Raw genomic sequence first — 70943 nt, forward strand, 5'->3', positions numbered from 1 at the left:
GTCAACGAATCTACGACCTAATGACCTATGCTGACTACGCATGTCCATCTTTCTGCAGTGTTCTGACTGCAGCATAGTATCAAACTAGAAGCACACAACAAATGTATGCGGATAATGGGGCGTGATGCCTCTTTCAAAAGCATGCAGGCAATGATCGTACAATATTAATTGCTGCGTCTTTTAGCCTATTATTCTCGGATTTTGTGCGCATGTTTCTTGGACGGTTAAATTGTGTTTTTTTTACGAAAAATTTATACGAAGAAGTTAATCACCTTATATTTCTAAAATAAAATTTTAACCTTATAGTTAGTTTCTCGCTCATAGCATTAAATACTTATCACAAAATTAAATATTTAATCTTTTGTCGTTCATCAACTAAAGAACCTAACCAGTGTGTTGAAGGGTAAAGTATATTGTGCTTCTTTTTTTTTTCTTTTAAGGAAAGGGATGTTTCCAGCGAGGGCCATGTGACTGCCTCATCACTGAACACCAGCCAAATAGATTTGGGTCGAGCTGTTGTTCCTGCCTGCACCTGCAAGGCTGCTGCTACACGATGCGATTACGTTGCTGCGTGCTTCTCTGTGATCTGATTCTCCTACGAACATCATATGGCAGTACAGTTACACTCACTCCCACACGTGTGGGTCATTGCAAAAATGTTGTCTAAGAGCAAGGCTAATAATATAGCTAACAAGCTGGCTATAATATTTTTTATAGTCACCCATATACTAGTTAGCTCTTAATCTTTAATGCAGGACCTACATGTCACTCTCACAGAGTTTTTTGGTTCCTGTGCCCAAGCTGGCTACAAGCTAAGAGCCTATTTACACTCTCTCTCATCCTCTCTCTTCTCCACATAAGCATATAGCCAGCTTATAGCCTGCTATTATACTTGTTCTAAAGATTACTGGAGGCGTATATCTTTTTCTATATGAGATTCTCTATAGTACTGTAGACTAACATGTGGACCCACGAATTAAAAAATCCTTTCACATGCATGGATAATACTATAAAGTTTAGTTTTGAGTGATTGGTTAAGCAGCTTGTGCTTAATTATGCCGATCTATGGGATAGCAATTAGCAAATCTCAGTTCAGTACGGCAGCACATGAGTGAGCAAAGTCCAGCTGCCACTAGTAAGAGTATAATATTCCTTGGTACATGCAGCTCACTAGCTCAGTATTTTATATCCACTTGTACTACGCCGACTTGGAAAGCACTGCACGGTTATGAAGTCTGAACTGAACTTCTGCTTTGATCAAGCGATCAGTGCTTTAGAGCAGGTTTAAAGCAGGCTATAAGTATATTTTAAAGAGATAAGAGGGAAGAGAGAAGAGAGGTGAGCTACTAATATGTACTACATCCGTCCCATAATAACTTTATTTTTCGTTTTTCCGTGTCTAACGTTTGACCATTCGTCTTATTTGAAAAAATTGTACAAAAACTTAAAAAAGTTAGTCACACATAAAGTAACATTCATATTTTTATCATCTAGTAAGAATAAAAATATTATTCACAAAAAAGTTTCAAATAAGATGAAAAGTCAAAATATTATATCAAAAAACTAAAAAATGATCTTATTTCGGGACAGAGGTAGTAGCCAGCTGCACACGGACTCCAAGACAAAGTATGTGTATGATATGTGGGAACATGTACTAATGTTTTGTAGGTAATTATTGTACGAATTAACTATTAGATTGACTATAAATGAATTGTAACCAGTAGTTGGCTATATTATTGAACTTGCTCTTAGTGCAAAGATGGACTGATCCTTCACTGCATTCTCTGATTAACTCTCCTATCTTGCATATGTTCCATTGGATTTAAGAATTTTTGTAGGGCACGGTTGAATTTGTAAGAATCAACTAATGTCAACTTTGGAAGTATCAAAAGCTCTGCCAAGCCTCTCTATCTCTCCTTATGTACATTTCTCGTTGAAGTATGAGAGATTGTGCTCCTTGGAAACTTTGCTATGGCCCATATGACAGTAACAGAACTGCACCACGGTTACGTCAGAAGCCTCATCAGTGCTTTTTATGCTTGGAGGTTTTGGTGAGTTGTTGGGTGGTGGCTACAATTTAGGTCTAGTGGCATCAGGTCTCGTATAGCAATGGTTGGTTTGATACTAGTAGCTCTTTCATGTGGCTGACACGGTCAACGTGTGGTGGTGGTTTTTATTTTCTTTTCCTAACTATAGCCTTTCAGGTTTATAATAATATATTTTTCCTTGGTGGGTTAATTTGGAAGTACTGTTGTTCGTTTGAGAAAAGGTTGGCAAGGCCCCACTAATCTTTTAGCATGGGCAAAGTATTACTAATATCAAGTACTACTACTTATCAACAGGAGTACACATAAGCTTGACTAGATTCCTGACACAGTTGCTGAACAACCATGACGGAAAAAGGGTAATTTTTTGGTATTTTCATGGAAAAAGTCAAATAGTATATTTATAAATGAAAAATAATTTGTGAATAAAAGTTTTATACGTGTATCCTTAGCGATTTAAAAGCTAATACTGAAAAATAAACTTAGGTAAAAAACTCTAAATTTAAGGTTAAACATATAAATATAAGCAAAAGTGAAAAGACAGTATCGAGAGAGACGGGTAGAACTGCATATTTGTGGGACATGGGACAATGGGGTTTGAGCCGAAAAATCCAAGAGCAAAATTCACTCCTAGTGAGTCGATCAATCAAGTTATAGGATCCAAAGTCCGACATTGTTAATTAATTCATTAAAGAGGAGACAAGTAGATAAAGACGAACTAGAAAAGCTGAAAAGTAGGAGGAAAATACATATCATTAGGCATTAGGGGGATAATTTACTTCTACGAGCGTATTGAAAACCGAAGCGGCAGCACGCTTGCAGTGATCAAGCAATGTATTTCAATTCCGAGCCGTGCTAACTTGATAGAATGATATATAAAACAACTAGACAGTGCAACGTTTCATTCTACTATTTTTAAAACTAAATAAAATATTTAATTACTGCTGAAAGTTTAATTGCATACAGAGAATGTTTGATTGCATGAGACGTCTCAAGCCCCTCAATATGAGTTTTACCGCGTTACTGAGGACTTGCTAACGGCGTCCAAAGGTTTCATGGTCATAAGACTAATTTCCTCTCTCTCCTTATAGTTTCATGCAAATATTTTCTTTTGTACTGATATGTTACCTAATTATAATGCACCTCTATGAAACCCCAGTGAAACTGGCCTTACATAAACTACTCTTCCTGTTCTCATTTACCGATCGAGCGGTGTGGACTGTTATTGTTTCAATTATGACTGCTAATGATGTTTACTGCAATAAAGTTTGCATCCTACTGTTTGCGGCTCTTAAACTTGTTGTGCTATATCATGTATATCCCTAAACTTTAAAAGTACATATCCAAATTTCAGAAGTGGAAGAATATGCCATCTAGATCCAAAACTAAAATATATAATCTTTCAGGTACTCACGTTAGATTGATGTGAAACTAAGATGTATACCTTTTGAATCACAAAGGGGGTGAAGTTCGGTCATATAGATATGTGAAGGAATATGTGTCAGTTTTGGATCTAGATGTCATACTTTAATAAGTTACAGAGAACTTATCTTTATCTTCAAAGGTTAGAAAGATAACATAGCTTCGTGAATTTAAGAACCATTATTGTATTTACCCAGGTAGTTATTGTATGGCATATTTCAATAATGTAGTATGCTTTGAAACATTTGTACATTTATCAATTAAATGAAATGGTGTTTGAATGAATAATGTCTGACGATAAATTGGAGTATTCGGAAATAGATGTTAGTTTCTCTATCTATCAGCATCACGGTACACTACTACACTTGCATTAGTTACTTCACTATTAGTCAAATTGGCAGTCATTTACATCAGTTAGCAGGTGTTTGTTTATAGGGACTTATTTTTAGTCCCTAGTCACATCAGATGTTTGGACCCTAATTTGAAGTATTAAACATAAGCTAATAAAAAAACTAATTTTATAAATGAGAGCTAATCCATAAGACGGATTTTTAAGCCTAATTAATTCATAATTAGCAAATATTTACTGTAGCATCACATAGGCTAATCATGGATTAATTAGGCCCATTAGATTCGTCTCACGAATTAGTCCAAGATTATGGATGGGTTTTATTAATAGTCTATGTTTAATATTTCAAATTAGTGTCCAAACATCCGATGTAACATGGAACTAAAAAGTTTAGTCCCATCTAAACAACCCCTTAGTCACACGATTGCTCTCACTTCGTAGTAGTATCAAATTGCAGGTGTCCTAGACCATTGACTGACAGAATCTTGGTACCATTATGCTCCTAGCTAAGAAAAAATTCCCCAGCAGAATCTCATAGCTCATTTTAAAAACTATTTCGAGAGGAAAGAACCAAACAGTAGGGAGGATCTCGTAGCTATGCTAATTGTTGCAAAATTGTTTAGTTCTTCGAGATATATAGATGTTATCCTTGTCGCGTTCAAGATTCTTTCCTTCTTGTTATCCTGACTCACAAATCACAGTACCTCTTTCTGTTAACATGAATATGCGATGATACAGTTGGATCAGTTTGTCACTGTCATCTTGATCCTTGTTGTATAACAATCACATTACTGTGCTACCCGTACCATATGGAACAATGGCCAACAGGAGAGGCTCGCAAAACATGTCAGTTTGGAGCGATCCCAAACCCTAATAAGCTATGGCAAAAAAGAGATCCAAACCGTAACGAAATCAGAGCCACCATGGTTCTAGACAGTGGTGGAACAAGTGATATACAGTAGTTCGCGTGACTAGGTGCATGTGTTAGCAATGTATAATCTTTTTACATGTTTTATGACATAAATACAAAGAAAACACTGGTGGTGAAGTCCAAACAGTCGCCCGACCTACCCAGGAGATGGCTCTGCCGCTGGTTGTAGGTGTACTGGCTTAATCACTAACAACAGGAGCAGTTGGAGTTGTTTGAAACTTTCATCTGATCTGTGCTTCTCATTGATCTCTCGCCTGCGATCTCACGTTGTTTTTGGAAACATAGGCCTCATTTCAGTGACAGAGAAAAAAGAAGTGCAGCACGAATCAAGAAAGGTGCTGCGCGCCTGCAATTTGATATGCAAACATTTGCCTCTATTTCCAAATACAACTATACAACCGTGTGGATCAATATGCATGGTATAGTTTAGTTTTATTATGATCAACCACACTACACAACTCTCATTTTTACTTTGTTTAATTTAACATTATATATGAGACCGAGCGCTTGCTCAGGTGGTTGGCGTCAATGGTGCGTGCATTGCTCCTGACCATTCCAACTGCTCAGTGGTGGATCCACCACTGGGGGTATAGGGGCTTCAACCCTCCTGGCCTCTTTGCGCTATCGAAGTACCTGCTTAACTCCCACAATAAAATTTTTTGGTATCACTGAAGAGAAGAATGGGCCCCTCTGCGCTATTGAAGTCCCTGCTTAGCTCCTACAATAAAATTTTTTGGTATCACTGAAGAGAAGGATGGGCTAGAAGCAATTATCTCTCGTCCAGCTCCTCCTAATATTTTTTCTGGATCTACCATTGCAACTGCTTATACTCTTCTTTTTTTTTCTTTTTTTTCCTACGACGGACTTTGATTGGTTTCACTTAAGCAAAGGGTATACCCTCATGTGTGTTTTGTAGGACTATGTATTTTTATGGTCACCAAGTCTCTATATTATAGTGTGTTAGACACGCAAGGTTGTGTGTGAGTGGTGTTAATTTGAAGTGTGCTTGTAATTAAGTGCCCTTGATAGCCCCCTTAAGAAAAAAGTAGGTATATTTAGGATATTAAAACAAACTTGGTGACTCATCCTAGCCGCCTCCTTTTTTAGTGTGTATAGATATATCACATTACTTATATCATAAAAAAACACTTGTGCGCCACCGTCGTGTGGAGAATGGCCTCTCTATCGGGTTCCCTTTACCGTCCTTACCGCCCCTCCCACGGCACAGCAGATGCGCGGTAACCACGGAAGCCGTAAAAACCATGAAAATTTGAGTCCAAAAAAATTGATTCAAATCTTGCGATAAAGACGGTTTCACGCGGTTACCGCACGGTTTCCCGTGGTTACCGTCACCTATATAATCCGACCCATGTGAAATGAAAAATAAATTATAAAAAATCTAAAAAAGGAAAAATAGGGGGAAAATAGAAAAATAGTTGTATTTGTGAATTTGCATACAAATATGTAACAAATGAATTTGCATACTAAGTTAAGTACTAGTATGTTACAAATATGACGAAATATGATGAACTGCCGAAACATTTATTTCTAATTTTGTGTCACATAATTACATAATACTGATAATTGCATACATAACTACAACTAACATATGTCACTACCCACATATATGGCTCAAGTGGATTAGAAATCTATTATACAAGTGCAATAGGACTTAATATACATTGAAGATATGTCTAAAACAATTATCACAATCTACAGCAAGCTAAAACCATTTAGAAACCCGCAAAACATATTTACGAGGTGCCTAGTAAACATATATATGCACATGTTGTCAACTGCATATATGTGCAACACTTACAAACCGCATAGTCGTTTAACTCATGATATGTCCACGAGTAACTAAAAATCATTGATATAAGCTGCTATATCACCGTTTCATCTAGTATATATGATATATCCAAACTGTTACTCTTTAGGACTTTCAATTATGTTTTATTTTCGACAAATAGATGATCTCATGGTTCACAATCCCGATACTAAATTTAAAACTGTTCACGAGCAATACCTCCGGTGTCCGTAGAAATCATTGATAAACCAGAAAAAATAAATCCGGATAAATTATATCCAAAAATTAAAATGTAGGCTCTGTTTGATTTGTAGAAAAAAAGATAGAAAGATTGGATGATTTCAGTCCTATGAAAAAAAAAAAGTTCCTATAAGAGCCTTTAAAACAAGATGATTGCATCCTATCCTTTCTTTTAAATTTCCTATGTATTGAGTGATCTTATAGAAAATTTGGAGGAAAATAACCTCTTTTTTTTTCTTACCACGACTCTATTCCGGTGTTTTCCCTATATGCATCAAACCATGGTTTTGAATTTTCCTACGTTTCTCCTGTATATAAATGAAACGAAGGTTTTGAATTTTCTTTTTGTGTTTCTCAAGTATATGGATCAAACGATGATTTTGAATTTTCGTATGTTTTCATTTCCTGCAGAAATCTAATGGACATGACATTTCATTCATATGTTTTTTCGTTTTCACAAATAATATGTTAATAGGTATCAAATGGGCGCTTAATTCATTTTTTTTTTACTTGAACTGAACCGTCAGTTTTCAAGCTCATCGGTTTTGTAAACCCTGCATTTACATGTCTTCTTGCTTGCGAGGATGGAAAATCCACGAGGAATTAAGATCCAAAATCCAAGGATGTGTGGGCCTTGGCTGTTCGATCACGGAGGTGCCGAGTAGTAAAACAAGCCACCACCACCACGGCAACTGGATCCTCCCGAAAACCACATCGCCGTCGATCCGTCACGGCGACACACCACACACACACACACGCTGCCGACCCCATCCAACTGCCGCGCGCCAAGCTACGCTACACCTTGCACTTGCTTATAAACCCTCTCTTCGCTTCGGTCTTCGCCAGACGCCACCGTTCCCTTCCCTGCGTCGAAGCAAGCGCAGGGCCGATGGACCTCGACGCCGACATGATCCCCTCCTCCCCCTCCGCCGACTACTCCTCGCCGTCCTCCTCCGATCTCGACACCGAGGTCAGTGTCGCCGGCGAGGGCGTGGTTTGCATTTTTGTGTGTGTGTGTGTGTGTGCACTCTCTTTCTTGCTTCAATGGAAGGTGTTTGTTCCCGTTTCTTGGTAGTCAACGGGGTCGTTCTTTCCCGACCGGAGCACGACGCTGGGGACGCTGATGGGGGTGTCGGCGTTCGGCGGCGGGCAGCGTCGTGCGGCGAGGACGCCGGCTGGGGCGGAGAGGGAGAGGGCGCCGCTGGCGGCGCAGCCGCCGCCGGAGGAGGAGGAGGAGGAGGGGAGGCGCGCGAGCCGGTGGCGACGGCGGAGGAGCAGGCGCCAGCGCCGCGGCCGCAGCCTCGGCGGGAGCTGGTGGCGGCTCTGCCGCGACGACGCCGGAGGGCCGCCGACTTCGCTGGGCGAGTTCCTCGACATGGAGAGGCAGCTCGCGGGCGCGGACTTCCTCTGCGACGGCGTTACCAGCGGCGCGGACCGGGAGACGGCGGCGGCGGCGTCCGTGCAGGCCACGGCGCTGTTCGAGGACGGGAGGGTGCGCCCACCGCAGCCGCAGCCGCCGCCTGCTGCCGAAGAGCGCGGGAGGTGGCGGCTGCAGAGAGCGGCGGAGGGGTCGTCCTCCGCCTCCGCCTCCTCGTCGCTGGCGAGGCTGCCGGTGCTGCTCACCGGCATCTGCAGCGGCGGCGCCGGGTAGAGGGGGCTATTCTTGCAATTAAGCAGCTTTCGAGGGGTAGATTGTGTGAAAGTGGAGTGAACGCTTCTTTGTCTCCCTTCTTTTTTTCTTCTTTCCTCCTACGGATTCTTTTGTTCTTGTCCTCTTCTCTCCCTTTCTTGTTTCTTCAATGATTACTATTTTGCTTTGGGCCTTTAGCTCAGTACAAACTTGTTTATGCCCTACCCTTTTGCTCACTAATCCTAATCTATTCTGCACAGGAACAAAACAAAACATAGTGAAAGCCATGTATGCTATAAGGTGGTATTCTAGTTGTGTAGATGCACTGACAATTTGCAATGATCCGTTTATAAATTCGCACCTACTCCATGGATGAAATGGCCGAGTACTAGTATTTGGTTGCGAGTGAAGTAGCAACAATGGTACAGTAGCTACACAGTACTATCAATTCCGTAGCATTGCTGTAAATTAGGAAAAGGGCAGTGACGGGGACTCCTCTCGTTCTATATGTTTGTCTAGATTTATTAATTTATCAATGCGTATGTTTTGTATGTGTATAGATTCATTAGGATACAAATAAATCTGGGCAAGTTCTAACAGTTTTGTAATATGAAACGGAAAGAATACATTGTTAGCTCCAATCTATGTGTGACCAAGTGAATTTGTCTCTAAGAGCATGATCAATAGAGAGGCTACTTTGAGAAATGATCTCAACATGTTAGGGGGATCAAGGCATACAAGAAACCACATCATTTCATAATTCTTTTCTTTTTCGGTTTTAGACCCTAGATATTTAAGGGTCACTCCATGTGATATTTTTATTATGAAATCAATTGAATTTTGTATATTTTAGACCCTATGTCCAAATAAATATACTCCTTCCGTTTCACAGTGTAATTTTTTTTAGTTTTGACTAGATTTATATGGATGCTAATAAATCTAGATATATATACAAATCATATGCATTCATCAGTAGAAGACTAGGAAAAAACTAGAAAGACTTACGATATAAAACGGAGGGAGTATATACTATAAACCTTCTAAGAATCACACATGTCAGGCTCTCTTTCCTTATTAATTTTTTTTACTTTCCATTCCTCCTCTAAATCTTCTTCCTTTCTGCTATTGCTTTATCCTCCTCAGGTAAGCTTAATTGCCGTTGTTGCTTCCTCTTCCACGTGGTTGCCACCGCAATTGATGTCCCCATCACCTGTTGAATCGAGTTAGCTTGCCAGATCAAGTCAAGGAGCATAGTGGTCACGCCTCAACGTAGCTTGAGTGACGGCAACGAGCACGGTGGCCACTGTCGTGCCTCTATTACTAGTGAGCACAAATCAAGCAATTGCGATGAGCATAGCAGCCATCGTTGTTGTCGGTCTAAAGTGTTGTGCCTCCCCACCACACCGGTCGATCTGAATCTTCAAGGTGTCTAAGAAAAACTATCTAAACATTGTCCTTTGCTCCACACACTAACCTACCATGGGGTTAGGGTTAGGGTGCGAGCTATGTCAATGTGGTTGCACCCAACCCTCTACCTTGGAAATAGGGTGTTGAAGGCCTTTCGCCCCAGGCTCGTCTCCCCGACCTGTCGAACTGGGCTACTGTGTCTGAGCTAGGCCCTAGCTCAAGGAATTTACAACGTTCTAAGTTTAGGGGTAAGGTTGTCCATGAGTCGAGCTCAAGCGAGCTTGCTTGCATAGGCTCGAGCTTGTCACAAGCTCGAGCTGAGCTCGAGTCGAGGCTACATAAACTTCGAGCTTTTAAGTAGGCTCGGCTCGAGCTCAATTTATAAGTGATACAACATATTTTTAGGACAATCGCTTGATAAAAATAATTAATGGATGCTCAATAATATTAATGAGAGAGTCGTAAAAGGAATAGGATAAATATACCATGCTAATATAAGCCAATTAATTCATCATGTGGATATGTAAAAATGGCATATTTGATCAACTAGTTTATTAAATAAGTAATAAAAATCATATACCAATAAAATCCGGTTGAAGCTTGAGCTTAAACTTCGACACAACCTTAGGATCGACTCGTTTAGAGCTCAAGTTGAGCTCTAATCGAGCCTAGGGCGAGGCAAGCTCGAGTAGCTAGCGAGCTTGACCTTTTTAACATCACTACTCGAGGTCCAGTTCAGGAGTGCTTGGGGGCAAACTTAACTCCCAACTACCCTACCTACTGTATTCAGAGCGGTTGGCAGAACATTTTACGTGTGGTAGCACACATAACCATTTGCTAGCGGGCATACAGCATGGATGCGGTGCAAGATTGACGAGGGTCGTCCGATAAGATGGATATCGTCCCAAGTGGCATAGCCACGGGTGGCTTCCCAACTAGGCCATCATCCCGTCCCTCCGCCCATGTCTAGGTAGCTAGTGGGCCCCATGGAGGGGCGCACCGCTAATAGACATTTTATCGTTGAAGACAAGACAGACTAAATTTAACTTCAAGCGGTAGGACTCTGGTAAGTATCTTTGTTGTACCATAACATCTCTTACAAGGTTAGACCCACCCCCTCCCACAAAGAGCATAAGGGGATAACCTTGCCAGGGAGAGGAGAGATGTTTGGGCAAACAAACACTACAACTAAACAACCAGAACACATGAGTGTGGTATAAGATATGATAGTCACTCGAACCTATCTAAATGCTATGGGTTTGTGTCCACTCGGTTTTGCCAAATTAGTTGAGCAAGCCTAGCGCACATGGTTCATTCCGTAGGCCGAACTCAAAAGGTGGGTCAGCTAAGGCTCTTGCTCTAGGCGCACATCCGCCGACGGACATTCCTGTTTTCCTTCATCGGGAAATGCAATTCAAGGTTGGCAAGCATAGTTCGAGCAACAACCATGCAAGCCAAATCTCCATTTCCATTTCCTTTTCCCCTCCTGGATTATCTTTTCTCACTCAAGGCATGTCAAGTCAGAGCATTCATAATGCAAGTACCCTCATGGAATGATTTGAGAGAGTCACATAAGCCAAGTCCATAGGTATAAAATCCGTGTTCCCCACGATGCAAAGTGATTGTAGGGTGTCCTCAAATTATTCATGTCAGGCCCTAACATTTTATATTTCAGTCCTCGTATTTTACTAATTTACAAAGTAATCCAATATTTTACACTAGACACCCAAAAATTAGAAAAAAAATTGTATAAAAACCCCCTCATCAATCGGCCACCTCATCCCCTCCCCTTGGCAGTGCCCCCTCCTTCTCTCTCCTCAACAACGTTGTCCCTCCCCTCCTCCTCCCTCTCTCTCTCAGTGACCCACCCTACCTCGCGCCTTCATGGATCTGGCAACCTTCCCGGTGGCTCTACACCCTCCCCTTCCCCCTCTCTCTCTCACCACCCCCTCCACACAAGCCGCCGCTGCTAGGAGCCGCAAGGATTGGATGAGGGGCTTGGTGCAATGCAAATTTGAGCTCGATGACGACAAGTATCAAGCTTGATAATTACTAGGGCTTGACAGTAGTGTCATGGATGGAGCTCAATGGTGGTGGCTTCCCGGATGGATCTCAGCAACATCGGCATATCTAGACTAGCTCAGAAAATACCATAGACGTGGTGTGCGGGTAGGGCCCGCCCTATGTCGCTGGGGCATGAGGAGGCGGAGGCACGAACTCTCCATTGCAGACTCTCACAGTGCCCCTGCAATCTGCATCATGCATCACTTCTTTAGGTGTGGTAAGACCACTTGTTAAGTCCTCTCATTGTCTATGCTCTTAATTGGCCACACAAGCAGTGACGGATTTAGCCAACGAGGGTGGAGGGGTCTAAATAAGTTAAATATAGTTTTAGTCCCTTCTTTCTATTGATCTTTGCCATAAAATTTTAAAAGAGATCTTCGTGAGGATTTCAATGGCTTTAACAGGGTTAGCGGGGATTTCCACCCCTAGCTCACAAGACCACAGACCAAGAGTGTCATACGGGCTTAGCTCGAGACCACGAGACACGATGGCGCGTTGGGTGTGGACTATGGGGTTGTTTAGATGGAGCTAAACTTTTTAGCCCCATGTCACATCGGATGTTTGGACACTAATTTGAAGTATTAAACATAGACTAATAAAAAAAACTAATTTCATAAATGAGTGGTAATCTACGAGACGAATTTTTTAAGCCTAATTAATCCATAATTAGAGCATGTTTACTGTAGCATCACATAGACTAATCATGAATTAATTAGGCTCAATAGATTTGTCTCATAAATTAGTCTAAGATTATGGATGGGTTTTATTAATAATCTACGTTTACTATTTATATTAAGCGTCCAAACATTTGATAGGATAAGAAACTAAAAATAAGTCTCTTCTCCCAAACACCACCTAAGCTTCCAGCTGCCGCGTGGGAAGTTGCAGTAGCTAACTAGCTTACAAAGGGCACCGTAAGCATCCCAGGCATAGCAACAGTAGTAGTACTAGAGCAGTTATTTGTCCATTTTTCCCAAATACTACCTCCGTCGCATAATAACTTTATTTTTCGTTTTTACGTGTCTAACGTTTGATCATTCGTCTCATTTGAAAAATTTGTACAAAAACTTAAAAAAATTAGTCACGTATAAAGTATTATTCATGTTTTATCATCTAGCAAGAATAAAAAATATTAAACATAAAAAAAATTAAAATAATACGAAGAGTCAAAATATTATATAAAAAATTGAAAAACAATCTTATTTTAGAAGAAGGTAGTACGTTTCTGCGGATTGATTCCATCCAACGGCAGCAGAAAGACGTACCGCCGTGCCAGAGCAGGCCTCAAATCTCCGGCCTCACTTCACAATCATCCTGGCATGTGATGATCTGCGCTGCATGGGTTGATCCATCGCTCTCCTACGTGGACCCATGTCCTGCTTCACCCATACGAGAGAAGAATGTCTCATACCCAATCAAGCACACTTGCGTCACTCGTACTACTAGCTTACCACTAAAGCCGGTTGTAAACGTAGAAATTTCACGTCATTTGTACATAACTCTACATTAACCGTGCTGCAGAAACAAATCGGTTTTTGGTACGAAGACAAAGTAAAATCCCGGGATAAAAGCGACAGTGACTTGCACGGATGCTGCCTGCTCCAGGCCAAAATTGCCTTCTCCGTTCGAGCAACGACGCCGCTTTGGCGCTGCAGGGAACGCACCTTTGCTCTTTCGATGCCAGCAGCCAGCAAGCAGAATGATGAACCGTATAGCTGCCTGCTTCAAGCAAGCTTTGGATTCCAGCGAGGAGTCATCGCAAAAGCCGAAAAAGGACCCAGTTGCTGCACATGACATGTCCAGCGGACGATGACGTTAGAGGTGCTTAGCTTAAATCTTAATTCTGGCACTAATTCCGGAACTGGACACACTTGACAAGGATTCGTGGCGTAGATAGGCGAACAGAATGCATTGCAGAGCCAGATGGATGTCTAATGCCAATAAGACATCTCATCCAGCATATGCTAAAACGCTACTACCACTAAGCAGCTAGGGATACAAGGACTACAGGTACAACCAGTCGACCATACACTAGGACCAATCCCCGTTCCTGCCATTTTTTACAGGAAAGGATCGGCACACCCTACTAGGCTACTACACCAACAACACAATACAATACATTCTAGGATGAATCGGTAGAATTCGGCCCAGGGCAAAACGGGTACCCACGCGACTTCAGTCGTTGGCGAGGTCGGACTGGGCCAGGTTGGGGTGGGCGGAGAAGTAGGCGAGGAGGCCGAGCAGGGGCGCGTTGATGTACGTGGTGGGCTCGGACTGCTGGAACACGGCCCGCGCGTCGGGGAAGGCGTCGCTGGTGTTGGTCGGCCCGCCGACGACGGCGCCCACCAGGAGGTTCGGGTTCGGGGACGCGCTGGCGTAGTAGGACGCCCCGGCCTTGCACCCGATCCGCGCCGGGTGCGCCGACACCGACGGCAGCGAGCTCGCCCGGTGGTGGATCCGTAGCGGGTACCTCGCCCCGTACCCGACCATGTACGACATCCGCAGCGGGTTGTCCCCCAGGATGTAGTCCACCTGCAGCGCAACGCGAGAAGGAAAAAAAAACAGCTCGTCGGTTTAAAAAAAAAATGCGTGAAACAGCGGCGGCGGCGGCGTAGCGAGAGAGAGAGGGAGACGAATTTTGCCTGGCGCTTGGCGACGCGGCGGAGCTGGACGGGGGAGGCGGAGGAGGTGCCGCACGGGACGCGGACGCTGGCGTGGCTGAGGTAGTTGGAGTAGGCGAGCAGGAGGAACGACAGCGACGTCACGTGCTGCATGTTGCTGTTGCCCACCTTGAACAGCAGACCACCTGCATAAAACACACACACGCACATACATAAGTATAGGAGGTGTATCAGCCATGGCTAATCACACAGATAATAGGATTACGTGTCGTTGTCTAACGAAAAGATGGTGTGTCTACCTGGTGAGTACTGGATCTGGGGATGATTAGAGATGCCGGGGAGGAGGGTGCAGATGAAGTTGTCCGCGTTCACGCGGAAGGACTGGAAGTACTCGTCCTTCCCCATCAGGACCTCCTGCAGCAAATGCACACGAGAGAGATCATTAGTGCCTAATCACCAATTACCATATCACGCAGTATGGGATAATTTAGGTCATCAGCAGCAACGCCGGGAACACGAGACCCGTGACCACTGAAAAGGCACCATCCCCACACGCTGCGCACCCATTCCCTGCTGCAGCAATGTGCCGAGAGCTATAGACCAGACGACAGTCACTGATGAGAGACAAATATGCTCGCATACTTCGATCCACTAATCAATAATTTTCCACGCGGAACTACGGATAATCATTAATCTAAAGCATCCTAGTACAGTGGCAGTAGCGAGCTACTGAAAAAAGCGTGGACTGACAGTCTAACGCTGCTTAACGGTTAATTAATCTATCCGCAGAGAATCCGGTCCACGGACCAGTGACTAGTAATTCAGCTAATCGATCGTCAGTTTTTAGATAATGTAATCAATCACTAATGCTGTGGGAATCTTAAAATAATGTAGTGCTGGCAAGCAATCCAAAATGATGCCAGCGAATACCATCGAGGAACACGGCATGTGTTGCAGGAGTATGTCGTGTGTGTGCAGTCGTGCAGAGAACACTATGTCATGACCATTGCAAATAAGGCCCATGTATACGCTAAAATAAAAAAATTTAACCGCATATCGAAAGAGTTTTCAGATGAAAATAAAAAAGCTAATTTTATAACTCGTATAAAATCACAAGACAAACTTATTAAACTTAATTAAGTTGTTATTAATACATGTTGGTTACTTTAGCACTTATGGCTAATCATAAAGGTTCAAAAAATTCGTCTCGCGATTTCCTTGCAAATTGTGTCATTAGTTTTTTCTTTTAATCTATATTCTATGCTCATGAATGTGTCGAAAGATTCAATGTGATGTTATTGGGCAAAACTTTTTGTCAACTAAGGACTAGTTTAAAAAGTTTTTCCCAAAAACATCACATCCAATCTTTGGATACCTAAATGGAGCATTAAACATAGATTAAAAAACTAATGGCATAGATATAAGAAATCAGGAGATAAATCTTTTTAGCCTAATTAATCCACGATTAGCCATAGGTGCTATAGTAATTAACATGTGTTAATAACAAATTAGTTAGGCCCAAAAGATTCGTCTCGTGGTTTTCAGACAAACTATGAAATTTGTTTTTCTATTTGTGTCCAAAAATCTTTTCCGACAAGGTTAAAAGTCTAAAGTGACAGCCAAAAATTTTCTATTCACCAACTAAGAGCGCCCTAAACAGGGCCTAAGTTAGATAACTCGGGGATATGTCAGGAAACGCCTGCGTGATTAGTTGGGGGTACACATCAATCATGTCAACCTAACTGCAATTTCACATGCCCTGCTGATGTATGGGACACACACAAGCAGGGCAGGAGGAAAAAAACAATACGCTCTCGTTCTATCTGCAGGAAGCATATTACAATAGTCACACAACAATGGACTATAAATACTCTGTTATGCAGGAAGATGTGGTTGCATTTGACAACCACTGGACAGGACAAGACAAAACATAATCCAAGCATCGTCCTACAACAAACAAAGCTGTCTAGTATACAATACTTGTATATCTACTGCACACGCAGGATGATGATAGCAGCAGCAACATTGTTCTGCTCCCAAATCTCACGAGCCGCTTGCACACGGAATGAATAACGCAAGGAGATGGAGACATGACGTGTGACACTGGCTGGCTATTGAGCCGAGCAAGCCGAGACGGGTCAGCTGGCCCACATGTCGGGCCAAAAGGAGCAGCACAGTGCGCGTGAAAAGTTGGCTTCCCCCGTCGCCCATGCCCCTGCCCTAAACCTAGCTAAGCTTTGCACAAGCACATCTCTTTTTTACCAGCAGCGCTCGTGTCATCCTGTGCACGTCCACATGTCCCTCGCTAGCTCTACTAGTACTAGTACTAGTACTAGCTAGCCCACTTTAGAATGCAATTATAATGTTTTGGTCGCAAACTGTTCAATTTTGCTGTAGAAATGTGTGTAGGAAAATGCTCGCCCAAATGCGGCTATAAAATTTCACGGATTTTAGATCTCGTTCGCGTGGTCAATGGGCGCGCAGGCCTGGGACGACGCGAGCGCTGCGCTTGCAGCGGCGGAAAAAGCCGGGAGACGCGACGTAGGTCGCATGTGCCCGCTGGGCAAACGCAGCGCGGAGCGCAGAGCAGAGCAGAGCAGCTGCGCGCCCCGGGCCAAAACAGTAGTACGAGTTTACACAGGTGCAAAGCTGATGCTACTGTTAACACGAGCTGCTACTAGTAGCAGCAGCAAGTGTACCGCCTCTCGGCAACTTGAGAAAGACAATCAACGACTAGCTAATAGTAGCAGCACAGCGTGCGGCACTGTCCCTCTCGTCACGTCAGGCAACACATGCAGTTAACGACTAGCTAACATTAGAGTGGAGGAGTTCTTCTAACCTTGGAGATGAGGACGTTGATGCCGGCGTGCTTGTTGTCCCAGCCGAACTCGTTGATGGCCTCACTGGCGCCGAGCACCACCTCGTTCCGCTTGATGTACTCCCTGTACTCCCGCCGCCGCGACGCCTTGTGCAGCCACGCCGCGCCCCACAGCAACTCGTCCTGCAAAAAACGCAACGCCACGCCAGGCGCGGTTAATCAGCCGGTCGTCGACGGCCCGGATCGCACGACGGCAATGGTGACGCACCTTGTATCCGGAGTAGTCGCAGTAGCAGGGGCACACGGCCGCGTGCAGGCTGCTGCTGTAGGGGCCCCTGTACTTGTCCGCGAACTCGAACACCTTCATCACATCACACACACGACGCAGCAACGAGAGCGTGAGTATACAACATTTAGTACGCGGCTCAAGACCAGTCGGTTTGGGTTGCTACTACTACTTGCTAGTGCCAGTAATAGAAAGAAAACGTGCATGCCTTTAGTACTACTCTACTCATTTAAGTATCATTTAATGCCTAATGGCTTGGAGTAGTAGTACTCCTAGCATTTAAGTATTGAAGATTAGCTGTGATGAAGCGGCGGCACGTTTCCGTCAAGGACTAACGGCCGGCCGGCGACGACGTTCACTGCGGCGGCGGTAGGCTGGCATTCATTTTTACGCGCCATAATAACTGGCAGCCTTAATGGAGTTTTGGACAGTGGAGTGGAGTGCTCTGCTTACCTCGATGGCGCGGTCGAGGAGGCTCTTGGAGTAGGCCGGGTCGGCGTCGCGGAAGACGATGGAGCCGGCGGCGAGGGCGGCGGCGGTCTCAGCGGCGACGTCGGAGCCGGGGTGGGCGGGGTCGACCTTGTAGATGGTGCGGGGGGTGTCCATGTCCTCGGGACGCTCCCAGCAGGAGTGGTCGCGGAAGGCGTCGCCGACCTGGACGTACACCGTGTTGGGCGTCGCCGTCGCCTTCATCAGGTAGTCCGTCGCCCACCGCACCGCCTTCCTCGCATCCGCCTTGTGCGCGCCGAAGCTCCGCCCGAAGTCGATCAGCCCCCACGACATGAGCGTCGCCGTGAACGCCATCGGGAACCCGAACTTCACGTTGTCGCCGGCGTCGTAGTACCCTCCCGTCAGGTCCACCTGCATTTCCAAGAAACCGTCAGCAACATTACATTGCAACGCGCCAACGCGTTAATAAAGAACAGGGCGACGTTAGTCCGTACGCCGGCGGTGGCGCCGTCGTTGAGGGCGGAGTCACGGCGCCAGCGGAGGCGCTGGTCGGGTGGCAGCCGGCCGGAGCGCTGGCCCTCAAAGAAGAGGATACTCTTGCGGAGCGCGTCGCTGTAGTCGTGCTGCCCCGACACCGACGTCGCGGCCGCCACGAGTGTCAGCATCAGCAGCACAGCGCTGCCCGCCGCCGCCGCCATTGCCGCCAACAGAACGCGCCGCAAGAGTGTGGCTCTGTGCCGGCGGCGGGGGGGGTGGTGGTGGTTTTAGTTGGTTGGTGCTGTGCACCGGCGGTTGAGTCGGGGAGGAATTAATAGAGGAGCTGAGCTGAGCCGAGTGATGCTGGGGGGGAGGGCGAGGGAAAGGGTGAGGGGGTTAATGCCATGTGAGGCTGCGCAATGGTGGGAAGGGGAAAGCGACATGGGATGCTGGGGAGGCGGCCAGTAATGGCGCGACGCGTGCGCGTCGGAACGTTGCGGCGCTCGGTACGAGGAGATGGTGCGGGGCTCGCGGTGGCTCCTTGGACGGTTGGACCCTGGTCCGCGGCAAACGTTGCTGGAGAGACTTGCGTGCTTTGACGACGTAGCCCATGATGAGGCACGACCGCAAGAGGAATGGCAGTGTAAACATTTCTCTAGTTATAGCATGGGTAGTTGCAAATTTGGTCTTACTTTGTTGATAAACTATAGATTTAAATCTAAGGACCTGCTCCGTGAAGACCATTTAACACGGTTAAATGGATGACGACTTGACCGATTTGGCCTTCTCTTTTGATCTTATTCTATGTTAACTTTTAGAAAATAAATGTAAATATTTATTTAGAAATATTGGAATAAATTTGATAGATTTAATGTTAGTTTGATATATATATAATTTCAAATTTGATAAATTTGAACTTAAATTAATGTAATTCGAAATTTGTTATTTATTTGATAGATTTAAGGTTAGTTTGAATATATATAATTCTAAATTCGATAAATTTGAATGTAAATTAATATACTTCAAAATTTGAATTTTATTTGATAGATTTAAGGTTAATTTGATATATATAATTTCAAATTCGATAATTTGAACTTAAATTAATAAAATTCAAAATTACAGCATGTAATCTCAGATTTTATTGATTTGAAATAGCTAAATGTAATAGATACAATCATTATAGATGATTTTACAAAATTTTGACAGCATAATAAATCCCAAGCCCCTCTCTCTCTCTCGTTCTCTATTTTTTTTATTTTCATTTTCTTTTCTTTTTCATTTTCTTTTTTCCTTTTTTTCCTCTCCTCTCTTTCTCTTTCTTCTTTCTTCTTTCTTTCTTCTCCATCTCGTTTACACAGGGGAGGCCAACAGGGGGCGCACGCCGGTGGTGGGAGAGGCCGAGTCCGGCCGTGGGGCACCGGATCCACGGTCATGGGGTCCTGGCGACCCCTTCCCGGTGGGTGGTGGCGGCCAAAAGGCGGCCGACGGGGCTGGCAACACCGCCCAGCCCGACGCCGCCTTGCCGCGCCTCCTCTCCCCACCCCCGCGCGCGGCCGTCGACGTTCTCGCCTAGGCCGCCTCTCTAGCCCAACGCCACCGTCGATGTCGCCTCTCTCCCCCAACGTCACTGGTGACGCCGCCGCTCTCCCTCAACACCGCCACCGATGACGTCACTCTGCCCCCTTCCCAGCGATCGGCAGCCGCGGCCGCCCCCTCACCAGCGTCGGTCGCCGCTCGCCGGGCGGAAGACATTGCCTACTGCTTGTGTCGTTGTGCGTGAGAGTTGAGAGATGGTGTGAGATAGATAGGAGAAAGAGGAGGGTCAGTTTAGTCCAATCATAAGTAAAATTTATATATTTTATTTCATTTACCCTAAGCCCTAACGGCATATTGCAACGAGGATCAGACGGCTGCTTCATTTTTGAAAAGGAGTGTCAAATTTGCAAAGGTGAAAAATGAGGGTCAATTTCATAGTTACCCAAGGGTCAGATATACAATCGTCTCTTACATTAGTTATAGAATTCAAATAGATCAGTTATCTCATCATTCATTTTGAAAATAGATAATAAAAAGAAAATGTTAAGGGGATGTTTAGTTGAGAAAAAGAAAATTTTTGGATGTCACATCAGGGCGTTTGATCGGATGTTGGAAAGGGTTTTCGGACACGAATAAAAAACGAATTTTATGGCTCACCTAGAAACCATGAGACGCGTCTTTTGAGCCTAATTAATCCATCATTAGCGCATATGGGTTACTGTAGCACTTGTGACTAATCATGTTATAATTAGGCTCAAAAGATTCGTCTCACGATTTCTCACATAACTGTGCAATTAGTTTTTTATTTTATCAATGTTTTATGCTCTATTTAGGTGTCCAAAGATTTGATGTGATATTTTTTGGGAAAAAATTTTGGGAACTAAACAGGCCTAAGATTCAGCATATCATTTTATAACGTAGGACATTTTAACCTTGTCTAGATTCATATAGATATTAATGGATGTAAGCATATATATAAATAATATACATTTATCAATTGATGAATTTAGATAATGTTAAAAAGTCTTATAATACGAAACGGAGGTAGTCCCATAGAAGGACATGTTTGTATTTTCTTATTCTTTTAGGTTATTTCTTGCAAACTGTTGAGCAAAATTGTATTTTGTCATTCTAAAGGTGCTTGTTTCCGAAACTGGATGCATCTCATTTAATTGTACTCTAAGGGCATGTTCAACGGTAGAGCCTATTATGAGCTTTATCTCAATCCACGTCAGCAACAAGAATCTATTTTAAAATGATACGTATAAAGGTAGAGTCAGGTGTGGTCTCTTCATTAATGCAATAAAATATTTTTTATTAAGCTTGTTTCCTTTTTATACATTCTCATACAAGAAAGTTTTTTTTAATAAATGCTAAAAGTCGACTCTAAGCAGTTGTCATGCATGACAACAGTTTTTCTCTCTCCTTCCCTCTCTTTTCTCTATGTCACCAAATTTGCTTACATAGTGATTGAGAGAGTCAGCTAATAGGTCCCTTTGTACGTGCTCTAAGTACTATAATGGTGAGTTTGAGAGTGGTGAAGAAGAAGACGCAGAAGATCACGTAAAATAAGTTAAAGTAGAATATCGTGAAAAAAGAGTTTAAGTAGAAGATCACACAAAACAAGTTATCTTATTAGGTGAATGAAAAACAATTCGTTATTGCAAACCTAGAAAATGGATTGATAATTTTTAATAACTTTAGATAGATTTAAAAATATGTCGTTTAGTAATTTGAGAAGTTGTGATGACATGAAACAAGAAGATTTTTCTTTATTTTCATGTTTTTATTTGAAACGAAGAATACCTTAGAACTTGTGTATCATCATGGTCGTCGTTTTGTTTGTAACAACTATAAGCCAAACCATTTATTTATGATTAAAAAATAATTTATAGGTAAAAGTTTTATATGCTTGGCATCCTAAAAGCAAATAATGTAAAATAAACTATGATGGAAAAAACTAAAAAATACCTACAAGTTTATTAAGTCTTAAATTTGAACTTTAGCTTATAAATATAAACATAAGCAAAAAGATTAAGTCATTTCCAAACTCCTCCATAAATAAATACATGAGTTTCCCCCAAAAAAACACCTCCAAAAAATATCTATACTCCTTTATGTTTTTCATCTCTAACAAATAAAAAGATAACGGTACTAACAATGGATACGTCCTTCACCAACTATATTACATAACATGTGTTATCAATTACTTCTTTCTTTCTGTATAAAATATTTTAAAATGTCTTATATATTGGTTCTATTTTTCATCTCTAGCATACGTATAATCATATTTCTCCATAACATAACGCATAGATTTAGCTAGTATTTTAATATTCACATAAAGTTTTTATTTTGATTATCGTTTTGCGTAGAGAAAAGAAAGAAAGAAAACAAAAATTCTCCTCTCCTCTCTTTCTTTACGTAGAACCCATGCGGCGACGATCATATGGACAGGGTGTATGACGACGAAGGCGAAAAGTCGAGGGCAAGCAAGAGAGGCCGGACGTGACGGATCGAGAGGTCCCCGGCCGGCGCCGGCGTTGTCACGTGACGGCGCCCCCGCATCGCGCGCACGTACTGCCACACGATAAGGGGGTACCGGCCGGGCGGTGTGGGGGCAACCCCAACCGCAACCCCGCCCCGGCCGCGTACACAGCCCGGCGTGCCGCTCCTGAGCTGCACGTATGCGAGCGACCACGCGTGCGTGCGTACGTACGCTACGTTTGGTGGCCGCGCACGCGCGCGTCGGTACGGCCCCGCCGGCTCTTAACTGCGTAGTATCATCGCGCATCCGCTCCGCTCGCCCCGTTTGATACGCCGATCGACCCGCCCGCGCTGATCTGCGATAAATGCATATAACCAGCCTCATCATCTTTTCATTTTTATTTATAGGCCTGTGCATAAAAAAAAACCAAGACCGAAAGACCAAAAAAAACCGAGACCGAGAAATTCGGTTCGGTCTCGGGTGGAGGAGGTGAAAGACCGATAAATTCGGTCCGGTCTTCGGGTATAGGGCTCAGGTACCCGAAATACCTGAAAAGATCGAATTTATCTTGTTTTAGTGTACTATCTACTTGTCCTTTGTTAAACTACGGTTGAATTTGTGATTGTGCTTTGGTATTTGTGACTTGAGACTCTGTTCTCTACTTTTGTGAATAAGTTAACTATGAATTGTGTCGTGGAATATGGAACTATGTGATGAAATTTCCTGTGATTTTTGAACTTCACTGAAATTTCGGGCACTTCGGTCAGGACTAAAACCGAGACCGAATTTCTCGGTCTTGCGTTTTTTTCTAGACCGATTGGATTCAAGTTCTGAAAGACCGAATTTTCTCTAGAGATTGAAGACCAAGACCGAGACCGAACCGAAAACCGAACGCCCAGGCCTATTATTTATAACTGTAAGATAAAATTTATTTTTTAACCTTAAATTTAGAGTTAATTTCAAAGTTTTTTTATAAAGTTTATATTTTTAGACTTAGCGTTTATCGCTAAGAATACGTATATAAAAATTTTTATTCATAAGTTATATTTCGTTTACAAATATATATTTTGCCAAACAATTGTTCCAAAGATTTTGGATTAATGAATTCTACGCTACTACTACTATGACGAGGGATGGAAGCTGGCAAGTTGCAGCTAGCTTCCGTGCTTCACCCATGTTTTTTTTGTCAGCAGTAAGCCGATGCAGTGTTTGTGCGTGTGTGTGTATGTTATGAATGTAATGTGATGTTACTGCCACGGCCACATCACATGGATGCATGATGGTGGTGGTGGGCTTACGTAGAGGAGAATATCGGGGACACGGGATCTGCCCGGTCGGCGTCAGTTATGTTATCTTGTGAGGCAAAATTAGAGGCCGTTTTGATTCAGAGATTTTTTTAAGTTCCTTATCATATCAGATGTTTGCACATTAATTAGGAGTACTAAATATAGATTGATAATAAAACTAATTGCATAAATAAAGGCTATTTTATTAGACAAAATTTGTAAGCCTAATTAAGTCACGATTAGCAAATGTTTACTGTAGCATCATATTCGCTAATCATGTACTAATTAGGCTCAATAGATTCACCTCGCGAAATAGTCTAGAGTATGAGGTGAATTTTATTAATAATCTATATTTAATACTTCTAATTAGTGTCCAAATATTCGATGTGACTGGGACTAAAAAAATCCCTATGTATCCAAACTATGTATCCAAACAGGGTCTCAATCGTTCGTTGTTTGCTCGCAGGTTTTTGTGCTGTTCCGAGTTGCAAGCAAGACATGGACCAACGGCGAGCTGGCAACCCCAGTATGCTACTTGTTTAGTTTTTAATTTTTTTTAAAAAACATCACATTAAATTTTTGGACACCTAAATAATGCATTAAACATAGATAGATGAATCAAAAAACTAATTACACAGTTATGGAAATAATCTTGAGACGAATCTTTTAAGCCTAATTAACATATGATTAGCCATAAGTGCTACAGTAACCAACATGTAATAATGACGGATTAATTAGGCTCAAAAGATTCGTCTTGCGGTTTCTAGCTGTGAAATTCGTTTTTTCATTCGTGTCAAAAATCTCTTCCGACATCCGATCAAACATTTGGCAAAATTAAGGTGGTGTTTAGTTGCCAAAATTTTTTGGCAAAAACATCACATCGAATATTTGACCGGATGTTGGAAAGGGTTTTCAGACACGAATGAAAAAGCAAATTTCACGGCTAGCCTAAAAACCGTGAGATAATCTTTTGAGCCTAATTAATCCGTCATTAGCACATGTTGGTTACTGTAGCACTTATAGCTAATCATGGAATAATTAGGCCCAAAAGATTTGTCTCAAGATTTCTTTCGTAACTGTGCAATTAGTTTTTTTTTTATTTATGTTTAATGTTTTATTTAGATATCCAAAAATTTGATATGATGTTTTTAGAAAAAAAATTTAAGAACAAACCAGGCCTATGCTAGCTAGGCCAATCTATGCGGTGCAGTAAATGTGTGTGTCCGTTCTTGGTAGGGGAACCGTAGGCCGGAGGTTGAGGAAGGTGGCCGGACGGCTGGAAACGGTCGGGAGAGGCAGGTGTACGGGAGGACACGAACGAACGAGTTGAAAAATGTTGCCAAAATAGCTCATTCATGGACGGACCAGGCAGGCAGTTGCTTTGGCTCGCCGCCGAGTCGCCCGCAGCAAAGACATGCATTCCTACCTGTTCACGACAATATAGGCCTGGTTTGGTTTGCAAAAAGCTTGTGAAAAACATCAAATCAAGTTTTTGACACTCATTTCATTTTGAGTATTAAACATACTCTAAATATAAAATAAATTTCAGACTCCACTTAAAAACCGCGAGACGAATTATTGAGTCTAATTAATCCGTCATCAGTACATATTGGTTACTGTAGTACGTATAGCTAATCACATCCTAATTAGACTTAAAAAAATTCGTCTCATAATTTCCATCATAACAGTGTAATTAGTTTGAATGTTCATGTATATTTAATGCTTCATTTAGGTGTTCAAAGATTTAATGTGATGTTTTTTAAAAAAATTTAGGAACTAAATAGGGCTAGTTTAGGTTTGTTTAGAAATTTTTGTGGGTTTGTCTCATAATCTATAGTATCACAGTGTTCAACGATATTGTTTACACATAGCTTTATCTAGACTCAAAAAATCGGATTCATTGATAGACTCATTTGCGTATTGGTAGAGTGAAAATAGCCGCCAAGACAGCTCGGGTTGCTTGTGCGCAGTTTGTGGCCTATTCAGGATTTGCTTTGGAAAAATGTAGGAATGTGAAATATATACTATAGTAGCGTTCGTTTCAAAGAAATGCATCCAAAGAAAACTATAGAAAAATTTTCTATCTCTCGACTATTGGGGGCAAAACATAGAAAAAAAGAATCCACTCTAATCTCATCTTTACAATGCTAGAGGAAAAATTCCTATGTTTCTAAATCCTATAAGTTTGCACATGCATTTCTATATTTTTCCTATTTTTTATATTTAGAAATCCTGTGAACCCCTGACTGTGGGGGAAATGGGGCTAGCTCCTCGGCGTTCATGGCTCTGCCACTGGCTTGGCTGGCTGAAGACTGAAGAGGTCGCCTCGCCAATAAAGCCGGGTGGATTTTAGCAGGAACCATTGGTGAATGGTGAGCAGAGCTTTTGTTCCACTCTTTCGAGGCCTAAAAAACAGGTGAAAAAGCGCACCCCCCCCCCCCCCCCCCCCCCCCAAAAAGCCCCTCTCCCGTTCGTCCGGCCATCATGATTCTACTCGGGACAGCCACCCACAGTCTCGCTGCTTTTTTACAGCACGGAGCAGAGCAAACGGCGCGGTGAAAAGAGGCAATGCGAGAACCGGTCGGTCTCTTGGCAACAAACACCCGGAAGGGCAGAAAAGGTTATGGTTTCATGTGCTGCTACGTAAGTTTGCATTAGGCCGGTCTTAATGCATTTTTATAGGGTTATCATGCACATTAAATAGAATGTCACATCAACAAAATTAATGACTTGTCAGAGTTATTAAACAATGGAGTTTCATAAGATAAGAGAGGAGTTTTATCCATATAAAACTCATCTGGCTCGGTTACCTAGTTTACCGTCTTGGTAATTATGGCATGAACTTATGCATTGATACTGGCCTTAGAAACAACAAACAGTGGTGGTGTTTGAATGTTTAATACATATCTGAAACTAAACATTTTTAAGAACTAACCGACTTATATGATCAAAGTAATTGCTACTTTTGTTTCACGATGAAAGAGTTTCAATCATTTACTATATTCATATAAATATTAATGAATCTATTCATGTATATAAACACTACTACATATTGAACAATAGATAAATCTAAACATACTCATAATGTTTCACAATATAAGTATAAGGTAAAAATCTCATTTCAAAAATATCGAATGGAAAACTTTTATATATGTTTTACACAGAACATGGAAAGCGCGTATGTTCCTGAGCATGGATTAATGGAAACTTTCGAGGACTTGCACCACCTTGTTACTCCCTCAAAAAAAAATGTTGTTGTTTTGATGGAACTTTTACTATTAATAACTTTTAATTATTTAATTTAAAAACACTGGTACAACATGCATGAATGAGTTATAAGAAGTATTTTAATAAAAATAAACATTTACTTATGTTTTGCATATGTTTTAATTTACCAATATTTAAAACAACAAAAAATACTAATATTTAAAACAATAAAAATTATCAAACCGGATGAAGCATATGTGTAGCTGTACTAAACACAAAGTACTTTGCCTCATGACGACCTTGTAGACTTGAATGGCCATAATTAGTTGTGCACTTTTAACCTTTGTGGATAGTGGAGTTCTCTGAGAGGAAAAGACGCGCGTATATGGACTTCTCCCGAAAAGCTTCTGTCCGCTGAAAAGGATCTCAGAGCTCTAGTTTTGACCGGCGTTGTCAGAAGTAACACACGGTAACCGGAAAAAGGGGCCGTGCTACGAAGCCTTTTCAGTACTACTCCTTTGGGGGCAAAATCACAGACGGCCTATCAGGTCTTTACCAACGAACCATTTTAGCGCCATTAAAATAGTTACTCCATTTGTTTCATGATAAGATTATTTTGGATAAAACAAATCATTGTACTAAACTTTTAACTATAAGCAATTTTTTAAATACTCCTTCCATCCAAATATAAGTATATTTCTAGCACCATAATGGTAAATTAGTGGCAAGAAAAATCAATTTAAATGTCCTATTATTAAATAAGGAGATTGCATGGAGTAAGAGGTATGTATTGTTAAAATCAATGGAGGTTTGAATATGAAGTAATCGATGCGACAACTATTACTCCACAGATACATTCTTTGCGCAATAAATTTGAATTCTTTAAATACAGCTATTATGGTACGGGGTTTATGCATAGATTAATCTTAAAATGCCTTCAATAAAATTTTATGTTTGTCAATATTTCTATGCATGCTGTAAGAGAAAATTAGTTGTCAAAGTTATCTTTTGAATGTATAATCTCTTCTCCAATATTACCACTTCATCTAATTTTTTTTGTTGCATTTTTTGCAAGTATTGCACCCATTTAACGAAGCAGGTGTTTATTAAGGTCATACTCATTCGAGAACTATATGCACCATGCTAGTTTTGATTGTCAAGGAAGAAATGGTGTCTGGCTTATTTTAATAATTCTCAAGATTAATCTATGATTAAACTAAATATTAATGTAGCAACTTGATTAATCTATGGGTCAAAACACACTAAGCGTTGGGTTGTCAAGGAAGAAATGGTGTCTGGCTCAGTCACGCGACAACATGGAATTCAAGATAAGATTCAGAGGTGAATTTGCGCATAGCAGACGGCACGTTCTGATGATATTCATGCGCTCAATCTAAGGAAGAAGAAACCATTACGGAGTATATTTGCGAACCACATCCACCAGAACAGCATACAAAGCTCCCACAGCAAAAACAGCAATTTTATCGGCTTTAATCTGGCAGGAATGCATATGCATATTGCATCAAAACTACAGTATCAACAGACCAGTGACCCACATGTTGCCTTGATTCCCCTACGCAGTATGCAGGGACAAGAATTCCAGAGAATATATCTTGCAACATTGATCAGCTAAAAAAACCAAAGATGCGACAAAAGTAAGGGTTAAAGATCTGATTGTTTTTCTGACCAGAACACAGGTACTTCTCAGTTCTCAATAAAAATAATCCCCAAATATCTCACATTTCCTTCAGAACATTAAGCCAAAATGTCCATCCACCACTCCAGTTATGATTCCTTTCAATAAAATCAAGACAGGCCCGATACACTACTGCCTCCTGCCCCGACCTTTCTTTGGTTGCTGTTGTTCTGCCTGTTCCTTCCCCGAAACATCACTTATGTCAGCTGTACAAAGGAACGATTAGGAAGTTACATTAGTGAAAAATCACATATATCAGCTTGACATAGAATGTCTGCAGCTCTGCAGAAAAAAAAAAAGGAAATACCATCAGGTCCATGGGTCATGAGAGTAAAAAAGATGGTGTTCAGTTTTTCCATCTTCTTTGCATCCTGAGCTTGATCTGTCTTAAACTTCAAGCACTGCAGTCATTACATTTTGGTCAGCAAAGTAGTTCCTATTGCGATCATAGATCATGCATTCATGCTATATCCAGCTGACACCAGAATACTATTTTTTAATCAAATACAACAGAAGATTAGAAAAGTTAGCTATTAATAATACAGGAGAGCAAATTATATAACAAATGTCCTGCTATCGACACAATAGAAGCATTCCTTGCAGGATTCCTGCAGAACATCAAATTTGTTCCAGAGTTTTACCAGTTGTTCACAAATACAAACTTGCTATAATAAGAAAAACAGGAACTAATAGTATCATCTTACACCAAATATGTATGATTAGAATTTTTAAGATAAACCATGGCCTAATTCTCCTCGAATTATCAAGTACACAAATTTCACTCGGAAACAACAGTGGTGGGTGCCACGTCAGTATATTTCAGTTCATCCTTTACCCATCCATTAGTAGGCCTCTTTGGTGTTCTTGCTGCTTTTATTGTAAATGCTACTCTCGTTCTTAAAAGAAAATACGTGCTAAGCTTTTGTGCAACTAACAAAGAAACATAAGCCCATTTATGAGTTATATGACAATCCATAGCTCTAGAAATCAAAGCACACCAGCAATGCATGAAAGAAGAATCACTATGCAGCTTAAAAATTCTTAGTTGAGCACAACAAAACATTGCTCTGAAGATGTTGAGATGTGTACCACTTACTACGCAGGCACAAAGTATGAGGCTAACATTAATGATGCTCCTAGCTTGCAGTTGTCAAAATAATGGTTATATCAGTTGCCTCGTGTCCCCATGGCTTAGTTGTACTTTCATTTCAAATCTAGGGTTACCACACCTTCTGAACCACATTATTTGTCCAGGAGGATGACAACAAAAGGTCTAACATTCTCTGTTAAGCATGAAATGAATTCGCAATGCTGTTAAGGACTACCTACTGGACTGTGAGGAATATAATTGATAAGGCATTCACAAACACACAGAAAGGACTACCAAGTAGCAATGAATTATGCTGCAACATCATCTGAGGTGTTCTCTATCAGATTTCAGCTCCTTGTGAATTTATAGCCATTGTTTGCACTATTTCCCATTTCATCTGATTGGGTTATAATAACTATAGTAGATAGCAGAGGATTCGTCATGGTGATATCAAAATCCTAGCCCTCTTGTTCAACCACATGGATCATAATAAAACTGAATATTGTTGCATCACAATGTGCAGTTAATAGGCACTACAGTGATTTTTTTTGTCGAATTATTACAGTGACAGCTTTCCTAATAGTACTAGAAGAGCACAACTAACAGTTAGACATGCGTTATACTATTAATTTTATCTTGCTGAAGATTGTATATCACAGACACCAAGCAGCATAGAATAATTAGCAATGCAGTCACAGGTCATAGAAAACAAGCATACAACAGTTGCAAATCTGGAATAGAACATAAAGAGAAATAGGTGCATGATTCATATGCTTCATATCCTATCTCAAATTCACCCTTCAATAATTAATTAATCAACTAAAGTAGAGCATATTTCATATGATATCATATAAAATATAAACTACCAGGCACAGTTGCATTTCCTTCCTAAACAACAATTATTTGTCTTAAAGTAGAATGCAACGAAGTTTTAATAAAAGTAGAACAAAATGGTAAGCATGGCATACATGGGAAACAAAAATTGAATACATAGAATGCCTGCTAGCCTTTAAATCTTTTCAACAAAGAATAATAGACCACGCAGATGAACAGTCATTATTCGAATTTGATATGCAATATGTGTTTACTATATATTCTCTACTTGACTACTTCACAACAAGCTTTTCATGGAGTCAAACTTTGCATGATGGGCTAAATTAAGCATTTAGTCACAAGAGATACTACCATAGCATTTTCAGGATATGTATTGCAACTGTCCCACTGAATCTGCTAAACCAGTGTTCTCAAGGCGCCTGGCACTACACATCCAGATAAGCAGATCACACAATCAATGAATAGTCTACCAAACACACACAACGAAGTCGATCTATATGAAGTCGCATATGTCATTATGTCAACGAACAGAATCGACAAAACCATCCAAAAGCAAAAATGTTCGGTCCGAGTACCTCGTGGTTGTCGGTGACCTTGAGCACGAGCTTCCCCTCGCAGTGCCGGTACTTCACAACGTAGCGGGTCTGGAGGCAACACCGAAGCGGAAGGTTAGATCGGGAGATCGGGCACGAAAAGGCGTGCCGGCGGGAGGATCGGAGGAGGGGGATGGGGAGAGGAAGGGGAGGATCGATCGCGGCGTACGGTGTCGGGGTGGCTGCGGAAGAGCTCCACGGACTTGCTGACGAACTCGTCCCACGAATCGAAGTACACCATCGCTGCGGCAGAGGCCGAGGCCGAGGCGCGGCGCGGCGTGGCCGGATCTGGGGCTCTGCGGGCGAAACCTCGAATAGGGCTTGCTACGCTGCTCCGCTCGAGCAGTCGAGTTGAGCGGTCTCGTGCGGCGGCGTCGCCTGGGGGTGGACTCGCGTGGGGAGGAAGAAGGAGATGACGAGAGAAGGCGACGCGGTAATGATGGGCCGGGCTTCTCACGAGTCTGTTGGCTTGGGCCGCATCAATCACCGGGGCCCATTTAAAATGGGCCGTTACATTGATCATCCTTCGGGGGAATATACATGGGCCTCATTCATATGGGCCGTTTCCTAAACGTTGGCGCATGCATCTTGAATTGCATACTGTTACGTCGCATAGAAAAATGTTGGCAAGATGAGAAACGATTTGGAACGAAGAGAGGTTAATGGGCGCGCGCGCGCCGCCGCCCCGCCAAAATCAAAGTTGGCGCGAAACCTGAAAATCCTTCCCTTCCGCCCTGTTTCGCCGCCAGCATGTTTCCAGTTTCGACGCCTACACCTTTCAGTCTTCAATCTACTTTCCAGGTAGTTTATAAGAAGTTAGGTCATAAACAACAAAGCGTACGCCACTCTTCGCAATCATAGTTAAGCGTATTCTCAATCCAATGATTAGGATGGTGTCCATAACATTAAATAAGTTGTCATCTAGGATAAAAGATGATGTGACAAGTGAATAAATGAGGCAAGGGAATAAAACCATGTCTTGTATGAGACATGGTTTCTACACAACATTCAAGATATCATGTGAGATAAATAACATTAAATTGATGTATGGAATAGTAGTGTTTGCATTGGAAGAGTAGTGTCTACTACTAGTTTCTTGATGATGTGAAGTTTATGAAAACTGCATCTAGTGTTATGGGTGAGGAATGCCCTAATAAGACCTAACCAGATCGACGGCGTGTGTTCGATTATGGGTGTTGGGAACCTCTTCTCTCCACGTAAAACAAAAGCCATAGATAGGTTAACGATTAATTAAATGTAACACTATCATTTTTTTTCTTTTGCCTATATTTATTGAAAACTGCTATACGTATTATTATGAAATTGTATGATTAACTTATGGTTTCAGCCGCTGCTTAAAACACCGCCGTGATTTTTTTTTTTTGCCTAGACGGGCAGACACACCGCCGCTGCTTCAAACAGGACAACGAGGCTGTTGTTTCATCGTACGTATAGCACTGTTGTATACTTAATCCCTCTGTCCCAAAAAAAATCAATTTTTCGGTTTCCGTATCTAACGTTTGACCATACGTCTTATTTGAAAATTTTCAGAAAATTTGAAAAAAATTAGTCCACGTAAAGTACTATTCATAATTTATCATCTAATAAAAAAATATCAATCGCAAAAAAAATTTGAATAAAAAGAAGAGTCAAAAATTATAGGTAAAAAGTGAAAATTTGGTTTATTTTGGGACGGAGGGAGTATTTGCTAAAATATAAATTTTTAACTTTAAACTTAAAGCTTATATTTTTCTAGTTTTGGCTTGTGGTAGATCGCTAAAAATATGTATATAAAAGTTTTACTTGTAAATTATTTTTTGTTTAGCTTTTTCCAACCAATCACCCGCCCTAAATTTCAATATTGATACAAAAACCTGTGAGGTGGTGCAATTTAGTATAGGAACTTGCAAATCACTCATTTTGGTGCAAAAACTTGTCTTGTGCATATGAACCAAGGCAAAAAAAGGCGCATCATGAATAATTTTTAGTAATTTGGACACTAACATGTCATACATGTCATGTAATGTTGCATGTCAAGTGATACTGCATAGATATACGTATGCTCAATCAACAGATAGAATAGAATAAGTTATGTTGATTATACATATAAAATGAGTATCCAATCGAGATAAAATAATGGAAGAACAAAGTATATATGTGTTATTTGCACATATGACATTGTTCATGTCTTCACTTGTACATGTGCTACCTTAGCATGATTAGTCGCAACATATCGTTTTGAAGTTGGTTCACATGAATTAAACAATTTTGGGTATCATAATAAGCATTTTACAAGTAATTACATCCTCCCGATAACTTTGTATACCAACAATGCAAATTTACTCATCGGTTAATTAAGTACTAATGTTGTTTTAATGTAAGATATTATAAGTTATTTTAAAGAAATTAAGGATAAATAAAAGAACTAGTGTCCATAGACGGTGGATCGTGGTTGAGGGTAAAATGTATAGAAATTTAAATAAGATGGTATTGATATAATAAATGGTATAATATGATATCTTACATTGGGTGATAAAATTGAACCATTAGAATCTCTTACATTGAAGGGCATCGTGATTATTAGTTAAAAAATTAATAGTCTATTTTTTAAAATACCTTCCATATCATTTTCTTTGGAAAAATATACCGTTTAAGTATAAGTTTGAAAAAGGGGATGCGGACGCACCCAAACGGCGAAACCCAACACCAACTGCATACCGTGAAGATTCCCACCGCTGCTCTATGGTAATTGTTCCACGTATATAGATATATAGATCGGTTCAATCACTAGTCCGTTTGTAATAATTAATCCCTTCAAATCCGTCGTTAGAAATTGGCCTTTTCTCGGTCCTGAAAGCTGAAGGGATCCTGAACCTTTCGATTCCACCACTGATGTGGGCGCATTGCTGCCATACAATCATGAGGCCATTTTAGGGGTTGTTTAAATGATGCTAAATTTTTTAAGTCCCCTGTCTAAAAAAACTAATTTTATAAATAAGAGCTAATTCGCCGGACGAGTTTTTTGAGCCTAATTAATCTATAATTAGCAAATATTTACTGTAGCATCACATAGGCTAATCATGGATTAATTAGATTTATTAGATTCGTCTCACGAATTAGTCCAAGATTATGGATGAGTTTTATTAATAGTCTATATTTACTATTTTTAATAAGTATCTAAACATCCGATACTAACATGGTCACATTAAAATGCACGCAAAACAGCATTACACATGACATTTTTTTTTTCATGTATATAATAATAACGTAGTATTGCAACCGAACCAAGGGTCATTCATGGTACACCTAGATGTGTACTGGGTAACAAAAGATTTATAGATAGATACAAAAACTGAATTCTCACGCGCTATAAAATTTATTATCCAACTGAAAGTTACAGCTGCGATTCACATGTGGATTTCTGTGAACTACTGAGCAAGGCGCCAAGGCCGGCAAATCTGGCGCGCCGCAACCAGCCGGCAGGAGATGGTCCCGCGCTCTCCCTAAAACCCTAGCCCGCCCCGAACCCCTTATCATCCCAGGCATTTCACCGAACGCCTTGGCTGCGCTCAAAGACTGGCATGGGTTCGTGTAGGCATTTCGCCGAACACCATGGCTACGCCGTCGCATTGCTTTGGGCAACAACGGCGTTTTGTCGAACACCCAGCGAGCACGCCATGGGTGGCTGAATTTGTTGATAAACAGCAACTGCATCCATGATTATTACATCACCAACAAGAACCAGCAACAACAGCTATAACATTAGGGAGCACCAAGCACATGTATTACTACTACTGGGACTGACTAGTAATCTAAGGGCAAAAGAGCAAGCGGGCGGCGAAGATAGGAAATGTACAAAGGTGATGGCATATCAAAAGTCCTCGTCGATGCTGAAGACATGGTTGCCGGCGCCGCCGCCGTTGAGGCTGGACATGACGGACGCCTTCTGGTAGTCGCCGACGCGCTTCTCGAAGAAGTTGGTCTTGCCCTGCAGGGAGATGAGCTCCATCCAGTCGAATGGGTTGGCGACGTTGTACATCTTCTTGCAGCCCAGGGCCATGAGGAGGCGGTCGGCGACGAACTCGATGTACTGGCTCATGAGGTCGCCGTTCATGCCGACGAGCGCGACGGGGAGCGCGTCGCAGACGAACTCCCTCTCGATGTCGACGGCGTCGGCAACGATCTCGCGGACGCGGACCTCGTCGAGCTTGCCGCGGAGGAGGTCGTAGAGGAGGCAGGCGAAGTCGCAGTGCAGGCCCTCGTCGCGGGAGATGAGCTCGTTGGAGAACGTGAGGCCCGGCATTAGGCCGCGCTTCTTTAGCCAGAAGATGGCGCAGAAGGAGCCCGAGAAGAAGATGCCCTCGACACAGGCGAAGGCAACGAGGCGCTCGGCGAAGCGCTCGCCGCCGTCGATCCAGCGCATGGCCCAGTCGGCCTTGCGGCGCACGGCGGGGACGGTGTCTATGGCGCGGAAGAGGCGGTCCTTCTCGACGTCGTCGCGGATGTAGGTCTCGAGCAGCAGCGAGTACATCTCCGAGTGGATGTTCTCGATGGCGATCTGGAAGCCGTAGAAGGCGCGTGCCTCGGCGACCTGCACGTCGGACATGAACCTGGACGCGAGGTTCTCGAGCACGATGCCGTCCGACGCCGCGAAGAAGGCCAGCACGTGGGAGATGAAGTGGCGCTCGTCGGGGGACAGCGCGGCGTCCCAGTGGCGCGCGTCGGAGGAGAGGTCGACCTCCTCGGCCGTCCAGAACGACGCCACCGCCTTCTTGTAGAACTCCCAGATCTGCGGGTACCGGATGGGGAACATCGAGAAGCGGTCGGAGGACTCCGCCAGCAGCGGCTCCTCCAGGTCGCAGGCGGGCACCAGCGTCGGCGCGGCCGGCATCTTCGTCTTCCTCGCCGTCGCAGGGGCGGATCGGGGTGGTTTGGGGGAATCGGTGGGTGGCTCGGCCGCGGCGGCGTGGGGAACGGTGGGCAGAGGGGGAGGGGGCATTTATAGGGTTGGGGTGGGAGAATTCGAGGGAGGGAGGGGGGGGGGGAGATTTTTGAATTGGAATGGATTTTTGGCGGTGGCTTGCGAGGGAAGGAGGAGCGGATAAGGGGAGGGGAGAGGAGGGATGGCGCGCCTTGCCGTGGAAGATTTGGGGGAAAATTTTCGATTTTGCCGGGAGGTTTGGGCAGACGGCGCGCGGCTGCAAGGCTTGTGATTTGCGTTGCAATTTTGGTGGGGGGTTTAGGTGGACTGGCCTGGGGCGTTTTGGTAAATTAGTTTGGTGACGGACAGTTACGAGTGGTTTGTTTGCCTGTCGCCAGTTCGCCACCGATGAATTGTTTCTGGGGGCTAGTTTCCAGTGACAAAAATACCCATGTATCATAACGAAGAGGAAGAAGAAGAGCAAGCGCGCGTCCATGACGGCCCAAGAGTGCTTAACCGGCCGAAAAACCTTGATGGGCTGCAGAAATTTTTTTTATTTTTTAAATATTTTTAATAAATAATTTTATTACTAAGCCTTAAAAAATATTTTCACTGTATGAACCTTTTGGTCATGTCCAATATTAACGTGGCGAAACGGCTTACCACATCATTGTCGGTGGCGTAGCAGCATTGTCTTGCCACGCCACTGACAATGCCGTAGCACGACTGTCACGTCATGCCACGCTGACCAGGTTACGTGACAGAGTTGTCTTGTCACGTCACCAACACCGGCGTGGCCAAAAGATTCAGTTTTGAAAAAAATTCGGTGGTTTAGTAATAAAATTACTTGCTAAAAAGGTTTATTTAATAAAAAAATTTCCTTTAATCATCGGTTCATATAATTCTAACCCGGAAACAAGCCCCGTAAACTTTTTTCATGATAGCTACTACCTCCGTCTCATAATAACTTTATTTTTTGTTTTCTGTGTCCCAACGTTTAACCATTCGTCTTATTAAAAAAATTGTCACACATAAAGTATTATTTATATTTTATCATCTAGTAACAATAAAAATATTAATCGCAAAAAAATTTCAAATAAAATGAAGAGACGAAATATTGCATCCAAAATCTGAAAAATAAAATTATTATGGACAGAGGTAGTACTTTAGGATACAAATTGACTGAATTAAGTAGGGTTAATTGGATTTATGTTATTATGAATTTTACGAATTTAAATTATACCGTTATTATCATATATTTAGAGTCATGCCATGATAATTTCACACATATTTAACATGCACAACTGTTAGCCATTTTAATGCATTTTCTAAAATATTTGGACCAAATTGCCCCCATCCTCTCCATGTATCCTGTCTCTCCTGTTCATCTTCTTCCCCCTCACAGATCTCCAAATCCCAGCATCGAACATCCTGCGATCAACATCCAGATCGAGCGCCTTCACGTAGAACCAGCTGGTGGTAGCAGCTGATGAGCAAGATCTCCAGCTCTCGGTGAAGGTGGCACACGGCAGCGCTTCGTGGCAGCAAGGTGCAGCTGCTGGCGCCGGAGGCTGGAACAGGTGGCTTTGGACTGGACCAGAGCCGTAAGTGCAAGGTGGGAGGTGCAAAGTGGGAGGTGCAGAATGGTCGGTCGATGCTAGGGCGAGGCATGATCAGGGCATCCACGCGGAGCGTGGTGCTGGGTGAACCAAGATGGGTGGGAGGCACGCGCGAGGGTGGATGTTCCAGTGGATATCTGAAGGAGGAGGCAGATGCGTGAAAGGTGTTAAAAATACAAACCCATAATGATTTAATCTATCACATAAATAAATCATGAAATTGTATAACGAAAACATGGCAATACATGATCAACCAATATGAATAGATTTAATCTAAACATATATGTGAAAGAGCTACACACGAATAGATTAAACAGATACAGAACTAGATTAAACACAATTAACCTATACCGAAGCTGTTCTAAGGAGGACCGGGCGCAGAACGACTTGCGGCATAGGATGTTGATGATGGCGAGCCGCAACTGATTGACAAGGAAGACGAGCCGTCGTGGACGAACAACAAGCACGCGGAGCGCTTCCTAAAAACCTTATTTGCCCTTTCCCGGTGCAGGACTTCATAAGAGCGACGTTTCCGGAGACCTGCTCTCCTGATTGTCGGTGCATGCGGATGGAGGAGATAGAGTAGACGACGCTGACGACGCAGTACAGAGAAAAAAGCAAACCCTAGATTGTTTTCACATGTGTTTGACAGAGATAGCGGTTTGGTATATATAGGAAGTGTGATCAGTACGCCTATCATATTGCAACCGAACCGGATAGGCGCGCGTAAACTATCCAGACTCTACGCTATCTCACGCATGGAAAGATCCGATAAGTTCCAAAACTAACACCGGAATTTTTTTGTTTTTACGTGTATTTGGGAGAGAGGGCGGTTCGATATATATAGCACGTGTAATCAGTACGCCTACCATAGCTCAACCGAACCAAATAGACCGCGCGTAACCTATCCAGACTCTATGCTATCTCACGCATGAAAACATCCGATAAGTTTTTGAAACTAACACCGGAATTTCTGTTTATCGCAGCACTATCTCACGCATGAAAAGATCCGATATGTTTTTGAAACTAACACCGGAATTTCTGTTTATCGCAGCAAAACAAAACTACAAAAGGAAGCCGCATCTACGCAAGCACGAGAAGCCAAGGATGGCCGGCCCGTGCCAAGCCAGGCGAGCGAGCACGTGTGTTCCTTTGCTTCTTTCTTGTTCAAGTGCCTGGAGAGCACTCTCCTATTTAAAAATGTCTCACTCTCATAAAATTAGCAAGGTGGTATTAAAGATTCACATGTATACTTATATGAGATGGATTTTTATAATTTTTCTAAAAATTAATCTATATATAGGTCTTAGCTCATTAATCAATTCGAAACAAGAGGATGGCTGCTGCAGTCGTCCATGGCGGGCAATCCTGCTGCTACACCGACATTGTTCATGTTCAAGCAAATGTCGTCCCCGCCTACGTAACTCCCTTTACCGGCCGCTTGACAAGGACAGTGGGGAGCTCGATGGGGAGGGAGAAGAGGAAACAAGAAGACGGGATAAAGAAAGAAGAGGGGTAACTTGGTTTAAATATTTCTAGAAAATGCATTTAAGCGCTATGTAGTTGTATATGTCAAAAACATCTGAAATTACAATGATACGATTCCAGATAAGTGAATGGTAACGATATATTTCAAAACCTTAAATTTATAATAATATGCATTAAATTAATCTAATTAATCATTACTTTTTTTCGTTCTAAAATATAGGTACCTCGATGGACACTAGTTTTCTTTTAATAAGATAAGTGAAACCGCTTATTACAGGTTAAAGAATAATTTGTGGCTAAAACTTTTAAGAATAATAAGCATTGGGTGAAAAATAAGCTAGGATAAAAAACCTTAAAATCAACTCTAAATTTAAATTTTGATTTATCTTTACTATTATAAAAGCCTCTAGTGGTGGTGGCACCACCACCTACTCCCATTGCATTTTTACAATTTACCCCATAACTTCATAATATTAAAAAATCAATCATAATATTAAAAAATCAATCAAATCTAGATGGATATCCACGTATAATCAAATTGATATGGATATTTTCTATATAAAAAAGATGGTCACATATTTTATGAAAACTAATTTTCTATTTATTCTAGAAACAACGTAGTATGTTTTTATGTTTTGCAAAGCACATGGATTCAGCTTGTAAGAAAAAAAGCGAAAAGATGGAGGCTTAAGCATTTCTGAAATTCAAAAGTTATTTCACGGTATAAGCATTCATCTGTTGATTCTCATGATTATCATCGTATCAACGAGTCCTCAACCAATCAAGAGCTTAGCACGAGAATATAAATCACTTGGAATTTAAAAATCGATCGCAGAAATGACTGAAAGAGAATTTTTTACCCTAGCCTTAATATTTTCCAAACAACTTAAAAATGCTTATAGCATGGAAAATGGGGGAAGCATAAACCAAAAATTTTACTTTAGAAATATCATACGTACAACTCTTATATAATAAATAATCAACTCCAAACGGAGTGCCATACTCCTTCTCGAACGAGAATAAAGCAAACGAGCAAATTAATCCTAGCATCCCGGGTTGCCAACATCCCATTTTCCTAACCAATTCTCGTTCTATGAACCAAGCGAAAAAGAAAATCCGTCAAAAAAAACCCAAGCAAGGTGAACAGCGAGCACAGAGTGCAGATACAAATTCAACAACCACCACAGCTAACCCGCGCTCACATGCGAATTGAATTTCTCCCCCTGGTTTAAACTTCCAAGCCTTTCCCCGCACGATTAGCTGTTGCAATTCAATCACTTCACCCAATCGACAAAAGTGAAACACCCAAAACCTTTTTTCGCAGAAAACGAACACCCAAACTTGCAGGAAAATGCCGTTTGCCCAGGACTATATAAACACACCGCCACGGTCCCATGCAACTACACAGGCCGAGTACCACACACAAACACGCAGTCACACACAAGAGAGGGGAGGAGCTAGCTAGCAATGGCAGCAGCGCTCGCCACCGTGGTTGCCGTCGCCGTTCTTGCTGCCGCGGCGGCGGCGGCGGCGGCGCCGGCGACGTCCAAGAAGCCGGTGATCTACATATTTGGCGACTCGATGTCGGACGTCGGGAACAACAACTACCTTCTCCTCTCCCTCGCCAAGTCCGACTACCCCTGGTACGGCATTGACTACGAGACCGGCTTCCCTACCGGCAGGTTCACCAATGGCAGGACCATCGGAGACATCATGGGTGAGCACGCCTGGCTGTGAGCTGAAGTCATTTTTTGGTTAATTTTGTCTGCACGAATGGGAAGATGCGTGATGTTCTCTTTTGCGTTCGTTTTGCCGATGCGTACGTGCGTGCGTGCAGCCGCCAAGTTCGGCGTCCCGCCGCCGCCGCCGTTTCTGTCGCTGTACATGACCGACGACGAGGTGCTCGGTGGCGTCAACTTCGCGTCCGGCGGCGCCGGCCTCCTCAACGAGACCGGCATTTACTTCGTAAGCCACGGCGACGTGTTTCGATCTCTTCTTTGCTGCAGAAGATTAGCTGGAGATTGCAGCCATGAACGTGACGGTTGATGTTTTTTTGCAGGTCCAGTACCTGTCGTTCGACAACCAGATATCGTCGTTCGAGCAGATCAAGGACGCCATGATCGCCAAGATCGGCAAGAAGGCCGCCGAGGAGGTGGTCAATGGCGCCATCTTCCAAGTCGGACTTGGTAATAGAATCACTTCACTTCTGCCGGTTGCTAAAAGCGACTAGTGATCGATCTGACACTGGGTGGACATGGCGTCACTGCAGGGAGCAACGACTACATCAACAACTTCTTGCGGCCGTTCATGGCGGACGGCATCGTGTACACCCACGAAGAGTTCATCGGCCTCCTCATGGACACCATGGACCGGCAGCTCACTGTAAGAATCAATGAGATCGCACATTGGGACGGATTTTTTGTTGCTGCATTGGCCTGATGGAATTCGGTGCCGAGTTGCAGAGGCTGTACGATCTCGGCGCGCGTAACATCTGGTTCAGCGGGCTCGCGCCGCTCGGCTGCATCCCGTCGCAGCGCGTTCTCTCCGACGACGGCGGGTGCCTGGACGACGTGAACGCGTACGCGGTACAGTTCAACGCCGCCGCCGCGAGCCTCCTCGAGCGCCTCAACGCGAAGCTCCCCGGGGCGCGCATGTCGCTCGCCGACTGCTACTCCGTCGTCATGGAGCTCATCAACCACCCGCAGAAGTACGGGTTCAAGACGTCGCACACGTCGTGCTGCGACGTGGACACGACGGTGGGCGGCCTGTGCCTGCCGACGGCGCAGCTCTGCGACGACCGCACGGCGTTCGTGTTCTGGGACGCGTACCACACCTCCGACGCCGCCAACCAGGTCATCGCGGACCGCCTCTACGCCGACATGGTGAGCGCCGGCGCCGTGCAGGGGATCAAGGGAAACGCCACCACCACCGCCTCCTCCCCCGCGCCTCGCGTCGTCGTCGTCGGCGGCGCGTCGCCATCGACCCACGCCGCGCCGCCTCCCAAGCCTTGACGAACAGACAACAGATCCACCGGCCACCGTGCGCCGGCGCAACGCCGCCGTCGCCTTTTCGTGTTGCAGCTCGTGCTCCAGTCGTATTGATCTCCATTGTAAGTGTTTGATGAAATGATGAGTAGTGTCGCGATTGTTCAGCTTTTCCAAATCAGAAATTTACCGGAATTATTTTTATCAATAGGTTGGATATCTACTGCACTTTTGCATGTCACATAGATAATTATTAAAAGAATTGACAAAAATTGATAACATAGATTAATACGATACGTGACATATCGCTCCATAATATGCAAGTTCAAATTCAACTTCTATAAAATATAATAAAAATAATAAATTTAATTGTGAACCTGTGCATATTAGTTTTAGTTTTTTTTACATCGGTACAAGTTGAATTTGAATTTACATATTTGTGTTGTGATATATCTCATAATAATCTGTATTAACTTTTTTAAAAAATTAATAATTATTTAGATGATATGTAAAAAAATAATGTTCAACCAAGTGATGAAAATGAACCATCGAAATTTACATCATGAACTGCTCCAGAAGTATGATTCTTCAACATATCCGACGAGATATGCCTCGGCATCCTCGTCCAATTAAAGAAAAAGAAGAATAAACGTGTCATTATAATTTTGTAAAGCTGTGGGGGAAAATTTAAGCCCAGGGAGGCAGTTAGAGGGGCGTATCTCCGGCGGGGAATTCTCCATTGATATCTTCTAGCCACGTCCTGTCACCGCAGTGGTGACGGCAAAGAACACCACCCATCGTGCCGGTGCCGGTGCCGGCGCCGTCATCCGGTTCGAAGCCTCGGTGACGGTGATGGAGTCATGGAGATGTGGGTTCTCGATGATCCTACGCCGACGACCGGCGAAGCTGGCAACTCAAGGCGAAGACGCGGGTGCCCAGCTGGGGGCTGGGGTGGAAGTTCTCCATGGACGCCCAAGGTGGAGGTGGTGCAGGATGGCGCGGATGATCGAGGAGGCCGGCTGGCGAGAATGTGTTGCTCGTCCACACCGACGGGCGGGTCGACGAGTACGTACAGCCTCCGGCGAGGGAGGTGGCGGGCAACAAATTAAGTCGCCCGGTCGTTCTCGTTCGCCTTCGATCGAGCTGCACGTGTTGGTACCGAGGCACGACCGAACGAGCATAGCGTGCTAGGCTGCCATTGCCGCACGAGGTGAGCTTCGTAGCGCGCGGCGTCGCGCGTGCTCTCACGCTGCTGCTCGCTCCACGCCTGTGGCCAGCCTTTGCTACTGGGCTAAGACCCTGGTCTCTTCCTTATCAAAAAGACACTGCCTACTGCAAGCGCAAGTGCAACGTGCATGACCATTGATGTGGAAAACCATTTTTTTTATAAAAAAACTACCTTAGTTCAGCCCATAAAAGACGTTGTTAAATTTGGTGCAGTCTTCAAAATAAATATTTCACTCTCAATTTATCATATATTACAATATATTTGTAGCAACAAAATCATAACCATACGAAAACAAGTTTAAATGTTAATTCAATGATATTTTTCATCACATAAAAATTTATTTGTATTAGAATAATCGTTGATCGAATATTTCAAGAGCTGAATCTTAAAATACACGTACACCTTATATCATGTGATTAGAAAGAGAACAGTGGCATTATGGCTGAGTTCTTTTCTTCATATTTTCTCTCTTGATTTTTATTTGGCTTTTGTGCACATGTTTTTTCAACTGCTAAACAATATATTTTTTCAAAAGTTTTTTATATAAAATAGATTTTAAACCTCTTAAAAATTAATTCTATCATTTATATCCATCAAAAAATCAAAAAAAAAATTACATCTTCATCTTCATGCATAAGAAAGAACACAACCTATATATTAGAGGCAGTAGCAGCGGTGGCCATGGATGTTGATGGTATGTTGAAGCAGGCGTGATTTCTCGCCGAAACTGACGTCATGCGGCACAACGCTCCCCCGGTGTGCCAGAAGCGACACGTCCATGGGATAAGGATCCGAGCGGGAGACGTCCAGCCTCGACCACACCCTGCGCCGGAGGCTGTACGCGTCGATCCGGCCGTCTTGGCGCACCATCACCTCCTCACCCTCCGCGTCGCCATGCGCCACCTCTACCTGCGTCGCCGACGTGAACGCGGCCGACACGTCGTGCCTGTCGGGCATCACAAGGCTGACCCTGTCCGTGAGCCGCCAGCTCCGCAAGCTGGAACAGTGGTAGTCGTACAGCGCCCAGATCTCCATGGTGCTGGTCGCCGGTGCGATGACGACGGCGCAGAGCTTGCCGTTGGACAGGGCGACGATCCGCGATCTTGCCAGGTCTTCCTGCTTCCCTTGGAAGGCCGGCGGCGCCTCCATCAGCCGGAACCTCTCGCGCGCCGGCTCGAACACGAGCACCTGCAGCCGTCGGTCCGAGGCCCGCCGCACCAGCCAGTGCAGGTTGCCGTGCAAGCTGACCGATCGGGCGCTGTGCATCTTGATAGAGATGGTTCTCGTCGCTTCTCCGCCTTGCACTTGATCTGCGTCGTCCAGCATGGGAATCTCGCGCCAGCCGCCGGCGGCGTCGTCGTCCCCGACTCGCCAGACCCGGAAGACGGCCGGGACAAACAGGCCGAGAGTTGCCGCCTTGCCGACGGCATGGAGGAGGTGGAAGCGCATGGTGTCCGGGTGGGCGTAGGCGCCGATGATCACGCCGTGGCCTCCGTCGTCGTCGTCATATTCCGGGGGAGAGACGACGGTGCAGGCCCTGGTGAACGGGTTCCAGAGCACATACTCCCGGGGACGGAAGATGTTGAGCCAGCACAGAGGCAGGATCCAGCGGGAGCTCCCCATCGGAGGACCACCGCGCTCGATGCAGATCACGCCGTCCCAGGAGCCGAGGACCTGGCTGTCAAGGATGGAGAACGTCGGCGCGAGGAGCGTGAGGCCGAACCGACACGGCGGCGCCTCGTGGACGTCGCCGCGGAACAACGAGCCAATGAGCACGGCATCACGATTGGTGCCGTCGCCGGGATAGGCCGCCCAGGCGGCGACGACCTTGGCAACGGTGGCGGCGGCCGGGCGCTCGGCGAGCGCGCGGCGGAAGGTCGGGGCGGAGACGGTGGCGCGCCACGACTTGCAGACGGCCAGGCAGCGCACGACGCCGCACGCCGGCAGGCGGAGCAGGATCTCCTCGAGCAGTGCATCGGGTAGCCTGTCCATCGTTGGCAGGTCAAGCATGTCCCCGTTGTTTCCTGGATGCTTTATTATTTGTAGCGTGCATGAACGAGTCCCTGTAGAGATCGATAATCTGCCGAGATGAGATCAAAGCATGCATTGTGCTGTATTCATGTTATGCTTGAGGTGTCCGAACCTTATAGGAGAGAGTTCTTTCGTACAGAGATAGATCTGTTGCTAACCGTGTCCGTGGTGCAGGCGGGGATCGAACAGCCCGAATCCGCATACACAGATGAGGAAGAGAGACAAACGGATAATTTGTGGTCCAGTAATCACTTTGACGAAACAGACCCGGCACGACGAGCTGGGCAGCGGGGCGCAGGCGGCACGGCACGTCTTCCACTGGGACTGCGTCGGCCTGTGGATGGAGAGAAGCAACACTTGCATGCATGCATGTTAATATGTTACGCAGGTTGGAAATCACTCGCGCGAGGGCACGGAGTTGTGTAGTGGCGGAACTAGGAAAAAAAAATTGGATGGGACAAGGCAAACGAACGTAATCCGTACTTATAAAAAAGAGCATTAATGATACCTTTTGTTTCAAATGAACGCATGCAAAAATATATAATTCACCATACATCAAGAAAGAGCAAAACACATGTCAATTTTTTTTTAAAAAATGATGATACATTACTTAGATATCTAAAATTGATCGACTGTACTCGTACTAACGCTACGACTCAATCTAATAATGTAAATAAGATATTATAAATTATTTTAGATGTAATATTATATAAGCCAAGCATTCGAAGTTTTTTTTTTGTCTATCAAACATTTGTTTATCTGATTATTTGAACAAACTCTGATAGAATAATAATAAATCATTAGTTAATAATGATTACTGTAATTTTGCATAATTTATAGATTAGACCACATTATAATTAATTACATGTTTTCAAGTTTTGACAATAATTGCAGAAGTTTTCATAATTCGACTAAATCTGTTTTGAAAACATTAAAATATTTCCCCGCAAAAACACATCTCCATTAGAGATATATGTATTATGACCCGGGGTCTCCAGTCCATCCTAGATTTGAGCACGTTCGTTCCAGATATATGGCAGCCGCCCGGCCGGCTAATCTGCAAGAGATCGGTCGAACAGATCGACTGGTTCCCCTGTGATCAATCTTACTTGGACGAACAAGCTACAGTTCGCAAGCTCACGCGCGCGCGTTGGCACCCCCCAAGGCAAGCGATGACGGACTTGTTGTGGTTCATCCTCTTTGAAGCGTTCGCGGCGATGGTCGTGGTTCTAGGCTACCGCTCCTGTAGCTACGGACGCGAGGGCCCGGCCGCGGGCGCACATGCGGAGGCTCAGGAACGGCCACCGGCGCCGGCGCCGGAGCTGGAGCTGGCGAAGCTCCCGTACTTCCCGTACGCGCCGCGGGGCGGTGGCGCCGGCGGCGGCGGCGGCAGGGCGTCGTCGGAGTCGACGTCGACGCTGGTGTGCGCCATCTGCCTGGAGCAGCTGCGGCGCGGCGAGCCGTGCAGCGAGGTGCCGGCGTGCCGCCACGTGTTCCACGGGGACTGCGTCGCGCTGTGGATGAAGAGAAGCAACGCCTGCCCGCTGTGCAGGGCGAAGATCTCCTCGTGGACTGCGAGGCCGCCGCCCATCGCCGCCATGGTATAGCGTAGATTAGATAGAAAATCCGCAAGCAAGGAATATTTTTTATTATATTTTTAAATAAATAATTTTATTACTAGATTTTTAGATTAATATTTTCACAAACTTAAACTTTTTTTTTGTCTGGTCATCCCGTCTGATGTAAGAAGACACGGTTCAGTTGGTAAGGTAGCACTTCCTAACACATCGCTACGCCACAACCTTTTTGCCATGTTTGGTGTGGTGATGTAGCAAAAAAGATTCAAATGGACCTTTTTTTTTATGTGAGAGGATTATTATTAAAAATATTTAAAAATAAAAATATCATAAACAAGCTAGTGTTAGCAAGGAGTCGAGGATGACGAGATTCAGTTGGGCTGGGCTGGGATGAAGTATATCTGGGCCTCTGCATGATGGTGGGCTTGGGACTTGTGGCCTGGTAATTTTTATTATTCTTTTCCAATTGTTTTCTCCATTGTGAAGACTGGATTTAACACTAACACCGAATAGCTCAAAGCACAGCAGATTGCTAATGATAGGATTCATCTTGCATACTCTCATTGTTCAGCTATGTTGTCATGAATGCAGGAGGCCACTAGTATTTTAGTTTGAATTTTACTACCGTTCGCGTATCTGGTTTGATGATGACTCCATGCACACACTCTGTGATCGTGTCATCGTAAACAAACAACAGCTTTTGACCCCGTTGTAGCTGCCTGGATCTAAGGCTCTCTCCCTATGTGCTTGCTTGACCTTTTTGCGGCACATTTGCATTCGGTTCATGAGACCCCTCTCTAGTAGGAGTATTCGTCCTGGTAATAATTCACATATAAAAGCATTATCTTGGGGAAGGAAGATTTGTATCAATCAAACTTCTTATACACACCTTCTAAACAGGAGCGTTATTTGGCTATACTTGCCGTCTCTTCAGAGTTAGATCGATCTTTGCAGCATCTCTCTTCTGTCACACAGCACGTTAACCAGCTTCAGCTTCAACATCTGTAAAAACAAACACTCCACATCGCTTTCACCCCTCACCTACATTAATTAACCATTCTGAGTCTGGAACATTCCCAATTGTCGCTGTCCTCCGTCCCGGCTGTGATCGTGCTGCAAAGCCCTCGGCGACCAATCGCGAGGGCCGGCCGCGCGCGGGTCAATCACCACGTCCGTCGCGCTGCTCTCGCACGATGGGGAAGCGTGGAGAGTGCACGCGCGCGCGGGGCGGGGGGCAGGCGGGCGGCCGGCGACGGCCGTGCAGAAGAGTAGAGCGAGCACAGAGGGACGTATGGCGGTCGACGAGACCGCGCGCCGCGCGGCGGAACTAGAGATGGGTCTCCAGGACCCGCGATCCGCTGGTATTTACTTCGTTAGAACACGAGTATGAACTAAATATATTATCCGTTCGTAAGTAATCAGGCAAATACCTTCACCCGAGAGATACGTGGGTACGAAAACATTCTTTATCCCCATACTCGTTTACTCATGGATAATTAATACCCATAAGTTTAAATGCACACTATCAAATTTACCTAGCCTAATTAACCAAAACGCTAGACATTTAAACCATCCATATATTTTCACCACACTATATGAATGTGTGATATCTTAAGTATTAGTGTCTATCGTAATATACTATATAAAAACTATTCAATTTAGATTCTTTTAAACTGTTGCGGGTTATATGGGTGACTCGACGGGTAAATTTTACCCAAGCGAGTATGGGTCTGGGAAAATTTTTCTACCCATGACAAGTATGAGTATTATAAAAGTATGAAATTTTGCTAGTGGGTATGGGCTAGGGTACCAAATATCTGATAGAGTATTTACCTATTGCCAGCGGAACCGTCCAGAAGATCAGCGCAAGCGCGCGCACGCGCAGGGCAGCGAGCGCCTGCCAGGTCACGGTCGCACGACGACGTACGACGGACGGATCGCGAAGATCTCGCGCCGTGTTACGGCATTGCGTCGTGGGGGGTAGCCGGCTCGTTGGCGTGCATGGGACGACGCGTAGTGATGATCGATCGATCGAACGAACCCCGCTCCTCGACGTGTTGTCGTGGGGGGATGAACGGGACGGATCATGTCCAGGGGGCTGACCGGCTGATCTTGCGTGCTTCGACCGAAGCAAGGCGTGAAGATATTTTTCACCGCCTACTTTACACGTGCAAATTACATCATTTGGAATATGCATGATTAATCATTCGATTCGTGTATATATGGAAGAAAACAAAACGATCGAACTAAGGGGATGTTTAGATTGAAAAAAAATTTAGGAGAAGTGTCACGCCAAATGTTTGATCAGATGTCAGAAGGGGTTTTCGGACACGAATGAAAAAACGAATTTCAGCTAGCCTAGAAACCGCGAGACGAATATTTTGAGCCTAATTAATCTGTCATTAACACATATTGGTTACCGTAGCACTTATGGCTAATCATGGACTAATGAGGCTCAAAAGATTTGTCTCAAGATTTCTTCCGTAACTGTGTAAATAGTTTTTGGTTAATCTATTTTTAATGCTTTATTTAGGTGTCAAAAATTCGATGTGATGTTTCTGGAAAAAATTTTTAGAACTAAACAAGGCCTAAACGAAACTCAGCTGATTATAGTTGGTGAAGGGCACATATTATGGGCTAATTATTTTCTTCAATAATCAATAGTGAGATGTCCATGATAACTTCGACAACCATCGAAGATACTCGTGGGGGATAGAATGCGCGTACATGCGTTCGTACAGACGAGTGTACATGTTGATATTTGAACTGTGTTTTGTAAAAGAAAAACATTTTGTTAGACAAATATTCAAAAACCAATTTACTGTAGTGCTTCTGTTGATCGACCCCATCATTTTCTCTCTCTCAAAGTATCTGTTTCCCGCCGTGCATAGTTAACATGCCGATTTTGGTTCTGTTCTTAGCCGCATGTAAAACGAGAAACATGATTAATATATTATTTAATTACATACTAATATATTTATTTGATTTTTTTAACCAACTTCTACTTAGAAAGCTTTTACATAGAGTACACCGTTCAACAGTTTAATTAAAACGTGTTAAGAGTAACAAGGACTAAGCTCATATTATAAGCTAAAAATAGACACATGTATCTTTATTATTTAAAAGCAAAGTCGTCCATCCACTTCCCAACCCACGTTACATAAAAACCATAGCTTCAAAGTACTAGAGATAAACCAAGTTGTTTGTTTAAACAAATGGGCTATGGTTTCCTTTCCTGCAGGACTAGTGACCTTAGTTGACACATCATACCATTAACACCGACCCTAGTAACAAGGAAAGAGACACAATGTTTGGATAGTAGAGCGCACGGGCCATGCACGAGGTGCACAACCCAGATCACCAGTGCCCTCCCATCATCCAGATATATTACTAGTTCTAAAATATCAATAAGTAAAAAACTCGTCTTATGTTGTACTGATTTTGCATTTGTTAACCTGTAAGTATTGTTTGAGTTTCTGGCGTTCTTTCGTCAACTGCTAACAAAGGCTGCACTCCATGGTCAACTATCATAAAGAAAGCAAAGAAAACTGAATTATTCTAAATTGCAAATTCTTTTCTTAAAGAATATTTTTTAAAAGGCTACTTTATGAATTGTGAACACCATGTGAGGGTGATTTTTCGAAAACTTCTTTTTTAACCCTTTCATGATTTTGATATTTCTTTCTATTTTAATTCTTCGGTTTCTCACCAATCCCAAGGAACGAGGTAGATGAGGTAGGGTGCTGCTTTTCCCGAGACATCTTCTTGTTGGCATTCTCGTAAAACCAAAGAGGGAGGAGTCTTTGGAGTCAGGGGGTGTTTAGATGGCAAAATTTTTTGGCAGAAATGTCACATCAGACGTTTAACCGGATGTCGGATGAGGTTTTCGGATACGAATAAAAAAACGAATTGCACAACTCGCCTAGAAACCGCGAGACGAATCTTTTGAGCCTAATTATGCTTTCATTAGCACATATTGGTTACTATAGCACTTATGACTAATCATGAACTAATTAGTCTCAAACAATTCGTCTCACAATTTCTCATATAACTGTGTAATTAGGTTTTTGATTCATCTATGTTTAATACTTCATTTAGATGTCCAAAGATTCGATGGAATGTTTTTGGGAAAAAAATTTGGGAAGTAAACAAGGCCTCAGTGAAATAACCGTACCTTTTGACCTCGTCGTTTGGGTACCCAAAGACGATGGGTTCCACCGGCGGCGTGGGTGTCAGGAGTCGTGGAGCGGTGGTGTAGTCCGGCCTCGGGGGGCATGGTCCAAAACCGTGGATGGCGCACCACCGGCGAGGCACTGGATCACTGGTGGTTGTCGCAACCCGGCTAGGGCCGGCCCCTAGGTCTCCCCCTAGACTGCGGAGGATGCTAAGGTCCGGAACTGCCGGCGGTTGTTGCCGTGCTCATTGGAGCGATGTCCGCGGCGGCCGTTTAAGACGCTGCGTCGACGACGGTCATGGGAGCGCAGACGCTGGAAGAAGTTCCGGCGGTAGAGACCGCAGAAGATGTAGCCGTGGCGGTTCCTGAAGATCTGGCGACGGCGGTGGTTCCGGCGACCTCCAGTGCCCTGGACGATGCGGAGGACGGCGAGAAGGATGGAAACGGTGAGTCTTGAAAACATCCTCACCCTTTTTCTCCGGCGAGTTCACTGGTTTGCCTCTGGCCAAACCGTCGGGAACTGCTCTTTCTCCTTTTCTCTTCACTCAGTGGCAGTGCGTGCTTGATAACGTGTTAAAGTAAATGACCGTAGAAAAGAAGTGTTCTTTATTGATGGGTCACTGTACATATTTATAGATGATATAGGGTAACTGCATGGCAGTTCTTGATCGTAGGTGTGGAGGCAGTTGCTTGCATGTAGTTGCTAGCGCCTTGGATACTGATCATATTCTCAACAGTAACAACCGAAAGGCTTGCCGGTGGAAATGGAGCAACATGCTGCCATAGGACCAGGACGGCTGCAGGGTACGCATCAACAGAAAATGATGGTTACTTCAGCTCAGGCTTTAGTTTTTTTGCCCAGTAACATACTACTCTGTGTAAGATTTGTAGCTAGAAATATTAATCTTTATTTTAAAACGAAGAAAGTAGGAATAAAACACATATTTGCACTGAATCAATTGAAAGCGAATTTTGCTAGACCAAGACCAACTTTAGTATATCCACGTCATAAAATCCAATATTCCTTGTAGCCTTCTTTCCCATTATTAGATGGGGCGAACTATAAAAGAGTGAAATTTTCTTTGGATCCTTCCTTACCAAAGTTTTACGTTAATCCCCTTCAGCCAGCACATTACATGCAATCCGGTTATCGGTTCGGACTTTCTCTCGAGCAAATTCAAAACGATCCCATCACATTATTGAATGAATTTATTTGCAGTGCCGAAGTAGACTCGGCTTAAATTCGTTTCGAACATGAGCCTAAATACCAAGGCCAACTTGATTTCATTGGGCCATGTTCGGCTCCCTCTTACCACCCTCCATATCCATCATTTTCCGCGCACACGTTTCCCGAAAGTTGTATTTTTTTAAATTTTTTATAGTAAAGTTGTTTTAAAAAACCATATTAATCTATTTTATATTTTTTATAATTAATAATTAATTAATCATATATTAATCTATATATACGTTTCCGCGTCGGATAACTGACCCCGATTTTCGCTCAATCGAACAGGCCCTGGTAGAGAGAATCTCAGGTCCACATAGCAAAGCCTAGAACGAAACATAAAAGGGAAATGCTAAACCATATTTGACAAAACAAATGTAGGCAAAGTCTTTTGGATTTCTAACATCGGATCCACTTCACGATTCATGTCCCAATGACCCCACTTCTACTTTCCCCAATTTTAGGGATAAGCTTCGGAACGGCAACGGAGTTAGGGTTAAGAATATGGTTAAGAATAGTTCTGATGGTGGTGGAGAGGGAGAAAAGAGAGATTCCATGACTAAGGCCGCGTTCTTGCCCCATATAAATTAACTTATCTTTCTCGTTTTCGGCACGCACGCTTCCCGAACTGCTAAACGGTGTATTTTTTGTAAAAATTTTATATAGAAAAATTGTTTTAAAAAATCATATTAATCTATTTTGTATTTTTTAAATAATTAATTAATCATATACTAATTCATTACTATGTTTTTTGTGTTAGATATAAGTTAACTTACGCCCACTTGACCGAACGCGGCCTAATTAAGAGCTGGGGCAAGGGAAGACGCATGGGAGCGGCACACGCCATCACTAGCTTATGGAGGTAAAATGAGGGTTAAAGTCACTTGCGTGTATGTGTGGGGACGAAGGGGGGAGGTGTTTCACCAATATCATTAGTGTCTTGTTGTGCTGCCATGGTTGGACGGTGGCGGTGAAGGCGAGCAGTCACTCGGGTTTCTACAACCTTGTGGGAGTTTAAAGGAGGGGAGAGGGGAGGAAAAGGTTAGAGCATCTCTAATAACTTATTTAAATTTGACCATCTATATCTTTATTTTGAAGATAATCTAAAATAATTTTATCTTTCATATCACTTTGTACTTCAGCATATCATCTATATATGACATCCTCCATATCTATTTGGAGGATTGGAGAGAACATCTAAATATAGAGTTTCTCTCTCCTAATATAGATGACATCCAAAAATAGATGATAGGATAGATGTTCTGCTGGAGCTCAAATTTTACTCTTCATCCTCTATTGCTAGGATAAAAGATGGGATGGATAAGCTGTTGGGGATGTTTTTAAGGGTGTATGTTTAGAGCATCTTCAACAACTCATCTAAATTTGGTTATCCATATATTCATTTGGATGATCATCTAAATTAGTTTCATCCTTTATATCTCTATGTACTCCACTAGATCATTCATATATGACATCCTCTATATCTCTTTGTAGGATAGAGAGAGATCATCCAAATATGAAGGTTCTCTCTTAATATGGATGACATCTAAAAATAGATGATACGATAACCGTTTTGCTGAAGCTCAATTTGTAGTCTTCATCCTCTATTTTCAGGATAGAGGATAGGATAGATGAGCAGTTGGGGATGCTCTTACATGTAATGTGTTAGGCATAAATTTTTCCTCTTTTGCAATATGCATATTTCCCTAACCACTAAACAATTGAAAGTTGTTTTAAAAAATCAAATCAATTTATTTTTCAACGTTGTAAAAGTTAATCCTCAATTAATTATACGCTAATAATTTTCTTTGTTTTACCTGCACTGATTAATTATACACTAATAACTTTTGATGTTTTAAGTGCGCTGATTAGACCCGCTGAAATGTTCAGCTGCGAACGACCCCTCCGTTCATTGCACATGGATATTAAAGCATATCCAAACAGTTCAAAAAATCGCACGGCGTGTATCGGTGCATTTGGCCACATATTACGTAGACATGCCTGGCGTAAACAACAAGCCGAGCTAGCGAGCACCCATCCGTTAATCTGCAAGAAACTCCAAATTCCCAAACACCGATGATCCACTGGCGCGTTGCCGGGGCGAGCCCAAACCCGGCCACTGTTGCCGTCGGCATGGCGCCCTCAGAGACGGCCTCACACGTACGACTCGCCTCGCCCTCCCTTCCCGCCACGTGCCCGTCTCCCTTCTCTCCTCCTCCTCTCACCTGACGACCTGGCCCTTCTTCTTCCTCTGATCGATCCTCTCTATAAAATGCAGCTCCGGTGCACCCGCCGGTCTCACCTGGAACAGAGACACCCAGGCATCAGGCCGGCCGCCGTCACGCGGAAGAACTGAGTGAACGAGCCATCGCGTCTTGCTGCAGCTGGAGCTAGAAGGGGTGTTTGCGTGCGATGGGGAGGCAGCCGTGCTGCGACAAGGTGGGACTGAAGAAGGGGCCGTGGACGGCGGAGGAGGACCAGAAGCTCGTCGGTTTCCTCCTCACCCACGGCCACTGCTGCTGGCGGGTCGTCCCCAAGCTCGCAGGTGAGGAGCTGCTTGTTGCTGGCCATTGATGCCCATACGCGAATGCATGTGAGGGGTGCAAGACGGAATCTTGACGGTGCCATGCGTGGTGGTGCTCTTGTAGGGTTGCTGAGGTGCGGGAAGAGCTGCAGGCTGAGGTGGACCAACTACCTGAGGCCCGACCTCAAGAGGGGCCTCCTCTCCGACGACGAGGAGCGGCTCGTCATCGAGCTGCACAAGCAGCTCGGCAACAGGTGTGTGGCATGCTGTGTGTGTGTGAGCGCACGTTCATGGGCGTCGTCTCCGTCGTGGTCGCATGAATTAATGCTGTGATGGCGCAGGTGGTCCAAGATCGCGGCGCGGCTCCCCGGGAGGACGGACAACGAGATCAAGAACCACTGGAACACGCACATCAAGAAGAAGCTCCGCAAGATAGGCATCGACCCAGTCACCCACCAGGTGTTGGAGCCGCCTCGTCCTCCGCCGTGCGAGCAGGACGCCACGCCACCGCCACCGGAGCCCCCGGAGCAGCAAGGGCCGCCGCCGCCTCAAGAGCAGCAGGGCGGCGATATAATGCGGGAGGCCGATGGGAATGAGGAGGAGGAGGAGCCTTCGCCGTTGATCGAGCTGCACGAGATGACAGCGCCGCCGCCGCCTCCGGCGTTGGCGGCGGCCGAGGGTGCCACAAGCACCTGCTCTGTTTCCCCTGCTTCGGTGCTCTCCCCGTCCTGCTCCTCCTCGGCGGTGTCAGGCGTGGACGTGACGGAGTGGCCGGAGCCCATGTACCTGTTCGGCATGGACGGCATCATGGACGTCGGCTGGGACGGCCTCATCTCCGACGCCGGCGTCGACGTCGACCCGTTCGCCCATTACTACCATGACGCCGGCTTCGACGATCAAGACGTCTGGATCATCTGACGCGATCCCAGCAATGTACATAGACGAATTCTCTTCGTCTCCTCCTCCTCGCGCCAATTCCTAGCTAGCTTAGTAGCTCAGCTTTCCATGTGTTTTTCCCTCCCCCAAACTTTTCTTGGAGAGAATGCATGCAAGGCCATGGTTGTTGCACCGAATGTTGACAGAAAAACAAAAACGGGTGCGACGAGCGCGACCCCCGTGCTGTGCTCCATCCCAGCAGCATGCAAAGGCGCGATGCGTTTTCTTGCTTGCAGCTAGCTCGGCTCGGGCGCGGCGGAGCGGACGCGGACGCGGACGCGGCAGCGGTCAGCGGTGGCGCCGCGCGCGTGTGGCGTGCGCGTGGCGCGCCGCGGCGTGTCGGTATCCGGGGGGGTTTTTCGCCTCTCCGCGTGCGGGGTGCGGCGGTGCACAGAGCGAGAGGCCTTTGGCGTGGGTTGTCATGACGCGCGCGTGGGCGTGGGCGTGGGCGACGGACGGGGTGTCGCGTCGCCGCCGCGCCGCTTGCCTGCCTTGACCCTATTCAGGCCTTGTTTAGTTCATACATTTTTTTTTTCATAAACATCACATCAAATTTTTAGACATCTAAATAAAGCATTAAACATAGATAAACCAAAAAACTAATTACACAGTTACGAAAGAAATATTGAGACGGATTTTTAAGTCTAATTAGTTCATGATTATCCATAAGTGCTACATTAACCAACATGTGCTAATGACGGATTAATTAAGCTCAAAATTCGTCTCGCGGTTTCCAGGCTAGCCGTAAAATTTGTTTTTTCATTCGTGTCTAAAAACTCCTTCCGATATTCGATCAAATATTTAATGTGACATTTCTCCTCAAAAGATTCGTGTCGCGGTTTCTAGGCTAGCTGTAAAATTCGTTTTTTCATTCGTGTCTAAAAACTCCTTTCGATATTCGATCAAATATTTAACGTGACACTTCTTCTAAAAATTTTCTTAATCTAAACACCCCTAGTTGCAGTTGGCAAGCAGGTCAGTCCTGCCAAGGCCGTGATTTTTATGCGTGTTTTTCTTTTCTTACTTTTCCTTTTTCACGAGACAGTAATTTACAGACTCAATGTACACTGTTCTCTCTTTGACTTGTTGGGAGTGGATTTTAAACTCTTAAAGAAGACGTACTCTCGTCTATTACATGCTATCTAAATAGTTATGAAAAAATTTTAAAAAATCATGAAGATAAATTAATATAAGATATAACACTACACAAACATGCAAGTTCTACAATCCATAACAAAAATAACAAATTAAACGTTGAATAGTATATAATCATATTTGTTATTTTTGTTATGGATTATAGAAGTCATATTTAAACTTGCATGTTTGTACAATGATATATCTTATATTAATCTATCTTTATAATTTTTTTAAAATATTTTAATAATTTTTTAGATAGCATGTAATAAATAAGAAAACATTCTCTTGAGGCTTTATAATACTTTCCCTTACAATTAAGCACCAGCTCTGCTGATTCCTCGGATGCGACCACAAGCTGATCAGCTTCGGTCCAATTAAGAGCAATTCGCGAATCAGCTCTGAATTCGATGTAGTTCCGGATCGACTTCCAAGTGCAACATCTGTTTCAAAATAAATCAATTTTCTAGGTTTTAGATAAAATATTTGACGTTGTCTTATTAAAAAATTATGATTAATACTTTTTTGCTATTAGATGATAGAACATGAATGAATTTAAGCATGACTATTTTTTCGTTTTTTATTTATTTTTAAATAAAATGGATGATAAAAAGTTCAGACACAGAAAATAAGTTTTTTTAAAAGAATGGAGTAGTTGGGTAATGTGTTGTGCTAATTACTGTATCATATGATCTTGAAAATCCAATTCAATCGGAACGAGAGGAAAAGAAAAAAAAGACCTAACGTAAAGTGCTCTAAGCTCGCTGCAGTAGACTGGATCCCAGTGCGAATTTGATGGTTTCATGAGATCGAAGCCATTTGAAAGCTCGGTTCGGGTTCACCCCCCGGCGTGCACGACATCATCCTGGCGTGATGATGATGTCATCGGCCATCCGTCCAGGCCACACGACCGCCACGCAAGCACACCGCACTGCATGCACCTCCATCTTTTCCTCAAGTCCCTGGGCCCCACCTCCTCATCATGCCAAAACAAAAAAACATGGAAAATAGCGAGTGATATGATGGTGATGAGAATGAGATCAACTATCAAATGCTCGTACAGTAGTAGCAGCTGCAGTGATTGGCAACTTGAGGTGAGATGTCACGTACTCGCTCTGTACTTAAAAAAACCAATTCTTTGATTTTTTTTCCCAGCGTTTGACCATCTGTCTTATTTGAAAAATTTTCAGAAAATTAAAAAAATTATTCACACGTAAAGTACTATTTATGATTTATCATCTAATAAAAACAAAAATATCAATCGCAAAAAAAATTTAAATAAGACGAAAAGTCAAAAATTATAGATAAAAAATGAAAAATGGTTTATTTTAGAACAGAGTGAGTAGTACGATGGAAACACTGCCCTTTTGGGCACGATCATGCTGTGATGACTGACTGGTGTAACCATGGGTTGTTAGAAACAAAGGCACAACGAGACACGAATTTAACGTGAAAAATCTTCGTGGAAAAACCACGGGAGTCAACCGGCAATAACCACTATGAGGATATGATTACAATGCAGGGGAAACAATGAGAACTCGCCTCTTCCCGTGCAGACTATAAGATTATATATAAGGGGAAAATCTAAGAGTCCTAGCAGTATTAGGCGAAAGAATCCTATTAGAAAACTAATCTGACTCCTACTAGGAAACAACTGGGAGAAATCTACTAGGAAACTAATCCGAATATAATTCCCGTTACAATTCGGATCACATATTTAACAATCTCTACCTTGAGACGAATTTCCTCTTGTAGCATCAAAATCATCAATCACCAATAAACACCTCATAGGTCAAATTGATTGCGCGCCAAATAGTCTCTTGGACTATACCATAACACCAACCAAGCTTGAGCAAAGCTCAAACTTAGCGATAGGAACTGACTTTGTCATCATGTCAGCTGGGTTAACATGAGTACTTATCTTGCATACCTTAACATCACCATCAGCAATAACAACTCGAATAAAGTGATATCTGACATCAATGTGCTTAGTTCTCTCATGAAACATCTGATACTTTGTAAGGCAAATTACATTTTGACTGTCACAAAATATATTTATACAAGATGTAACTCCACAAAGCTCAGTATACAAGTCTCTGAGCCAAATAGCTTCTTTGCAAGCTTTAGAAATAGCCATGTACTCTGCTTCAGTAGTAGATAAGTCAAAGTTGCTTGCAAACTTGCCTTCCAACTAACAGCACAACCTCCAATAGTGTAAACATAACCTGTAAGCGATCTTCTCTTATCCAAATCTCCAGCAAAATCTGAATTCACATAACCAACAAGTCCATCTCTACACGTCCCGAACTGCAAACAAGCATTAGAAGTACCACGCAGATATCTGAAAAATCTATTGAACTGCTTTCCAATGCTCTTTACCAGGATTAGCCATGTATTTACTGGCAACACTCAAAGCATGTGATAGGTCAGGGCACGAACATACCATGACATACATAAGTGAACCAATTGTATTTGAATATGGAACTCCGGAGATGTACTCAATATCAACTTCTGATTCTGGACAGAAATCTGAAGATATTCTGAAATGTGCAGCTAAAGGAGTGCTCACTGGTTTTGCATCATGCATATTGAAGCGACGAAGGACCTTTTCAATATAACCTTTCTGTCTAAGATATAACTTGCCAGACTGTCTTTCTCTGGTAATTTCCATACCGAGAATTTTCTTCCCTGCACCTAAATCCTTCATCTCAAACTCACTACTCAGTTGTGCCTTCAACTTTGCTATCTCTGATTTGTCTTTTGCAGCAATCAACATATCATCAACATAAAGAAGCAGATATATAGTTGAACCATTAACCTCTTTGAGATAAACACAACTATCAAACTGTGATCTTTTGAAATTCTGAGAAAGCATGAAAGAGTCAAATCTCTTGTACCATTGCCGAAGTGATTGTTTCAACCCATAAAGGGACTTATCCAACCTAGAGACAATGTTTTCTTTTCCACGAACAACAAAACCCTCAGGTTGCTCCATATAAATATCTTCTTCTAGCTCCCCATGTAAAAATGCAGTTTTTACATCTAATTGCTCTAGTTCATAATCATGCATTGCAACAATACCAAGTAAAGTGCGGAACTATGGTTCACAGCTGGGGAAAACACATCATTGAAATTAATACCTGGAATCTGGCTATACCCTTTAGCAACTAACCTTGCTTTGTATCTTGCCTCATTAGTTGGAGATATACCTTCCTTCCTTTTGAAAATCCATTTGCAATGGATAGGTTTCTTCTCCTTTGGCAATTCCACCAATTTCCAAGTACGATTCTTTTCAAGTGACTCCATCTCATCATACATGACAGCTATCCATCTATTGCTATCATCAGAAACAATAGCCTCAGAATATGAAGAAGGTTCTGCATTACCTTCGATTTCTTCCGCAACACTCATAGCATAAGCAACTATGTTCGCTTCTTCGATCAACCTTTGAGGGGCTTTAATATTTTGTCTAGCTCTGCCTTGTGCAATAGAGTATTTTGGTGACTGCTCAATAACAGAAGAATCTAACTCTTCAATAACCGGTGCATCTTGGTTAATAGTAATATTCTCTTTTTCTGGTACATGTCCTGAACTGATCAAGCACTCCACCTGCACGCTTGCTTTCTGCTGACTCTCAACAGGAACATTAGTAGAAGACATATCATTCAACATAACTGATTCATTGAAGATGACATTTCTACTAATCACAACCTTTTTAGTTTCATGACACCATAACTTGTAGGCTTTCACACCAGAAGGATAACCAAGAAAAATACACTTAATAGCTCTAGGCTCCAATTTACCATTATCAACGTGAGCATAAGCAGTACAACCAAATACTTTCAGGTCTAAATAATTAGCTGGGGAACTAGACCACATCTCAATTGGAGTCTTCTTATCGATGGCATAACTGGGTGAGCGATTAATGAGATAACAAGCAGTGGAAGCGGCTTCCGCCCAAAACCGTCTAGGTAAACCTGTATTTGATAGCATGCAATGGGCCTTTGAGATAATTGTCCTGTTCATACACTCAACTACGCCGTTCTGTTGAGATGTATGCGAAACGGTGTAGTGGCGCACAATGCCTTCTGACCTGCAATATGACTTAAATTGCTTAGAACAGAACTCCATCTCATTATCAGTACGAAGGATTTTCACCTTCCTTTCAGTCTGTCTTTCGACTATAGTCTTCTACTCCTTAAATACTGAAAAGGCTTCAAATTTGTGCTTTATAAAATAGGGCCAAACTTTTCTCGAATAATCATCAACGATAGTCATCATATAACGAGCACCTCCAAATGACCTCTTACGAGCAGGACTCCATAAGTCAGAATGCAAATAATCAAGAATACCTTCAGTAGTATGTGTAGATGTGGTAAACTTCACCCTCTTGTGTTTGCCAAAGATACAATGCTCACAAAATTTCAACTTTCCGATGTTTTGTCCATCTAGTAATCCTCTCTTGCTCAATTCTGCCAAACCAATTTCACTCATATGCCCAAGACGCATATGCCAAAGATCAGTAACACCGGAATTCGATAATGGATCGGCAACATTACCTACTATTATAGTACCTCGTAGATGGTACAAATCGGCAGTCTTAATGTCAGCTTTCATCACAACAAGAAAATCTTTTGTTACCTTCAAAATTCCGTCTCCACCGGAATATCGGTATCCTTTGTGATCAAGAGTAGACAAAGAGATGATATTTCTCTTCAAACTAGGAATATGCCGCACATCTGACAATGTTTTAACACAACCATCAAACATCTTGATCTGTATCGTACCAATGCCTGCAACTTTGCGGGGCGTATTATCACCCATCAAAACATTACCACTTTGTACAGGTTCATAAGTAGCAAACCAATCCCTATTAGGGCACATATGATAGGTGCATCCAGTATCAAAAAGCCACTGATCACTGGTTTGTACACAACCAGCATAAGCAACCAGTAATTCTGCATTTGGTTTATCATCAGTAGTAACTGCGGCTTTACCTTGCTCTTCTTGCTTACCTTTCGGTCTGTAATTTCCCTTTTGCTTTTCTTTGTTCTGTAGCTTCCAACAACCAGAAATATCATGTCCACCTTTCTTGCAGTATTTGCATGACTTATACCTGCCTCTGGACTTTGATCTCCCGCGATAGCTATTAGAACTTTTGTCTCTTGATTTGTTGTTCGTGTTCTTCTCCTGTTGTCTGCCCCGAACAACCAAGCTTTTTGCTTGTGAATTAGAACCTTCAGAAGGTACCATCTTCTTCATCTTTTCTTTGGCATTCAAAGCATCATAAACTTCTTGCAAAGTTAGAGTATCACGACTATACAAGATAGTATCTCTGAAATTTGCATATGAGCTAGGCAGCGTGCATAATAGAATAAGCCTAAATCCTCTTCATCATACTTTATCTCTATGGACTCAAGGTCAGCAACAGTTTCCTTGAAAGTGGAGAGATGATCCATCATAGACTCATCATTTTGCAACTTGTGTAAAAATAGCTTTTGCTTCAGGTGCATCTTGCTGGTCATATCCTTTGTCATGCATATCTGTTCCAGCTTCAACCACAACGCGGCGGCTGTCTTCTCCTTAAGCACCTCCTGCAAAATATTATTGGATAGATGAAGATGGATATATGCCATAGCCTTACGGTCTCTTTTCTTCTCATCGTCGGACCAATCACTTGTCCTTTTGTTGTTGAATCCATCAAGCGTATCATCCAGATCTTGCTGTGCAAGAATTGCACGCATCTTCACTTGCCACAATGAGTATCTTGTGTCTCGGTCCAAAAGAGGTAGATCATATTTCAAACTCGCCATTGGGAATAAATCCTGAATCTGCTGGTATTAATTTGTTGAACCCTAGCAGATACGCGAAACCTCTAGTGCTCGGAACGATGCACAATATATGATCTGATAGCTTTTGGTGTACACAAGATAGGGTAAACATAGCAATTAAATCTGAAAGAAAAACCGTTACCGTTACTGTAGCCGCTATAGTAACGCGGATTGGATGGCACGATCTGATGGCTTGTCCTCTTTGCTTGCGTGTGCTGCTCCTTGCTTTTCTCCGCGCGGACGCGACGTCGAGTCGGAGTCAGGGCGACTCCGATCTTATCTCCACACAAGTTGACAGCACAGCGACTCCGTAGATCGCCGGGGAAATCCGGTCGGCGGCAGCAGCGTAGCGTAGATTAATCTCCGCGGCTCTGATACCACTTGTTAGAAACAAAGACACAAACGAGACACGAATTTAACGTGGAAAACCCTTGCAGAAAAAACCACAGGAGCCAACCGGCAATAACCACTATGAGGATATGATTACAATGCAGGGGAAATAATAAGAACTTGCCTCTTCCCGTGCAGACTACAAGAGTATATATAAGGGGAAATCTAAGAGTCCTAGTAGGATTAGGCGAAAGAATCCTATTAGGAAACTAATATGACTCCTAGTAGGAAACAACTGGGAGAAACCTACTAGGAAACTAATCCGAATATAATTCCAGTTACAATTCGGATCACATATTTAACATGGGTTGTGCACGTCATTTTCTTTTTTTTGCGAGCAATTATAAATTTACCATCGATTTGCATTGTTATTGTAAAACTGTCAAAAAAATTACAAAATTATCACCATAACCATCATTCGAGTGACATCATTATAATAAAAAAAATCAGTTACAAATCTACAAAAGCGCCTTTCCTTTTCCGATTTCTTTTTGTGAGGAAACTTTGGAGTAGTTTTCATATTTTAGCACTTGTTGAAAATTTGTTTTTGTTTTCATAATGGAGACATATGAAAACCAACTTTGAAATAGGTGCTTCCGAGTGGCGTCGTGGCACCATATATATATATGCTATTGTTGCACCGATACAAGGATAGTTGTCAACGTTATGAAACCTAGGTTATCCAATAACTCATGCTTTTCTAAAGGCTAGATGTCACCTAGTTATGGCTAATCTTAAGCATGATTAAATCTCATCGTAAGACCCAACTCTGTATCATTAACCTAACTCATGGGCGGACAGGGCCGTGAGTGGGCTGGTAGGATAGATCAAGGACACAACGCCCCTGTAGGAGGCATCGGGCTCCCCGACCCTAGCACAGGTGCAGGTATGCACTTAGGCCAATTTTAATGGAAGTTTTATGGGCAATAAATAGGATGTCATGTAGACATTTATAATGATGTGCCAAAGTATTAATGAAGAGAGAAATGAAATGAGTTTCATGGAGATGAAACCTTCTATGCACTGTTTCCTAGACAGCTTGTGTCTTACATGTAACTTAGGAAACAACAATAGATGAAACCATGCATTGAGAGAGGGGTGTTTTATCCTAGGTTCAAACTTTTTAGATGACATGTCACTCTAGGTAATCGTGTCCATGAAACTTACATTGAGGATGACCTTATGTATGCGATCAAGTCTAATAGGAGTGGTCAGGCTGCCTCTAACTCATGATGACTTGGGCAAGGTTGTTGCTTATAATAGTGCTTAGACAAGTATTTAACTTCAGCAATGCAGAGATAGGGATCCAATCAGCACTGCCAAATGGTAGTTCAACTTGTCACCCAGCTTGCTAGCTCGCAAGGCATCGGTGACAAGACCGTCCACTGATGCTGACAAGCACGAGCAACATGCACGATATGTAGGATTTCTGGCTGGCTCGAATGGGGTGACATGCGTGGCATGCATGGCAGGATGCCGCCGCCTCCCTATGCTCGACCAACCATTAGTCACTCCAGTGTCCTGTTATCAAGACAATTCGCCATCATTTTACCAAAGACTTTCAAGACTTAGTCAAATAACCATAAAAACTGCACCTACCTCCTAGGCACCGAAAGGAGGGACAAACCCGGGGAGAAGGGGAGGGAGCTTTTCTCAAGTGATATAGCATACACCGGAAGAAATTATTACGACCTTGCGGTCCAAAAATATATAAACTCTTTGTCTCTTGAGCTTGAGTGAAACTCTCGTTCTATCTCACATAGTCCTTGGCCGAACTCAGAAAGAGGGCTCATCGGTCACAAGCTAAGGGGTTCACACTCCGACAACCATGGTTCGATCATTTCTGGTATGTATTTTGGATTTTTGTGGGAATGTTTCCCAAGCTTGAAGCTAAACATTTGCTTGGGTTGGATCCAACGATAGGGAAGGTCTAGGTCGATCTCTAGATCCAACGCTCAGCCGCTGCCATGGTGGCTCAACTCTTGGTGTTGATGTCAACGTTGTCCCACCTCCATGCACATGAAGGAGAGGATGCGCCATAGGAGGGGCATTGTACGGATGTACAGTCTTCACAACTGGAGTTCATCAAAGAGTAGGAATTGCTAAGGAGTTATTGTTAGCGAAAAGCAGAAGCAGGAGCTCCATTTATTGTCAATGTTGCCATCGTCCTCTGCCGCGTATTCATGACAAGATGCTAGGGAAAGGGGGGCAATTAACTTCTTGCCACTCTTAGAAATGGCACCTAACATATTTGCCACCTACTATCTATGACATGTGGGCCCTCATGTGTCTATGACATGTGGGCCCAGTGGCAAATATGTTAGCACTATTTTTAACGGTGGCAAAAAGTTAATTATTCCAGGAAAAGGAGCATATCGGGAGCATCGGAAAGGAAAGGTAGGGGGAGGGGGCAGGGAATGGAGTTGTAAGAGGAGGCTAGGAAAGAAGAAAACATACCGTGGTGGTAGTGGTCTGTTATTAAAGTACCACATTCATGTCTAGTAGTATTTTTGTAAATACAGTCAACCATATATCACTACATTATACGAAGTTAGCTTAATTGTTAATCAACAAGAAGGTGCAAATTACGGTGAACCTTTTTTTTTTACAAATTGGAGTATATATATATGATTGATCCGAACTAAGTACTAGCACTCAAACCGTCTGATCAACATCGAAAGGCTCTACGTACCCTCAGAATGGTAACATCATCTTTTTATGGGACAAAATGTTTGTTGCAGAGCATGCTTGTGGGGGTCTAACCTGTAAAGCTGTGGATACCGTCTCTGAAATTCATCAGGACCATAAACTAAGATATCCATTGCCTCGTGCCAAGATTCACTCACTGCAGTGACGATCGAGATGGCGCATATATATTTTACACTGAAATCCTACACACACTATAGTGACAGTAGAGTGGCCGGTGCAGCTCCAAGTGGCGATCTGGCCGTCCAGGCATGGCCTCCGAACGAAGCTTTTGCCATATCTTTTCTTGGCCTCATCACCTCATCAGCCATCGGTGACAACAAAAAAGGTGCCAAAACCAAATGGCCAAAGGAATTGTGCTTTTCTTTGGCATGTGTCAAATGTTACATCGTTGGGCGGCTGCAGGCAACCCAACTATAGATAGCTAGGTCCCTCTCTCTCATCATGCCTGGTCAATGATGTCCCCACATCTCATTGTCTCATGGAAGAGAGATGAGAGAGATGAGTTAGTGGGATGAGGTTGTGAAGGATTAGGGATTTGGTGGAATCATGTGTTGATAGCTAGCTTAGTGTATGTTTTGGTTGGTGGATATGTCTGGATGGGAGATGGCCGTTCATGTTTTTGATGCATTTGGTTCGTGAGCAAAACTGGATATGTTGTCCAGAAAGGGAATATTCCACGAAGATGTTTGATGGGTGTATCCGGCCAAATTGGCCGGATTAGCTCATCTACCTTCACGAACCATGATCATTAGTGATTGTTTAGTGATAATTAGCTTGTTTTGACATTAATTAGTAATTACCAAGTTTAAATTAGTGTTAATTAATGATGAAAGATATATTTAATTGATAATTTATATTAATTACGATAAAATCTATGATGATTAATTATATTATTATTTATTAGTAATTTAATATGTCCATCTCATGCATCCTCATCCATCCAACCAAATAAAAAATTGGATTATCCAATCCATCTAACCAAACATAAAACTGGATCATCATATCTCTAAAAATATTGATGACCATATGCCGCATATCTCATCTCACATTGACCACCAACCAAACACACCCTTAGCTCTCTAGGTTCTGGGGCGGTCTGCTCTGGTTTTGCGTGTTTTGAAGGAGTTTGATTCTGCACCTTTTGTGCTTCGATTACGTGGAACTGATATCATGAAAATGCAAGAGTAATGCCTGAGTGCGAGCAGTACGTGGTTCTACCTTTGGTGATGGTGAATAATAATAATAATAATAATAATAATAATAATAATAATAATAATAATAATAATAATATATACTGGTTTGATGATGTCAAATTAATGCTTTCTCCATCTTTTGGTGAATATACTACAGGGTTTGATAAGGTCAAAGTGCAAAATATCATCCTTTATGCATCGCCTTGTCTTCGCTTTGCGTCAACGATAGAGGATACCACAAACTTTAATTTTCTATATAAACAAAGCTTTGCTGTTATTGCCCCTCCATCTTTTCTCTAATACTTATTTTCGCTTATACTTGTACTTATAAGCCAAAATTTAAATTTAAATTTTAAATTTAGATTTGATTTTTCTTTTTTTCACTGAAGTTTATTTTTGAGCCTTGATTTTTAGATCGCTAAGAACACATATATAAAATTTTTATTTATAAATTATTTTTCATCTGCAAATATGTCACTTGGTTTTTTTCCATGAAACACCCAAACAGTCACCCCTTGGATAATATTATATCAAGATAATATATAATTAATATAAAATTATTCTCGCTCTTTACGTAGCTAGAATATATATATATATATATATATATATATATTAGCTACGGTGAGTTGCAACTCACGGGCTCCTCCGTGAGTCAGGGTCCAAAAACATATCAAATCACCTCTAAATTTTGATTTATATGGCTCACTAGATTCTTCATATCAAAATCTGGTAGCACACAAAAAAATTTTATTTTTGGAGTTTTTAAGTATTTTTTTGAGATTTTTAAAAGTGACTGTACTATATTAATAAAAAAATCAATGAAATGTGTTATGTATCACTTTTAAAAATCTTAAAAAAATACTTAAAAAACTCGAAAAATAAATTTTTTTGCGTGCTACCAGATTTTGATATGAAGAATCTAGTGAGCCATATAAATCGAAATTTAGAGGTAATTTGTTATGTTTTTGACCCCGACTCACGGAAGAGCCCGTGAGTTGCAACCACCGTAGCTAGACTATATATATATAACCTATGATTATTACAAAAGAAGGGAAAAAAAGTAGTAAGGCATGACAACAAATATCGTGTTGCATGCAGAAAGCTCTACAACACAGGCATTCTTCAGCTTCATCCATCACTGTAGCAATATTTGGATCGTGAGAAGGTCCCTTCATTAGCAACATCTCCAAAAGACAATGACACACGCATGTACTGCCGTTGGCGATATGATTTGAGCAACACCCCTTCATACATTCCCCTACCCATGCAAAAGGTTGTATCATCGAATATGTGCTAGGAAGCGATATGATTTAATCAATGGATAAAAAAATTTTATAAAGAATTGATAAAATCGTAAATACGTATTTTTTCTAATCATTGAGTTAGTAAAGTGTTGATATAACCTTATAAACCAACGTTCCAGATCTATTCTACTGGTAATATAATACTAGCAGTATAAAGCATCACAGCGGTTCTCTTTTTACCATTGTATGTCTTTGGTTAAGTTGCAGGTCGTTTGAAACCAATTATTCACTAGATTATTGCTATAGATTATCCACTTGATTATAGAGAATTATACATATTTATAAAATAAATTTAACAAATAGCTTAGAAAACAAGTGGTTTAAACAATGAAATTGAAAGTTTCTTATTTTGAGAAAAGAAATCATATTTTTATAAGCATGGAGCAGATAATCAGTAGCAATGATAATCTGGTGAAGAAGCTGACAAGGAGTAGGCTTTATAATATTAATATTTGTGATCTCAAATTCAAATGGCAAGAGGTGGTCGCCCTTGACTTAAAGCTACATAACCAAATAAGAAGGAATGTAAGAATATTAATTAATTAGTTGTGATGTCAAGTGGAAGTTCCTATATATGTGAGGAGTTGCATGGATCGCTAGTTACATTGTTTGCCACAGTACACACTGGTCACCTAGTTGTGATCCTTCCGGCAAATTAAGCGACATCCCTACTACTGTGGTTGTGTTTTTACGCAAATTTTTCTCCAGTTTGTACGTGTACATTTTTCGAAATACTAAATGACACGTGTTTTGAAAGAAGTTTTTATATATGAGTTCATCATCGCATATTTCTATTTCTAAGTAGATACTCAACTTTGTATAGTTAATTATATTCTATCGTTTATACCATTAAATATTTATAAAAAAATTAGATAATCTTACGTTTTTATCTGTAATAAAAAAGAACACAACATGAGTTTTGATTCTTCCGGCAAAGCGATAAAGTACTTCTAAGAGCAACGGTGTCTATATATGGTGTGCTGATGGCCAAATTCTTCAGACTTTTGTATTCCACATGAATTCAGGTTTATCAAGTACGTACAATCACAAACTAAACAGCCGTACGTTCGGTCACAAGAATGATGCGATCAACGAAGTCAGTAAAGGCGCCGGCAATCTTGGTGGATTACAGATCCCAATTCCCACACCGCGGTTTGGAAAGGAGTTGGAGAGCACGCGGAGAATCATCCTGATTTTCGAAGTACCCACACGTCACACGACTCGACTACACGAGCTAGAGATAGAGGCATCGAGCTAGCTAGACCTTTGCGTATCCAGAATTTCTATTACAAGTGATCCACAACTTACATAAATTTTTTAATTATCATAAATTATATATATATATATAATCTAAAAAAGCGTCATTGACAAACTTCTAAGTATGAGAAATGTAATTGACGAATGAGAGTTCTAAGAAATGTCATCCTATAAACGAATTTGTGATAAATGCTATTACCATTAGGTTTTCATTCATTTTTTGCCGTTAAATACACTGTTCATACCATAGCACTTAACGGAAAACGTTGACGTTGACGGAACCCTAACGGCAATAGCATTTTTTAGACAAATTCGTTTGTATGATAGCATTTTGTAGAACTTACACTCGTCGTTGATGATATTTAGAATTAATTGTTTGTCAGTGGTATTTGTTAGATCTTCTTATATATATATATAATGATAAAATTAATCAAAAGTGCATTTTGCATATGTTAATGTATAATATTTTTATCCATTTTTATTTTTTTATATCTATATGTATATGTATATATAGACTTAACTTTGAGATTTTTTGGTAGTCCGGGACCACCACCTGGAAGCTATCACAGCTCGAAGCATATATCTCTTGCTTTAGCTAGCTAGACCAGTATTAGAGGCTACACCTCACGTTGCATTCCATACCACACAAAATCTACCGACGAAGAACAGAGATTGTTCCTTGCATACGCATGCATGGATCGACCCTTATCTTCTCTGCAGTTACTACAACATTCTCCTTGCACTTTAGAGTCTCAGTTTCTCTCTATCCAGTGCGTGCAAGCTATATATGGCTCGCCATGCAAACGGAGATAAATTAAAGAGAGATGGAGGGACAACAAGGGAAATGGAGGGTACGTTTTTGTGCAACTCAAGCAAAGGTACAGTAGAAGAAAGGCCTCCTTGCAGTGGCGTAGCCAGGGGTGGTCCGGGTGGGCCGTGACCATCCCGGATTTCACTAATCGATTAATCATTATAAATTGTAGTATTTCACTAATCGTTAAGCCATGTTCGAATCAAAAAGCCAAAAATTTAGACAAATCATATTTTCTGAATTTATTAGGTGACCATGACTCATTTTCCTGTAAATGCTTATAGTGTGCCCTTCCTTTGTTCATTTCTTAGCAAATACACATGTACATTTATT

At 42.7% G+C, this 70943-nt stretch overlaps 8 protein-coding genes across 8 annotated transcripts; 4 read left to right on the forward strand and 4 right to left on the reverse strand.

Annotated features, from left to right (window-relative positions):
• Nucleotides 1–7553: 7553 nt before the first annotated feature.
• LOC121054746 (uncharacterized protein At3g17950-like) lies at nucleotides 7554–9163 on the forward strand. The gene is made up of 2 exons (XM_040525301.1): nucleotides 7554–7764; nucleotides 7870–9163. Exons 1-2 carry the CDS (start codon nucleotides 7684–7686, stop codon nucleotides 8443–8445), a joined length of 657 nt encoding a protein of 218 aa, XP_040381235.1. The 5' UTR covers nucleotides 7554–7683; the 3' UTR covers nucleotides 8446–9163.
• Nucleotides 9164–13714: 4551 nt separating this feature from the next.
• LOC102722407 (endoglucanase 17) lies at nucleotides 13715–18916 on the reverse strand. The gene is made up of 7 exons (XM_015838370.2): nucleotides 18565–18916; nucleotides 18074–18481; nucleotides 17603–17695; nucleotides 17356–17517; nucleotides 14816–14930; nucleotides 14538–14701; nucleotides 13715–14427 (listed from the first exon to the last, which is right to left on the reverse strand). Exons 1-7 carry the CDS (start codon nucleotides 18766–18768, stop codon nucleotides 14071–14073), a joined length of 1503 nt encoding a protein of 500 aa, XP_015693856.2. The 5' UTR covers nucleotides 18769–18916; the 3' UTR covers nucleotides 13715–14070.
• A 9704-nt stretch (nucleotides 18917–28620) lies between these two features.
• Nucleotides 28621–31670, reverse strand: LOC102712451 (signal recognition particle 9 kDa protein). The gene is made up of 4 exons (XM_006655916.3): nucleotides 31444–31670; nucleotides 31257–31325; nucleotides 29065–29158; nucleotides 28621–28963 (listed from the first exon to the last, which is right to left on the reverse strand). Exons 1-4 carry the CDS (start codon nucleotides 31513–31515, stop codon nucleotides 28887–28889), a joined length of 312 nt encoding a protein of 103 aa, XP_006655979.1. The 5' UTR covers nucleotides 31516–31670; the 3' UTR covers nucleotides 28621–28886.
• A 3294-nt stretch (nucleotides 31671–34964) lies between these two features.
• Nucleotides 34965–36463, reverse strand: LOC102712731 (ribonucleoside-diphosphate reductase small chain). Its single transcript, XM_006655917.3, has one exon. It carries the CDS (start codon nucleotides 36271–36273, stop codon nucleotides 35146–35148), a length of 1128 nt encoding a protein of 375 aa, XP_006655980.2. The 5' UTR covers nucleotides 36274–36463; the 3' UTR covers nucleotides 34965–35145.
• Nucleotides 36464–40708: 4245 nt separating this feature from the next.
• LOC102712999 (GDSL esterase/lipase At5g37690) lies at nucleotides 40709–42470 on the forward strand. Its single transcript, XM_006655918.1, has 5 exons — nucleotides 40709–41019; nucleotides 41140–41267; nucleotides 41362–41488; nucleotides 41572–41684; nucleotides 41765–42470. Exons 1-5 carry the CDS (start codon nucleotides 40770–40772, stop codon nucleotides 42311–42313), a joined length of 1167 nt encoding a protein of 388 aa, XP_006655981.1. The 5' UTR covers nucleotides 40709–40769; the 3' UTR covers nucleotides 42314–42470.
• Nucleotides 42471–44171: 1701 nt separating this feature from the next.
• LOC102722687 lies at nucleotides 44172–45506 on the reverse strand. Its single transcript, XM_006656793.3, has one exon. It carries the CDS (start codon nucleotides 45504–45506, stop codon nucleotides 44172–44174), a length of 1335 nt encoding a protein of 444 aa, XP_006656856.2.
• Nucleotides 45507–46717: 1211 nt separating this feature from the next.
• On the forward strand, nucleotides 46718–47152 carry LOC121054683 (RING-H2 finger protein ATL39-like). Its single transcript, XM_040524913.1, has one exon. It carries the CDS (start codon nucleotides 46718–46720, stop codon nucleotides 47150–47152), a length of 435 nt encoding a protein of 144 aa, XP_040380847.1.
• Nucleotides 47153–54843: 7691 nt separating this feature from the next.
• Nucleotides 54844–56110, forward strand: LOC102713279 (transcription factor MYB20-like). Its single transcript, XM_006655919.3, has 3 exons — nucleotides 54844–55066; nucleotides 55170–55299; nucleotides 55387–56110. Exons 1-3 carry the CDS (start codon nucleotides 54934–54936, stop codon nucleotides 55961–55963), a joined length of 840 nt encoding a protein of 279 aa, XP_006655982.2. The 5' UTR covers nucleotides 54844–54933; the 3' UTR covers nucleotides 55964–56110.
• The last annotated feature ends 14833 nt before the right edge of the window (nucleotides 56111–70943 follow it).

Source organism: Oryza brachyantha, chromosome 6 (assembly GCF_000231095.2).
Source record: "Oryza brachyantha chromosome 6, ObraRS2, whole genome shotgun sequence".
Taxonomy (NCBI): Eukaryota; Viridiplantae; Streptophyta; class Magnoliopsida; order Poales; family Poaceae; genus Oryza; species Oryza brachyantha.

Coding starts and splice junctions, on each gene's coding strand:
- LOC102722407 (XM_015838370.2), bottom strand. CDS start 18,768: ATGGCGGCGGCGGCGGGCAGCGCTGTGCTGCTGATGCTGACACTCGTG. Junction 17,518..17,602: donor GCGACTACTCCGGATACAAG/GTGCGTCACCAT, acceptor CGTTTTTTGCAG/GACGAGTTGCTGTGGGGCGC. Junction 14,428..14,537: donor GCCGCGTCGCCAAGCGCCAG/GCAAAATTCGTC, acceptor GTTGCGCTGCAG/GTGGACTACATCCTGGGGGA.
- LOC102713279 (XM_006655919.3), top strand. CDS start 54,934: ATGGGGAGGCAGCCGTGCTGCGACAAGGTGGGACTGAAGAAGGGGCCG. Junction 55,067..55,169: donor GGTCGTCCCCAAGCTCGCAG/GTGAGGAGCTGC, acceptor GTGCTCTTGTAG/GGTTGCTGAGGTGCGGGAAG. Junction 55,300..55,386: donor CACAAGCAGCTCGGCAACAG/GTGTGTGGCATG, acceptor GTGATGGCGCAG/GTGGTCCAAGATCGCGGCGC.
- LOC121054746 (XM_040525301.1), top strand. CDS start 7,684: ATGGACCTCGACGCCGACATGATCCCCTCCTCCCCCTCCGCCGACTAC. Junction 7,765..7,869: donor CCTCCGATCTCGACACCGAG/GTCAGTGTCGCC, acceptor GTTTCTTGGTAG/TCAACGGGGTCGTTCTTTCC.
- LOC102722687 (XM_006656793.3), bottom strand. CDS start 45,506: ATGGACAGGCTACCCGATGCACTGCTCGAGGAGATCCTGCTCCGCCTG.
- LOC121054683 (XM_040524913.1), top strand. CDS start 46,718: ATGACGGACTTGTTGTGGTTCATCCTCTTTGAAGCGTTCGCGGCGATG.
- LOC102712451 (XM_006655916.3), bottom strand. CDS start 31,515: ATGGTGTACTTCGATTCGTGGGACGAGTTCGTCAGCAAGTCCGTGGAG. Junction 31,326..31,443: donor TCCGCAGCCACCCCGACACC/GTACGCCGCGAT, acceptor TGTTGCCTCCAG/ACCCGCTACGTTGTGAAGTA. Junction 29,159..31,256: donor AGGTCACCGACAACCACGAG/GTACTCGGACCG, acceptor TAATGACTGCAG/TGCTTGAAGTTTAAGACAGA.
- LOC102712999 (XM_006655918.1), top strand. CDS start 40,770: ATGGCAGCAGCGCTCGCCACCGTGGTTGCCGTCGCCGTTCTTGCTGCC. Junction 41,020..41,139: donor GACCATCGGAGACATCATGG/GTGAGCACGCCT, acceptor GCGTGCGTGCAG/CCGCCAAGTTCGGCGTCCCG. Junction 41,489..41,571: donor CATCTTCCAAGTCGGACTTG/GTAATAGAATCA, acceptor GCGTCACTGCAG/GGAGCAACGACTACATCAAC.
- LOC102712731 (XM_006655917.3), bottom strand. CDS start 36,273: ATGCCCCCTCCCCCTCTGCCCACCGTTCCCCACGCCGCCGCGGCCGAG.